A 60,948-nucleotide genomic window follows, 5' to 3' on the forward strand; every position below is an offset into this window, starting at 1 on the left:
CGGCATAAGTACAAATAAGCAACATTAGCTCTAAGGAGCTTTTGACCGAATATAAAAACATATAAATAATATAAAACCGTGCATTTTGACATATAAAACAATCTGTAATACAAAGTTTAAATCTCACATACATAGCATGCAATAAAATAAGCAACAAATTTTCGAATGAAGTAAAAACATGCTTGACCAGAGCAAACCAAAAGCAGCATAAATAATAAACAGTTCAAGAATTATCTGCAAGCAGAACAGTGACATTCCAAACCGTTCCAGGACTGAACAAGACTTTTAAAATGTGAAAAAACTGTTTTCAGTCCTGAAATGGTTTGGAAGACTGTTCCATAAAGTAGCAGCAGCAAATTTGAACGATTTTTTACCGTTACGGGTTGACTTTACCTGTGGAATTTCAAGGATATTTACATACATGAAAGAATATTTAGATTTTTTGACATTCACCAAATTTTGTAAGCACACAGGAGCTATGTTGTTTATAATTTTAAAAGTTTCTAGACCCATTGTTCTTATCCGTCTGATCTGCAAGGAATGCACCTTAGCTTTAAGTAAGAGGTCCTCGTAGGAGCTGGTAAAATCCTCATACACAAAACGGAGTGCTCTTTCCTGCACCTTTTCTAGTTTTTGGAGTTTTTCTCAGTGCAAAAATGCCATGCCAAAGGCCAAAAATTAAAATTACTAAGAATAAAAGTATGAAATATAATAAGTTTATTAAGTCTATCCAAAAATGAGCCTAAACGTTTTAAAACATTTAATTGCTGTGATGCCTTCCTACAGATTGAGCTGATATGAACATCAAAATTTAGCGCGTAGTCTATTTCAATGCCTAATAATTTTACTGTTTTTTCACATGTGAGGTTCGAATTTTGAATATCATATATATAGATGGGTTCTTTTCAAAGGTCTTTTTGCCAACAGCCAAACTTAAAATTTGTCAGGATTTGCTTGCATTTGATTTACCCTGAACCACTCAATACGTATTTTTGAATCAGATTCCAAAGTTGAAATTTATAAATCGAAATCTGGAGTACAGAAAGACAGGGTATTGTCATCTGCATAGTTATATACCATTTTTAACAAAAAGAAAAATATCATTTAAAGATATGTTAAACAACAATGGCCCTAGTATCGAACCCTGTGGTACGCCGCCCAACCACTCAGAACATTGTTGACTTTAATTTGCTGTTTTCGATTAAGTAAATAGGACTTTAAAAGAGCAACTGCATTGGGGGTTAAACCATATGCTGATAATTTATCTAGCATAACATTGTGAGGCAGACAGTCAAAAACCTTAGAAAGATCCATTAATACTGCTGCAATGTATTGTTTTTTATCAAGAGCTTCTCGCCAGTCTTCTAACACTCTGAGAAGTGTGGTCTGACATCCATGTCCACGTCTAAATGCACACAAAAATAGATTAAATATTTTATCAAAATAATCAGTTAATTGAATTGCATATATTTTTTCAAAGATTTTAGAAAATATGGGTAAGACACTAACTGGTCTATAATTTGTTTTTAATAATGGGTCACTTTTTTATGAAAGGGGTCACTTGGGCTTATTTAAGTTTATCGGGGAAACAATTATTATCAATTGACAAATTTATAAGAGTTGTCAGCTGTGGTGCAATATAAGATTTACAATTTTTCACTATTTTTGCTGGAATACCATCAGCTCCTGTCGCATTATTTATGTTTATTTTATTCAAAAAATTTCCAACATTATCATTTGATTTTTTTTAAATTCAAAATCAGAAATATGCTGTCTGTTATCCAAAATTTCTTTTATACTAGGATGATTTGAGGGGTCATATACAATATCTGCTCCAATTTTGTCTGCTACTGTGGAGAAAAAATTATTAAAAACATTTGAAACTTCGTTTGAACAATTTACAATTTTGTCATTTTCACATAATAACATTTTTTGCTCTCCACAGTTCCACTTTTTTGAGAAAAATGGTTTGACTGTTTTCCAAAAATCGCAAGATTTTGACCCACCGGAGCAACGTTCTTAAAAGTATACTTTTATTGATTTTCTCTAAATTTCTCCCAATTTTTGTCACTCCGGTTTTTTGTATATTGTGAATAAAGCATTTGTTTTCTATATATATGGCCCCTCTCAGTTCTTCATTCATACATGGAAGTGGTTTATTTCTTTGACCCCTAGAGTTTTACAGGTGCATGTTTATTTAATATGTTTTTAAAATCTTCTTCATAATCATGATATATACTGTTAAAATCTTTTTCAGTACAATTTTCATGTACACATGACAATTATTCCACATACCAAATATAGTAGACCTATTGTTAAGTATATGAGATACAAATGTAAAAAAAAATGTATTGAATAGATTACGCACATTCCGAATATAGTTATCATATTACTCGTAATAAGAGAGAAATTAAGAATACAAAAAATCTGAACCCTTTTTTAGAAACCACACGTACCATTGAAGTGAAGTCAAGAACAATGGACAATGGTTTACTTTTATAAATTGTGACTTCGATGGAGAGTTGTCTCATTGACCCTCATACCACATCTTATTATCTATATATGACAGACGGAAACTTCATAACACAAGGCAGAATTTTGTATAAAACAATGATTTCTTTGATTGCAAACAACGACTGCGTATTTACATGTTTTTTTTAATTCAGTTTTACAGAAAACGTCTTATTATAAACGATTTATTCATGTAGTTATGTGTTTTGCAGGAAACGTCTTAGTATTTATGTCTTGTGACTCCAGTAATGCAGGAAATATCTGTGTAGATAAAACTTCTCTACAAGTCCGTTGCACTTTCTTATAATGTAGACCGACATCTATTTATATTACGGGTCGTTCTAATTGATAATGCCATATGAAATATGAGTCATTCTTTTAATTTTTATCCTTATTTCTTGTGAATATTGTATATCCTTGGTTTTGTGTGTTGATAAAGCTAAAAATAATAATTTGTTGGATGTAAGAAGGATTTTGACTTGCAACTTGCATCAAAGACGAAAACATCGATTCCTTCTGGATAACTATAAAAGTTGGAATTTTTAAAAAGAAATCTTTTTACACAAGGAATCGGAATAATTATACCCAGAGTACATGGATGCCCCACTCGCACTGTTATTTTCTATGTGAACCGTGAAGTTGCTGTCAAAACTCTAATACGGCATTAACATAAAAAATATCACAAAAAGTCATCATGAGTAACAAGTGTACTAAGTTTCAAGTTGATTGGACTTCAACTCCATCAAACACTACAAGTTGATTAAAAACTTTAACCTGAAGCGGGACAGATGGACGGACACACAGACCAGAAAGCACAATACCGTAGGTGAGGCACAAAAAAATAATGTAGCGAATAAAACTAACTTCAAAACGAAATATTATAAGTTAACCTATAGCTGTACAATGGAACCTATGGAAGTGCAACCCGAGTATAAATCCCGATAACCGAAAATTATACCATAGCTATCCATGGTATAATTTTCACAATTATACCATGGTTTTGTTGTATAACGAATTCAAAAGAAAAAATTGTCGAGACCTGGCCGCGGCCTCCTGAATTTTTTGATAGAAACAACAAAGTTAGTGTGGGGCCACTAAGCTAAACTGCCCGCTTTGCACCAGCTGAAATAAATGATTGCTTAGGGTGGGAATCGAACCCACATACACCAACTCTGTTGTCCTATATTTTAAATGAACCAAGATTCGCTCCCAGAACAAACAAAAAAGGTTTAAAAATATGTTGATTTTCGGTCATTAAATGGCAAACTTTCTATAGGCTCCACAGTACAGCTACATTTACATGAATCACATCTAACCGTTTGTTTGGCAAGGCAGATTAGTTTTTGGGGGATGGAGGTGACAGGAAGCACGCCTCTTTTGAAGAACTTTAAATATTGTAAACAAATAACCTGTTAATTAGTTATTTCAAATGTTGGCTTGCTTTACCCCCACCCCACTTTAAAAGTGTTTGATCCACGTCCGGTTTATCAAACACTGCTGACATCTAGACTTTTAATGAGGCTACTCTATGTTGACCATTAAAATAAGATAGCGTTTGCTACTCTAAACGGGAATTTATATATGTTAGATATACTTCCCAGCTCTAAATGAGCGATTTCTTTTTTTTTTAATTATATCGTCACATGTCAATGAATTTAATCGGGAACATTTTGAAATCCAATTTAATTAATGTACGCCATGGGCAAGGGTGGATAGGACCTTTATCGGGACTCCGTGATCGGGTGTTTTTAAGCTCGGGATTGCGGGATCGACTCTTTCGGATTCCGGGAATTTTATTTTTTTTCTTCCGATTTTCCTGTTTTAAAGCCCGGCATTTCGGGATTCGTGTTTTAAGCCCGATATTGCGGGATCAGGACCCCTCCTTCCCTCCCTCATGGACTTCTGATTTAAAGTTAAAAGTGTAATAATTCATACAAACTCTCAGACAGATTCTTGTGAAATTAATTTCCTCAAAATCATTAGTTAATATAAAAAAAAATAAAACATTTCGAGCATTTTGAAAACAAATAATAAAATTTAGAAAACCTACCCTTTGCAGTTCAATTGTACGCAAGTTTGGGATTGCAGCAATCTTCCAAAATATCAGAAATCTGTACTAGAAGTTTCTTGTGTCCAAAACATCTTTAACAATTTTTTCATCACCAATGTAAAGATGCATCCATCGCTGTCGAAAAATCTTTTTAAACTGAATACCCGCTGTTTCTGAAGCCCGTGCTAGTTTTAAAAAGTAGGCGGATCCTTAAGTGTAAGGTCCGAAAAGGGTTATTTTACAGATTCTAATTTATAAAGTTATATCGATGTAAACAAACAAAAATATATGAAATACAAAATTTTTAACAGTGAAAGATGCAATAGGTTAAAACAGATATTTCATATTTTTGGAAAGTTTTGTGGTGTTTCGTAAATTATACCATAGTTTTTGTTGAAACCCCTCGGCAACCTCACTCGACTTCGTCTCGTGAGGTTAATGCCGGGGGTTTCAACAAAAGCTATGGTATAATTTACGAAACACCACAAAACTGTCCAAAAGATATGAAATATCTATAACTTATACAACTTTTAAAAAATCCTACATATCTACAAGTACATGTATTAAAAGTATCATAATACTTTGTATTTAAAATGTATTCTTTCTTTTTCCTTTGCCTCTTGGGATCTTTTTGAGATTAAAAAATCACTTTTTTCATTAATGAAAATTTTAATTAATTCACTGTGTTGAACATCCATCGTCTCATCACGGTTAATTTAGGTGCAAAGACTGATCCCATGTGGGAATTGTGTATATAAATTCATAAAATACACTGTTTAAGTGTATAAAAATTTAATAGGGCATGTGAAAACACTCATGATCGTTTTTGGTAAGATATATCTTATAACATTACTATTTTCTTAAACTATCGAGAATTCCAAATAATATATAACTATATTGGTGCCATAAATGCTATGCATTGTTCAAAAATGTTTATGATTGTCAGTTTAACAGTCTCAACTACCCATAATAAAATTTATTTCCCCTATTTAATAGTGAATATAAAATTGTTATATGTCAACTTTGACGAACTTTGGTTTTAATTCCCACTCTCACTGGTTTTCGGAAGGAAGCCATGTTTTCATCGTCTGAACGATTTGATATGGGTTCGAGTCGCGGTGAAGCTTATGCGACTGATTATGACAAAAATGACAAGTTTAGTCTTAAAATTTCAACAGCTTTTGTACTTACATTGTTAGCGGTAGCTATTGCAGTATGTGTTGGACTTATTGTTCATTTTGCTGGTGGGAATAAAAATGTAATTTGCCAATGTTCATGTCCAGGAGACGGTTCCAACTCAGGTGGTCAGAGTGGTTGTCCGGAACAAACAACTTTACCGAATACATGTAAGTTGTCACTCATAAAAATAAAGCCAAAGCGATCGGTTCTAAATCACTGGATGAAATTTAATTAATTCTATAAGCCCCCCTTTTTAATATTAATGAGAAATGATTGATAGGTCTGGAGTTTGTTTTGTTTTTTGTTTGCTTTTTTTTGGGGGGGGGGGGGGGGGAGGTATAATGTTGTGTGAAGTACATATTTTAATATTTTTAATGAAATATGCTTGAGAGGACTAGAGGGTTGTTTTTCTTTTTGATATTATGTTGTATGAAGTATATATTTTTATGTATACATAGGTTTTACGTGTTCTTGAATGTTCATGTTTATGCCCGCGTCACACTGTCCCGATTTTTACGCCGATGGCAACACGATTATGGAAATTTTCAAAATCGGGACTGATCGTATTCAGATCGGGCTATTCGTAGTGCCATCTCTAACTATCGTAGAACCATCGGCCACTTTTTCTAGCCTTCAGGGAAAACTTCGGGAATGGTTTTAAATTTTTTAACATGTTAAAAAATCCCCGAAGGTGCATCCGATGTTGAGGGTTCGTATTGAATTCGTATCACCCTCCTCACCATCGTAATGTCACCGGGAATGCATCTTTGAACATCGTATTGCATTCGTGATTCCATCGTTTCCATTGGGCAGTTTTGACATTACGATATCTACACGAATGAATCACGAAGCTACCCGAAAGTCTTACGATGGCAACACGACTTCGTGAAGACCTCGTTATCCCGTCGTGTTGCCATCGAATAAACGTACGAAGGTGACAAGATGGAACTACGACGGCAATAAATCCAGCTAAATGCAAGTTAAATTAATTTTCGCGCTAAAATACATTTAAAGTGCCATGCTTGATATGCACTGGTCAGTCTAATACGACATTTAAGAAAGACGTTCACAAAACATGGAGCTCATATCATATGATTCTATGAGAATAAGAAAGGCGACAGCGTTGTCTCTCTTAATTCAAATGGAACAAGAAGAGCAGCTATAACAGGCTCAGGATTTTCTTTTACAAGTAAAATATTATTTTTTGTCAATTTTTCATATCAAGTAACATGATGAAAATCATAAACGCGCCTCGTACACCAACACTGCAGGTACACGTGTATAGGGAAACCAACCTTTTCTTCATTATTCTGATTTTGTATGTATCGTCTGAGTTGTTGTCACACGAATTTTTACTACATAATCATTTTATTTTCTATATGTCATATTTTGCCGCATTTGTTGCTTTCCCCACATCCTTCCTTTTGTCTATATTATTATGATTTTCTCCTGGAAAGAGCTCTTTTTGAATAAAAGGGATCAACGAACCCTTACCTTTAAGACAGATCAGTAAACATCGGCATAATTATGGGTGATTATTCAGACTAGTGCACACATTTTACAGTTCAGACAAGGCAATGCCGAGTGTGGCATCCCCCCTATGTAACATATTGGACACTATATTTGTATATGACACATGCAGAAAATGGTAAATTGAATATGCATATTTGATACAAAAACTATTTCTTTAGAAATCAACCAAAACATTCAGTAACTGGAAATACCTTTAATATTGTCTTTAGAACCAGCAGGTAAAAAAATGAGCAATCAATTTCCTGTGTGTTACTAGTATGCTACTTCAAGGAGAAAAACAAGTCCATCTGCATGACCTTCACCTTTGGTCTTGGACGTAAAAAATGTCAGATCATTACAAGGAGGTACAATATACCAAATGTGGTTAAAATCTTTTGAAGCATATTGGTTTTAGAGTGTCCACAGGGGTGATATTGCCTTGTATTACAGCTGCCACTGTGACCTTGACCTTTGAACTTTAAAGTCAATAGCGCTTAAGATATTCTTAACGAGTAAACACCATACCAAGTTTGAGTATTTTGGTTCTAGAGTGTCCATAACAATTTTATCTACACGCAACTCACATGTAGTAGGCAAGGGGATAATAAACTAAGTTTTATAAGAATTAGACAAAAATATCGATTTCCCGCCATGCATGGCAGACTTGTACAGAAACGATATATTGCCGAAATTCTGTTCGTATCATAAAAATGTTCAAAACAGGAAGAACGCATTTTGACTTATGATTAAACCAGAAATGAAATGTACAATATAATATATATTCAATATTGATCAAACAATTTAAAACGCGTGATGCCTTCGGCATATAATTTAAATGCATCGTAAGCTGTACACGATGTTTTTTAGACATCGTATAGCCATAGCGCCATCATCGTAATCCATCGTGTAGCCTTCGTGCTCCATCGTGTAGGCTTCGGATGAGATATGAATCTTAAAAACTGTCTTCGGTTAACCTTCGTATGTCCAGCTTTTGCTATCGTATATAATTTCGGCACCATCGTATAGACTTCGTTATTCATCGTACTTGCTTCGGTCACTTTTTAGTATTTTAACGAGATCGGGACCAACTTCGTACGAACTTACAAGTTTCGCATTCGGGTGTCCATCGTATATGAAAATCGGGACAGTGTGACACGGGCATAAAAGGCATATGTCGACCACAATTTTCAATTTATATATAACTTAACTTTCCTGTGTGCAGGAGTCGTGAGTTGATCTGATTGATGTGACCTGTTGTACTATTCAGAAAGTTTTTTGACGATACTGCAGAAACAGTATTTATTTATCATTCCCTTTTCACTTTATATATCAAACATTTTACTTTATTTAGGTACACCATGTTCGAATGTAACACAAACTCCACCAGTGGACATTACAACGACAGAAGCGCCGACAACCGATCGCGATCCCACAATCACAGACGACGTGTTGTTACCTACATCATTAGAACCTGTCCACTACAATGTCGTGCTCCGTCCGAATTTGTATGGAGGCGACCCCAAACAGTTTACCTTAAATGGGTCGGTCCGAATATATTTCAACTGTATAGAAAGTACAAATAATATAACAATTCACATTCAAAACTTGAATGTAACAGGTGATTCAATAGACGTGCGCGATATGACGAATCAACAGATCCCTCTGCTGCATAATTATACTAGGGACGATTCTGCGCGACACTTCCTGATAATAACGTTGGATAAAAACCTTGTGGCTGGCATGAGTTATTCCGTAGAAATGTATTTTAATGGACCATTGCAAAATGAAGATTTATCTGGATTGTATTACAGTAGTTACATGGAGGGTAGTCAAACGAGGTATTAGATATAAAGCTTTCTGGCAAAAAAACAAATCATATAAAAAAGAAGATGTGGTATGATTGCCAATGAGACAACTATCCACAAAATACCAAACTGACACAAACATGTCTTTTATAGAAGGAGTGATTTTTGTCCTGTTTACTTTTGTCTGAATTCATTCATAACGATTTGAAAAGACACTCAATGAAAAATATGCTTTAATTTCTTTTTAGTTCAAACGCGCGATGAATCACAAACCTTTTCTGTAATATAACATGAATCTTATAATTACTTTCTGTAAAAATGGTAGAAATTCTCCAGTTTGTCCATGAATTGTTACTGTTAATTTAGATTAACATCCTTTTTACCTTAGAACAATAACCTGTACATGTTGTACGTGTATATATGTAAAAGCTGCAATTTGAAATGCAACTCCTAAACCTTTCCTTACATGTCTATTATTTCTTTTTGGTATACAAATAAGATACTTTTCAAGTTTTATTCAAATTTGTATTTGTATATGAAACTATCTAGAAGAGATTCATTTCTGCAAGATTAAAATTAATTTGTTTCAAATAACGTTGCAATGATAACATAAACGGTGTCAATTTTTCTGCACCAGTTGCGCATTTCGACATTGAATGTCTCATCGGTGATGCTAGAGGTCAAAATGTTTGAAAATCCAAAGCTAATTAAAAAGATGGAGCTGAATATCGAAAATGTTTACATCTCATTGTGTTTGTTACAGATATATGGCTATCACACAGTTTCAACCAACAGATGCTAGGAAGTCTTTCCCTTCTTTTGATGAACCAGGCTTGAAAGCCACGTTTAATATTACCCTAGAGAGACGAAATGATACTGTGTCAGACATGATAACATTATCAAATATGCCAAAGATCGACACAGTACAAAGGTTTGGAGCAATAATGTTTGATCAATTTGCTATTTTTCATGAAAGTTATTTTTAAATCATGACTGTTTATTTATGGTGAAACTGGAGTAACCACTAATACAGAATTTATGTTCTCTGACAAATAGCATTAATATAATTACGGATATACTGTTAATTTTTTTATTTTAATTTGAAACAGTTTTATCTTATATTTGCATTTTGTTTCAATTAACAGTCACATATATCCGATTTCTTTAAGCTTTAAAGTGTTAGTTTATGGGTTTTATCCTTGAGGAGTTTTAAATATCAAACATTAACAAGACTGTTAGATTAAGAGAGGATTAGAGATCTCTGACAGTGGTGGATCCATGGGGGTCAGTGGGTTGAAAACCCCCTTTTTATTTGACGATCAATGCCTTTGAATGGGGACATATATCTGGACCCCCTTTATCATGGATTGGAAACATAGACATTTTTAAAATGGCTTGATCTGACCCTGTCTGACAAGTTTGTTAAGCCTGACGCCTGAAATTTTATTCTCTCACTTTTGTACTGTTATTATTTTAACATGTCTTTTAAATTATTGTTGTCGTATGATTGCTGTTTCATTGACGTATCTACTTCTATTCATAGTACATGTATTAGATAGTTTCTGCAGAATTACTGTTTCGTAAATATTTCTTTTCAATAGCACTGGTGGATATTATGCTGATATATTCGAGGAAACCGTTGTTATGCCAACTTATCTTTTGGCATTTGCAGTTTGCGATTTTCCACATAAAGTAAACACAACCAAATATAACCACACGGTAAGCAAGCATAGCACCTAGTTGTTGTAGGAATCATCTAATATTTTCACTTAATGTTAAACAGATATTGTAATAATTCAATTTACAACTGTAATAAACTCTGCATTGTGTAACTGTCACACCACGTTTTTATTATCAGGCTTGGTAATAAAATTGAACGATGTAAAGGTGTCATAAACAACGAAAATCAATCAGTTTTATAGGAATTAGTTTATATACTGTAGCAATTCCTGTATTTGTATTCTGGTTATTTTTCTTAAATCTTGTTCACGCAGTATAATACACACCCCGTTCTCAGTATTTTTTAATTTACTTTTGGTACCTCTTTATACTTTATTTTTTTTGTCCCTTTTTACAAGATTTGTCCACATGACACGATTGATTTAGTTGTCGTCTTATTTACGAGACCCCATATTATATCAGAATAAACTGTTAAGTGTCATTATTATATTACATACACTATAAATCGAAAAACAAACAAGCCAAGACAATACTTTATTTTAGTCGCACCCATTGATTCAAGTTATAAACATACGTCTAATAGACTAGTGTGATTTAACATTGATATAAAACATACAAGTGCAATTCCAAATCGATATGTTAAAGTATCTTTAAAATCATATAGATATTTAGAAAAGCAATATAAAATACATTTACTTTTTTTTTAATGTAAATGCAGATCAGAAAGCTCTATTGCAGATCAGAATCTATAAGCATCACTAAAATAAGGATTTTCATCGTAATATGACCAAAAAAACAAAACGTAAAATGACTATCACATAACATGCGTGGTAAAACAGGTAACAATGCAAAACTGTAAGCTCTGGACAATTCAACTTCTGTAAGACATTTGTTGTTTTTTTATCCCCCATTAAAAAAATTGTCATAACTATGTTTTGTACAAGTGTTGTTAAATTTGAGCAAATTATATTTGCAACTAACGCACTTGTATCGTTTTCCGGGATAATTTTTTAACACGCATTTCTTTCGACATCATTTTCAGTAATTAAAAAAAGGACATAGCTTGTTACGCTTGTTTGAATCCATATACCATAGCGCTTTAAATTTATTGAAACAGATATTCTCGATAATTTTTATAACAGCAATCTTTGAAGGGCCCCATAAATAACTAGTGTAAAACCATTCAAACAGGAAAACTTTTTGAATTATATTATATTCAACAAATGAGTAAAACTAACTTGGTCTTCTCTTTTTCTTTTTTACATGGTACACATCATTTTAGAAATTGCATATATTGTATATTTATTAACATATATATTCAAATGACTGTTATAAGTATTATAATTGTTGACTTTCGAACGTTTATAGTTCCGGACATTTGCCAGAAAGGAGTATATAGAACATACCAACTACTCACTGTGGGTTGGTAGCAGACTTCTAGATGAATTCGAAGACTATTTTGAAATTGCGTATCCGTTACCAAAACTAGGTATGTCAAAAACATGATATGACAATAATGGAATATGCTCTATATACATGTATGTCTGAAAATTAAACAACAGCGTGGTAATTAGATTTTTCTGTTGACAAATAGTTGGCCCTGAAGTGTATACTCCTTTTAGTCATATGAAGGGAAAGTTTGCCGATGTTCATTAGATCCAGTCACTGGTTGTTTAAACATTCACACAACAATAGTATGGTACCTTTCCATGATACAGCAACCTTATGACACAAAAACTCGAAAAGAGACAAACCGGTCTATACAATATGTATAAAATAGAACACTGTAAAAATAGTTTCTTTAAACTGCCGTAGCATTGCTATCAAAACAAACTTCATTCAAGACAAGTTATTTCCGCTAACCAGCTTTGTTTTTGTACTTGGTATGTTCTTTTAAAGCAAAAGAATTTGACAAACTTAATAGACACTTGATACTCTTTCCCAAGGATTCGTGACAGCACTATAATTATATTTTCAGATATGATCGCTATACCTGACTTCTCTGCTGGAGCTATGGAAAATTGGGGTCTTGTTACGTACAGAGAAAGTATAATGTTTTATCATCCTGACATATCCACAGTCAGTCAGCATATCTTTACAGCAATTGTTGTCTCACATGAGTTAGCTCATATGGTAAGTCAAAAATTGAACATCATTTGTGATCATTGTCTTTTTATGCCCCACCTACGATAGTAGAGGGGCATTATGTTTTCTGGTCTGTGCGTCCGTTCGTCCGTCCGTCTGTCCGTATGTCCGTCTGTCCCGCCTCAGGTTAAAGTTTTTGGTCAAGATAGTTTTTGATGAATTTGAAGTCCAATCGACTTCAAACTTGGTACACATGTTCCCTGTGATATAATCTTTCTAATTGTAATGCCAAATTAGAGATTTACTCCAATTTCACGGTCCAATGAACATAGAAAATGATAGTGCGAGTGGGGCATTCGTGTACTGAGGACACATTCTTGTTTTGTCTGGTGACGATTCTATATATCTTAGTTGTAGAATTATTTCTTTATTTATTCATTGTGTTTGCGCGAGTTCAATTAATTTCTGCAACTTGGGAGCCTCGAACTTCAGACAAACTTCAATGAAATAACGTATAACAGTTTCATTAGTTTCGTCCTGAATATGTATGAAATAATTGCAGCTGGATGTTAAGTCATAAAAGACAATCAATACTAAGGACTTCTGATACCATACACTGCTGTCTTCGTCATTGTATGATGGACAGAAATAGGTTGATCTCATGTTTTAATGAAATACGTGAAACTTGGATGCCAAAACGTGAATTGAAAGTCAGATATAAATATACTTGCTTTTCTACATTAAGAATCTTTTAATTTAGACAATTTGAGAGGAGGGATGAGGCGCAAATAGGGTTAATCAGCCACTTTCTGTGTGCGCCTGTCCCAAATCAGGAATCTGTTATACAGAGGCTACCGTTGTTTGATGTCTGTCCTAGTTTTTTGTTGGATTTTTTTTTTACAATAAATCATAAAATAATAAAATTGAGACAAAAGAGCAGCATTAGGTTATGTTGATGTCATTTAAAGCCGACTATACTGTATGTGATGTACTCACTGTTGAAGGCAGTTTGGCGACCTATTGTTTCGTATACCCACCGGTTTTTTTTACTCTGACGGAAAGTCTCAATGACAACCATACCACATCTCCTTATTTTCATATTACTGACAGTGTGTTTATCTTTAAAGTATGTAACAAAAATTAAAGACATTCTTATTGAACAGGAGTAAGTCAGTAATTCTATTGCAAAAGTCATTTCGAATTAATGTTTTTCTTTCATTTGTTGCTTTTCTTTTTCGAAGGCGCGATTCCAATCTCTTATTAGATTCAATTCAAAAATAATTATGAAAATAAATGATTTCTTATATTTATCAAAAACATAAAACAATTTTGTAAAATATAGGGTGAAAAATAAAGGCTTCCAAAATACAAATTGTAAATAAATTAATTGGTCTGTCATGTACTTGTATATGAAACGTCTACAATGAAAACGTTGAAAACAAAACATGTATAATAATCATTTGAAATAAGATGTCAAGAAATAATATCTTAAAGCTGTACACTTATGAGAACTCTTCTTTGTAGCTGGTATTTAATGCTCGGCATTCTCACTAACCACCTATATGGCTTAATGCAGGAACAGTGGTTTACATTGCACTTGTTACTTTATTCATATACCGGCTAAAATCCCCCGCCCCCACCGCCCCCTCCATCTCCTCCTCCACCACCAGAAAATCCTCCTCCTCCGCCTCCTGAAAATCCACCACCACCGCCGTCTCCTCCCCCATGACGATGATGGTTTCCGTAGTGACCCGTATTAGCTGCGTAACAGCTACCACTTCCTCGCCGACAAATACACATCCCAACTATCACAATCGATACAAAAACCGCGCCAAAAGCAATTCCTACTATAACACCGACTATTCCGTCTGTTGTCTCTATGTGGTTACAGTTGCCATTTTCTAACGTAGTTCTGTAAATAAACATTGAAGCAAGTTAGTTAGCAATTAAATTTTATTGAGAGACGGACATGATATGTACAAGATTAAGATAGTAATTAAGAACTCTGTAGAGCTCTTAACCGACTCAAAGTTTGTACCATAAAGTTTGTCTATTAGAATGCCAGAACTGATAGCTTTTGACAATATTAATAAATGTTATTATTAAGTCATAAAGCAAGTTCAGGATTTGATGTTGAAATGTATTCTGGTAGGTACCAAACATTTTTATGAGGAATACTGTTTTTTAATTGTGAGGTTTCATTTTTGAGATCCTTCCAATAATGTGCGCATACCATTGTATTGTGAGCACTTATCTTTTATCCTCATTATCAGTAAAATAACACAAGACCCACACAGGAGTTAAGCATGTAACCATGCGGTAACTTTGTGGTCAATTATAAGATTTCATTTATTTATAGATTTAGTTTGAAAGTATCTTGACACTTAAGTTTTGACACTTAAATGTATAATGTTTAGCGCTATTAAACCAGGTTCAATCCTCAATTTTCTACATGCCGGTACCAAGTCAGGTATGCCAGTTGTTGTCCATTTGTTTTTGATGTTTTGTCATTTGATTTTGCCATGTGATTAGGGACTTTTCGATTGAATTTTCCTCGGAGTTCAGTATTTTTGTGGTTTTACTTTTGCACCGTTTTCTCAGACATGGTTATCTACAAAATGCGCAATGAATTTTTGCTCATCATTTTTTTTTTTGACAAAAAAAACAAATTCGAAATCGGATACTTAATTGATAACTTGCCGAAATGAGTGGCACAATTTTTCTTTGTATTTTTTTGACAGCATTGAAATCAGTAGATTATTAAAAAATACAGGAATTTTAAATATAAAGGAGTCTATTTTTCGTTCCAAAGTTTCATATTTCCCTACTATCAAATCGATTTCCAGTGTTACATATTGCTATGCAAGACAATGTTGCAAATTGTTCAACTTCTTTTTTATTAGTATCGAAAGATGTTATGACCATACTAAATAAATGTGCGTCTAAAACAATGTTCTTCACATTCCTTGGGTTGAATAATATCGAACATTATTTTAAATACTATCAAAAATAGCTGTTTTTAAGTATCTCTAAGCAATAATAGTTTGTTAATATTTTCGAAATATGATAATTGATGTGAAAACCTAAAAAGATCTTATTTGAAGCTATATAATACTATAGCACAGCGAATTTGATAAAGGATGAAGGGAATTTAGCCACTGCTTGAAATGAATTAAAAAGAGAAATTGATTGATCATTTTTTGGTTGCTTAACGTCCAGTGGCAAATATTCCATACATGTTCGGGACTAATTGAGTTGTTTCACGGGGTCGTGCAGAGGGAGTAGAACTCTCTTTTAACGAAACATAGGATTTAACGATTCTTACTGGATGTGGGTTAGTACCTGTATATTCCGCACAGCCAAATGAACATCCCACTTTGCAAGGGTTTTTCTGTGGTCAGGAAGAATATCAAAGTACCCATATTTCTATTCCCAATCACCCTTTTTATTGGGAGGAGGAAGCAAAGAAAGTTGCCTCTACCATACATTACCTGTAATGTTCTATCATTTCCCGCAAACCTTCATAATAATGGCCTTCAGTAAATCTAGGTCTAACATTTTCGTATACTTCCTCTATACAATCCAAAGTCAGTGATTGGTAAGCCAACGGACCGGCGTCTGTATAAACCTATATTTAAGTATAACATACCGAAATTAATACGTATAAGATATGAATTTCGTGAAACACGTTTGATATTTATTCGTGATATTTATAAAAAAAAATGTCTTGTCACAAAAGAATGCGTGAATAAACAAGGACAACAGATTTCCTGACACGAAAAACTTCCCTTTTTCTAATGTATAAAATGTATTAAGATAATTTATAGTCTGAACACTCCCTATTTAGTTGGAACAAATACCCGTGAAACATTTCTGCATCTATGTTAACCGCATTTAAATCATGATAAGTCATACATATGCATGTGTATAGATGTAGATTATATAAGTGTCATAATCGACCTAGTTACAGTATATATAAATGTTTATTGAATGTGTATGGTATTTATTTCAAGTTTTATAGACTTATTGTCTTGTGCATCAAGTAGTGTCTAAAAAAATTTTTTTAAATATGACACCATAAGAGAGTTTTATTTTCAAGCGAACTTGAACACAATAAGAAACGAAGTTTAGCATAATTAATACACATACCTGCCTGTCATCTCTGGATACTAATATGACAATGTTGTTTCCACAGATCTGAAAATTCCATGTCTTTTTTCTTAGATATTCTGCAAATTCCCTTGCTTTTGTCTCCTTATCACTAAATCTGCAATTGTTCAAAAATTAAGAACGGCAATTCAAGATTTATATAACTCAACGGTTGATTTTGATAAGAAAAATAAACCTTCGAACTTGATTTCTTGTCTTAAAACTGACATAACTATATTTATAGCTAGTTAAGGTGGTACGGGAGTCAAAAATAAAAATGATCGAATTTGTTCATACTTTGCCAAAATGTAGTATCTCTTGATATATGTTGAAAAATATAGAGAAAATGATAGGTCACCGCGCATTTTCTCAAGCTACAGGACGTGACAAAATGACACATTTTGTATGGATTATTACACTATGTCGTGATTTGAAACTAAAAAAAATGATAGAATTGTTAAATACTTAGGAAAAATATAGCTTTCATACAGTGCTTTGAGAATATCAAAAGAAAAGATAGGGTCACCGTACGTTTTTTTCCGGCTAAAATACAAAATAGGAAAATTCCATGTAGAATCCTTCAGAAAATGCACTGTTTTAGAGTTACCTCCCCTTAAAATGCCAATTTAATAATTTTTTTAAACACACAAAAAAAATCATATTTGCAAACATATTAATATTTATAAGTTATATTCTTATAAATTGGTTCTTTTAAATGAAATTCACATTAAATATCTGTATTCATGCATCAAATTGTGCTAGCTTGATAGAAAATCTGGACCTTTGGTTCTCTGTTTTGTTACAATCCAAGATGGAGGAAGACACTCATACCACCTAAATAGTAAAAGAACTATCTGAAAAGGGAGTTTTTGGGGTTGTTTTTTTTTAGCTTATTTTATTTCTTTACTAATCTTTCTTCTCTTCTGATATAAAATATCAACTTTAAATTCTATATTTCATTTTTGTTTAATTTCACCAGCATTAAGGTTAATTTTTTATATCATGTTCAAATTAAAATGTATTTAATGATTCAACCATGACAAAGATTATTTTTTTCTGAAGCAGACGGATTGTGAAGTACATTAACATTCGATTATAAAGACCATAGTTGCGTAAATCTAAAAATAAAATAACTTTGACATAGAATTTTCTTATTAATATGGTGCAAAAGATTAGGTAAATATCCACTTCAATTAATATCTAACTCTCAATACAAAGAGTACTAATAAGTGCTTAAAAGTTAAGTATGACTCCAATAGCAGCGAGCCTAAATGTTAAAGTTGAAGAATTGCCGTATTTTCTATAATGCTCAATAAATAAATAAAAAGATGTCAAGGTCTAAGAAATAAGTTTATAGTATTATTGTATTATAAACGATAGTGACTGATAGATGAAATATTCGTAACTTATTAAACTGTTTAATTTTCTGTAAATCCAAACATACCCTACACTGTTAATGGATGGAACCAAAGCCACAGATATATTAAAACCATCTTGACCGGAGCACTGTGAGCATTCGCATTTTCCAGAGTTTGCAATCTCATTTATAAAGGAGTCGAGTTCGTCCGCTGAAAAAAAGTTAATATCAATACACAAACATTGGCCAAAGCTGTAAATTGAAAAAAGAAGATGTGGTATGATTGCCAATGAGACAACTATCCACAAAAGACCAAAAATGACACAAACATTAACAGTTATAGGTCACCGTACGGCCTTCAACAATGAGCAAAGCACATACCGCATAGTCAGCTATAAAAGGCCCCGATAAGACAATGTAAAACAATTCAAACGAGAAAACTAACGGCCTTATGTATGTAAAAAAAAAATGAACGAAAAACAAATATGTAACACATAAACAAACGACAACCACTGACTTACAGGCTCCTTAATTCGGATATTGTACATGTAGTACTTTTATCATCATTAAAATTCTCATCATTCGTGTCTTTCTAACCTTTTCTCTCGTCGAACATAATTGCTTAATACTTTCTAGATAATTCAAGATATTTTCTTTTTTTCACATGGATAATTTACCGTTATTTTATCATCTGTACAGTAGATCAAATACTTGAATAGAACAAATATATGAGGTGACATCTATATCTAATTAAACAATATTTAAACCAACACCGTGTCCTCTTCACAATTTAATGTATTTTTCTATGGATTTCCTTAACAGAAATAAAAAAAATTGAATGTCTGTGAGTTATTTGTTAAATTATTCGTCATTATTCGCGGCCTTCTGTAGCTGACGGACCACGTGGTCAGGCTCATTGTTGAAAGCAGTACGGTGACCTATAGAATTTCCGTGTCATTTGTCCTTTTGTGGAGAGTTGTCTCATTGGCAATCTTACCACATTTTCTATTTGTAATTTAACATTTTATTAAAATAAACTGCAACACTTTCAAAAATAAATGAAGTTTGGTTTTTTCCTTCTCACTGCTTGGTTATACAACAATGTCCTCCTTTGTCACCAGTAGTGTCGTGTGATTATATTGATTGAATGTTGTTTGCTAAACGTCCAGTGGCAAATATTGCATGTATGTTTTGGACTCGAAATACTTTAAACAGTGAAATTACGATTTTACAATACACTAAATAAGACTAAGTACCTCTTTGACTTGACAGTATTTGCCCCGGATCACAAATCCAAGACGTTTTACAATCCCTTCCACACCTTGCAATGTCCATTTGAGGATTCGGGAATACTTCTTTACTCCAACTCGCTTGGTTTGGTGATTCTGGGATGCAATTCTGCGTTACCACACATTTCACTACATAAAACGAAACAAAACTTACATACACGAACTTCATAATACTCTTATTTTACTTCAGTAACATTTATATTTAGAAATGAATAATATATCCTGGTCACTGCTTGATCTATATAGTGTTAAATCTAATTTGATGATGTTTAAATTGACCTTAGGCTAACGTCGTGATTTCAAACTTTATATGGATGAATGGATATCAAATAGCTCACCACTTGACACAGTTTGTAGTTTAACACATGAACAATGTACATACTACATGTATATGAACCTTATATTATGTTACACACTATTATTCAATCATTTGACAATACACATATTAAAAAAATCATCAACAAAAATTATAGAATGTTACACACTTTTATTCAATCATTTGTCAATACACATATAAAAAAGATACAACAAAAGTTTAAAACGTCATCATCATTGACACAAGGTTTTTTAATTCAATTATTCATTATCACAGAGATAAAAAAAAAACAAAAAAAAACTTGCATATTTGCAAGTCACGCGTTGATTTGTCCGGCAAATTCATGATTTTGCTCATTCAGCAACTTTTATCTATATATATTATTTTAAATGAGTGCATTTGATAAGATATTTTTTTATGAGAATAATACCAACCAGTAAGATTGCAATAAACGTTAGTTATTTGATAAAGAAGAAAACAATAAAACTTTATAGCAATTTCGGACTTTTATATTAGGTGGTACCTAACAGTTGCACTTAAATTAATTTGGCTCGTTTAATTTTCATAAAATTTTGTAACAAAAATATAAAAATTTCAAAAGTTTTGAACGAACAGTTTTGTTAGAAAAATTACACTGGTTATATAGCAGTTTGACAAAAAACAATTTTGATCATTGAGAAGCTTAATATTCCTTTCACAACACTAACTATTAAAACGTTTAGCTGACTTTACAGAGTTATCTCCCTGTAGTGTTAGGTACCACCTTAAATGAACTTTTTATCTTGTACTGTTACATCAAAGTCGTAGATTTGGGGAGGGTTGGGATCCCGCTAACATGCTTAAATTCTGTATTAGGGCCTTTTGATGGGTTATATTCGTTTTTCGTGATCGGCGCATTTTCGCTATCGTGATCCGTTATTCTATTGATTGTGGAGAGTTGCCTTCTTTTTTTTATTCCGTACAGATGTAAAGTCTGTATGAAAGTTAAAAAGATGCATCATATTATACAAATAACGTTATTCAGACAGTTACTCTATTGTTTTATTGGGTATTTGGGTAATATGCTTTAAACCACATCGATGGACAGTCAGCAACCCAACTATGTAATGTGCATGTCTTAAAACGTTATGTCTGTTCTTTCAGTGGTTTGGAAATCTGATATCCCCAAAATGGTGGGACGATCTTTGGCTGAATGAAGGCTTTGCCACATTTTTTGAGTATGTTGGAGTAGATATGGTGGAAACTGATTGGGATATGGTAAGGATTTTTATCTTATAACATTTCAATTTCTAATTCAAATATAATGGAAAAAAATTATCTCTTTCCTGACTCTTGATAAGTGACATATTTAAGGATAAAACTACTCGAGGGTATATATATGCGAGTTTATCTAGATCTTGTTCACTAAATTTAACCCTATCACGAACCACATTACTAAACACATTCGTAATTCAATATAAACTTGCGGGGTCAGATATAAAAATAAATCTTTGCTTTTGGTGTCACCTGGTGCTTACAGGGACAAGCTGTCATGAACTCGTGTAACTTATTCATTTTCTTCTTTACAGTCTTACAAAATTCTTACTTTTGTCGTCTGAATTTTCATAATGATTTTCATCCAGTCATTGTGTAACTATGAGAAACAAATTAAAAACATTCAAAACAAAAGTGTTTCCCATTTTTTTTCTATGTTAAATGGTAAAAACTAGGTTTCTACTAAATTTCATGCTTTTAACACAAAGTGCACAATTATTCACCTATCTGCTGGACTATGTTGGTTAATCATTAAAATTTACTGATTTTTTTGTAACCTTAAAGTCAAAAACCATGAAATGTCAAATCATCTGGAAATGTCTGTAAGGATATGACTTTTGCTTGATAACATCTTTTGAATCTTGTTTGTTTTGAGATTGTGGCACATTGATGACTGCTTTACCCATATTTTGAATATTTTTTTCCTATTATGTTTGTTTTGTTCAAGCATCGTTAAAAATATATAATGGAATTTGATGCGACTGTCATATAAGTGAGAGGTTTAGCGCTATGAAACCAGTTTCAATCCACCATTATCTACATTTGAAAATGTCTGTACCAAGTCAGCAATATGACGGTTGTTTTCCATTCGTTTGATGTGTTTTATCATTTGATTTTTGTATTTGATTAGGGACTTTTTGTTTTGAATTTTCCCCTTAGTTAAGTATTTTTATGTTTTTACTTTTTGATATGACAGGGAAATATACACTATCACTTCATATATACTTGTTCCATTTTATAATGTTGCTTGTACCCTATACTGCATTCATATATATTAGTTGTAATCCTTAAATTATATTTTAAATTAGATGAACTACATGGCATTAGACTGTATACAATATTCCTTTGACACTGACAGCCTGGAAAGTTCTAGACCTATATACCAACAAGTTTGGACACCGAATGATATCAATAATATCTTTGACGTCATTACATACTATAAGGTAAGTTTTTCATGTTTCATTATTCTCATTTACATGCAGACAAAAATCCTACACTTTTATAATGGATCATTATAGCCTTTTTTAGTCCGAATTTCCTGAAAAATAATTGACTTGTGTACAGCAATGACTTGGGTTTAGGTTATTGATTTCTTTAAGTTAAACTGTTCAATCAGTTTAATATGATAGTGAACAAAGGAAGAAAAATAAAGAGAAATACTGTTGCACTTTTGTTAAAATGTTCACCAAACCTTACACAACTATAAATTCATGAATATTGTCAGTAGTTCTTAAAAAAAAAAAACACACACAATACAGTTTTTCACCATAAAAACCAGTATAAATTTTTATTTTCCTGTTATTTTATTTTCAAGGGAGCCTCTGTCATTCGGATGATGTGGTTTTTCCTGGGAAAAGAAAACTTCCGTCGAGGGCTTCGGGTAAGTAAAATTAATTTACTAAAACGCGTATTTCTTCTATATAAATGACTGAATATCTTTAAAAAGTCTCAATTTAAAACGAAATGAACAAAATTTATTACACATGGTATTTGAATTGACGAAAGGAAAGACATGTGATGAGATTGGGCAAAATCGCTTGTATTATTTTGATTTTAATTTTTGGGGGAGGGGGTTTTACAACTCTGTCAGCTAAATTTGATGACTTGATCTATTTTGTTTACATATATTTTTTTTAAATTTATTTCATATCATTTTAATATCAAAAAGAAGAGACATTATCCATACCCCCAGCTGTATGATCAGCTCCTTTTGGTTCGTGTATCAATATCTGAATCCAGAGACTCTGATCAGAATCGGTATCATAGTTTTTCGTGGTCCTACAATTATGTTCTGTGTGACACTTTTCTTCATGTCTTTTTTTTTACTTTTTGTAGGATTACATCAAAAGTAGAGAATATGGCAGTGCACAACATGACGATCTGTGGATGGCATTATCAGCTGTATGTAAATACTGAGTATACATGTATATGGTTCATATGTATATTAAACTTCTTTAAATATTAGCCTGCTTAATATTTCAAACCTTTAAAATCTGTGTATGGATTTTTAAGTACAAGAATCGAATTAGGAGAAAAGTGAGATCCAATAATAGTAAGATACACATGTTTCGATTCGAATTTAAATCATTGACAAGACAACGAAGGCCGTCAAAGATAATTACTTCACTCTGACACATGCGTGATTAGGAGAACAAACAAAACATTTACTTAAAATTAAACGACAAACAAGTAAGATGTCACTTTTAAAGATACCTGTTAATATAAAAAGAAGGTGTGGTATGATCGCCAATGAGACAACTCTCAACAAGATACCACAATGACACAGAAATTAACAGCTATAGATTACAGTAAAGCCTTCACCAATGAGCAAAGCACATACTGCATAGTCAATTATAAAGGGTCCCGGAATCACAAATGTAAAAACAATTCAAAAGAGAAAACTAACGGACTTATTAATGTACAAGATAATCAGGAATAAACAAATTTGTAACACAGAAACAAACGACAACCACTGGATTACAAGTTCCTGACTTGAGACAAGCACATACATACGAAATGATAAACATGTTAGTGGTATCCCAACCCTGATGCTGTAACAGTACAACATAAGAACGAACTATAAAAAACAGTCGAATAAGGCATAACTCATCAGATGGATCCAAATAGAAATACATTTAACCAAAAACACAGAGTTGACGTGACCGGGTACTTGTTCATCCCAACACCAAAATGACACTAAGTACTCGCAGTTACCGGAACAATCTTTTCTTACGATTAAACTTGTATTTCTCTTTGATTTGTTTTGTTTTTTGTTGGTTTGTTTTGTATAAAGAGCCTTTAAATTTCAATGGAAAATATAAGATATATAATGCATTTCATTTCTTTAAAAACAAAATCGTTTACCACTAGAGCAGGAAACACTCAATAAATGTAACATATCATCGCTTCAGGAATCAAAAGCTAATGGAACTAATATAGATGTCAGAAGAGTAATGGATACATGGGTAGAACAGAAAAACTACCCTCTTATCACTGTTACAAGTACAAGTACTGGTTTCAAGTTAACACAGCAACGTTTCCTACTTAGAAACAGCAGTCAAGACAATCAAACGTAAGTCATTTATTTCAGGAAGTTAGTCCAATTATATTTTATTTGGTCTAATTTTCATTCAATTGTTTCACTGTTACGTAATAAAAGTACATGTATTTCTGAATAAAATGTAAATAGTGACGCTGATATGTAATTTATCTACCTAACTATACCGGTATAACTACTTCGAGTAATGGAAAACTTATTTATCATAAAAATAACAATATTTTCTCGGAGCGTGTGAACTGTATCACAGAGGCGACTCATCCGGGGATCCATATCTATTAGTTAAGTCTATAATAGCAGTCGTAGATTCAGTACAATTTCTTTATCATGAAAAGTAAAATAGCACAAATTCCGAATTATGAGGACAATTCAAAACGGAAAGTCCGTTATAAAATGGCAAATTAAAAGCTCAAACAAATCTTACAAATCGAAATCAACTGTCATTAATCTTGACTTGGTATAGACGTTTCGTTAATATGTAGAAAAAAGTGGATTAAATCTTGTTTAATAGCTATCTAAACCTTTCACTTGTATGACATAGAATTATAACACATGATGGCAAAATTTCTTATGGAATCGAACCCGATTTTCGAGCGTACGTCTGATAAATAATTTAGAAAGCTGTATGGTAGTTTAATTTGTCGTAGAACAAACGTTTTGCTATAGCTTGTAATGCAAATTGTAACGTCATATTCTTTTTTAAGTAGTGGTGATAATTTTTACAGATATTTATGGGAAATTCCAGTTACTTACACGACAAATGTACATCCAGATTTTGAACAAGATTATCGGAATATTACCTGGATGAATACGACAGGTAACATAAATTGATATCATACTTGATTTGTGTTATTCTTATATGTTACACATTGATATATAATTATTATAATTAATAAGGTATATAATTAATATACATAATTAATAAACACTACGGTGATCTATAGTTGTTAATTTTTGTGTCATTTTTGTCTCTTGTTGACAGTTGTCTTATTGACAATCATACCACATCTTCTTTTTTTATTATTTGAATGAAATGTTGGCTGTTAGGTGTTTTTGTGCAAGTGTATATGAATGACACATAAAAGACGTTGGCAATCTTTAGTGCCTGTTTATACCCATGCTCTATTTTCATTATTTCAACGGTTTCGGGCAAATGACATTTGACATTTACTTCCTATTTAACATTTTAATAATGTCGTCACTTTCACAGAGGAAGATATACTTTTTCCTCTTATTATTTCAGTTTTTTTTTTATCTTTTAATTTAACAAAGCCTTGAGGGGCCTCTAAGGCCGAGTGGTCTAAGTAGTTACTACTGTAATCACTAGTCAGTTAATACTGAGGTTGTGAGTTCGAACCCCGCTCGTCCGGGGGCACTCGACTCCAATCTTAATTGACTAGGATTATCAGTTTTCATATCGAAGGTCGATGGTTTTGTCCGGGCACTCCGGCATGATCCACCAATAAAACTGGCTCCCACGAAATAGCCTAAATGCGGTGTTTAAAAGTGGCGTTAAAACAAAAAAAATCAAATCAGATCAGAAAACTTTGTGCTGACCAAAACGTGTTCTTTTGACTTTGGTACGTAGGTCAATCTCTGTAAGACAACGTGTCGATCATCATCATGGCCTTTATCGCACCACAGGTAAATAATCACGTTGTGATTGGTTTAACGCCGTCACGTGGTGACCCCCTGTAAGACTGTAGGGGGTTAGTAAATTTCATAGGGGATTAAAGTCGCGGTAATGGTGACGTCATCTATTAATGTTGTAGTGTTTCATTGTTTGTTTTTCAATAATTACATTAGATGTAAGTTTCATTATAATACGTTATTCTGATTGGCTAACATGTTATTCCGTAAACAATTGCATCAGACAATAACATTTATCATGCATGATGACACGAGGTCCCACAAAAAAGTGCACATGTCAATTAAATAAAACTGGATAAAAATCGTGTTTTCATGATTTTAGCTAATAAAATTTAATTATAAGTATTGAATACTTCTTTTTGAAACTTTATAGGGTTGTAAAAGCGTTGACCGTGCGTACATTTTTAGAATGAAGCGCTTCCGCGCTTCATACAAAATGTACTTCGGTCAACGCTTTTACCACCCTATAAATTTACAAAAAGAAGCATTCAATTCTTAAATAAAGCGCAGCAGAAAAAGTCCAGCGTGCGATAAATTCGTTATTCGGTTAACTACTGACCCCTACGACTCTATAGAGGGTGAATAAAATCCATACGGCCGAACTCCCTATGAATTTTATTAACCCTCTATGGATCCGTAGGGGGTCAGTAGCGAACCCTCTATGGATCCATAGGGGGTCAGTAACGAACCATATAACTTATATTATGGGTATTAAACAGCGATCTCAGGGTAAAAATAGTTGATTCTATGGGTCATTGGTGCACAACTTCAAGAGGACTATGGATGATGAACTCCAACCTCAATGGTAAATATCAATTTTAGGATTGTTTTCATGTCGACCACAACACTATGAGACTTTTCGTTTGCCATTACAAGAACGTTTTCAATGCATCGAGGCGAAGGGTTCTCATTCAATATACCTCCTATAAAAAATGTACATTTATCATGAATATTCTAATTTGCCATGACAGTAACTTTCCACTTTTAGAATGTGTGTGTGTTATGCATTTTATTTTACTTGAGTTACACAAGATGAAGTGGGGACATCAATTTTTTGGGCTAAGTTTCATTTAACAAGCTGATTTGAATGCTTCGTTCCAATTGGAAAAAAAAGCCTCTCCATCTAACTTTAACGTTTATATTTTGATATGTTGCTGTAATACTGCTGTCACATGTTAGGATTGACCTTTCGGTTAAAGAATTCTCGTTTGTCAGTTGAATGTCTCTATAATGGACTGCATAATGTGGATTCCTTCATTGGGTAAGTCCATCGGGTTATCTAGTAGTTGCATCCAAGTTCGTTATATATTGACTATTTAATAATTCTCGTCTTATTTCGATGATAAGAAAATATATGTATATGTATTTACTTTAAATGCATTTGTACTAATGTTGGAGTTTTCATGATATTCCAGATATAACCATCGTGGTTAATGAAACTGCACATAGCAACTACAGCTGGATTATTTTTAATATCCAAGAATATGGTTACTTCCGAGTAAACTATGATATAGCCATTTGGAAAAAAATAAACGAACAACTTAATCACAATCATAATGTAAGCAGCTTATGTTACTTTTTGTTTTAGTTCTTCTGCTTCATTCTATACCCTAGATTTTTTAATGTATTTTATAATTTAATCTGATTAATTAACACTATATATAAAGTTAGAGTTGCTATAATTAAATTCTCTATCTGATGTAATATTTTAAAAGCTCGTATTTAACTCGAGGTTAATTAACTCTCATTAACCAAGAAGTCAGTATTTTGAATGTATAATGATAACAAAAGCTTTTAGTACAAAATATCGATAAATGAATGAAAATCACAATGTGGACTATTCTTTATGTTAACGTTGTTGGGTTTTTAGATTCTTACTGTACTGTTCTTGAAATATTTTGCTTTATTCAAATTGATAATTGATCTTCTACAATTTTATGAATTTCCCGTTTATAAAACTTTGATTTTTTCGAAAATCTAAGGATTTTCTTATCCCAGGCATAGATTACCGTAGCCGTATTTGGCACAACCTTTTGAAATTTTGGATCCTCAATGCTCTTCAACTTTGTACTTGTTTGGCTTTATAAATATTTTTATATGAGCGTCACTGATGAGTCTTATATAGACGAAGCGCGCGTCTGGCGTACTAAATTATAATAATTCTGGTACCTTTGATAACTAACTATATATACATTAAGTTATACAATTTTATGTAACAGTAATCAATAGATTTGACAAACAAATAAATGAAATGGCAACACCATAAGCATATACCTTTTCAAATGCAGATTATTCACGTGGTAAACAGAGCTGCTCTCATAAGTGATGCGTGGGCTTTTAATAAGTAAGTATTATAAATAATTGCATGCAAGACGTCTGGTTTTACCACCGTCAGATGTTATGCCGAGATCAAGTCGACTTCAGAAACATATGTGTTTAACACATGACTTTGTTCTGCCTTTTCATAAGATGGTATTTTGCATAAACATTTTATGAACTGACAAACGTTCAACGTATAGTGCATTGTGAAGCTTTCCATCTAGCTATTGTTCACATTTACAAATCAACAATTAAAAGGCCACATAAGGACAATAACAAATTAATTATTTTTTTAAAGCAAATACAAATGAAAAATCATTTAAAAAAAAATCAAGAGTTTACATTCTAATATGACGTTCTTATTACGCTTTGTAAACAAAGCCGTGTTCTAATGAGCATAAAAAATATGTTTGACACATGCGCACGAACTTACTGTGTATATAATCGTTATTTCCATCGTTATCCTTTAAAATGTATACATTTAAGCAGCTAGCATAAACTTTTATTATATATTTTCATTAAACAACATAAATTTACCCTGCTAGTGTTTTTTAAACATATCAAATATGCATTGTAATGCACAGACTCCTCGGGGAGGAAACAGGAAAAGCCAAACGTTTTTACGGTATTTTCTTACGCTTCGACCTATAAAAATACTACATTTGTCCTATTAGAATCGAAATAATTCCTTTATGTCATGCTCTATGCTCATTTTAACAAGTGTAGGCATTATATTTGACAAAATTTTACACCTCGCTTACCCTCAGTGTAAAATATCGACAAATATAATGCCTACCCATGTTAAAATGAGCATAGAGCATGACATGAAGGAATTATTTCTTAAATAGAGTATTTAACAATGAGAAAAGGTTTCTGGACTCCCCGTATCACACTTAACCTTGGTAAATAAAAGCAATAGGATTATACGCTATTCAATAGCCATAATTTAAATCCGGGTCACAAACCAAAACCGACTGAAACAAATCAACTATAAATGGACAAAATGGAGCAACCGAAACGTTGAACAGGTATAAAAACCAACGCCAACACTCATAGAAACGGACTATGTGATCACAACTTCCATATTCCTGACTTGGTAAAGGACACTGTAAAGAAAATAGTGGGTTCAACCGGGTTTCTTTGCTATCCTTTCATCTCACTTGTATGGCAGTTACATAAAATTCGTTAACTTTTCAATGAAATCAATATGTCCTATGTTGATTCTAAATATTGAGAACATTCCATTATTATACATCTACTGACTTTATGTGAAGTTGTATTTTTAACCAGGTTCAGTTCCGATATTATAATAAATATTTGATCATTTTCTTGTCAAACGATTGTATCCACATGAAGAATATATAAAAGAAGTATCATGCCTTACCCACACACCAATCAAAATCACAACCAACTATATGTACACCAAGAGTAAATTCATACGTACGCATTTCCAGTTAAAGTTATCAAAAGAGGGACTAAAAATACAAAAGGGACAGTCAAACTCATAAATCTTAAACAAACTGACAACGCCATGGCTAAAAATGAAAAAGACAAACAGAAAAACAATAGTACACATGACACAACATAGAAAACTAAAGAATAAACAACACGAACCCCACCAAAAACTAGGGGTGATCTCAGGTGCTCCGGAAGGGTAAGCAGATCCTGCTCCACATGCGGCACCCGTCGTGTTGCTTATGTGATTACAAATCCGGTAAATAGTCTAATTCGGTAGGTCAAATTCATGAAAGGGAAGGGGATTGTAGTTACGACGTAAGGAACATATCGAACATATCCGATATCATTTGTGAAACGGTTATTCCATAACGGTCAACCAACTCGTGATGGCGTCCGTAAAATTTACGAAGGGATGATTTCAACTTCACCATTTGGAACTCTTGATTTAATAGCTTCCTTATAATGTATAAGGGAACAAAATGTTTTAACATATTGGCGGGAGATACCAAGGACATTATCAACTCATTAGAAACTAATGTTGCAATGACAAAATAACGACAGACAACGAACGAAAACTAGGTCAACAAAACATAAAAGCAGAGAACTTAAAAATAAAGACTAAAGTAACACGAAACCAACTAAAATCATTAGCCAACTAATGTACTCCGGATTGGAAGGCTGATATTGTAGAAACCGCCATATATGCATGGTTCTTATGATATGAACAAATTCGAAACAAAGTCTCATTTGATTATCTGTGCTCATTTTGATTGTGTCTTTAAATAACGCATGTTGCATGAGTGTAATCTGCAAAGCCCTAACTACCTTTATGAATACCAAAAGAGCGGTTCTCTAAAGAAATTTATTTTTACTTTTTTAGAGCAGGCATTTTGGATATAGAGACTGCTTTGCACACGTTGGATTATCTAAATAACGAAACAGAATATATTCCTTGGGGAGCAGCAGTAAAAGAATTAGCATACCTAGATAGAATGTTGGTTTCAACACAAGTTTATGGAAATTTTGAAGTATGTATTTGAAAAATGCAATAACATGAAAACTATATTGACAGAATTTGTTAATGATATATATCAATATTGATGTTATCTTAACAGACGAAATAATGAGTCATTTTAAAAGTTGTTAATGTCTTGTATATGCCTTTAAGTAGTTCTATTGAACTCCTTGTTTTATATTTAGATTCTTAGGGAGAGGGTAATTGTTAATGCATATGTTGTGTACATGAGTTAAGTGCATTACATGTTATTAGTGTTCAAGGTTGTCCAATAGTCTTTGAATGGTTAGTTTATTTAATTTTGACTGAACATGTTGTATGTCTCCTTTGTCGAACAATCCGCATTTTTCTTTATTGAAAAGGTATAGTTGATAAAATGATGTGTGGATTCAACGCCCATGCGTACAGAAAAGGCAACCATTGCATGTACCAAGTTGCATAATTGTTATCGAAACAGATATGCAAAGTGATACACAAAACCATATGCATATATCGTGCCTTCTATTCCAAGCGGTAGACAGCTTTAACAAATTTTATATTTTTTGCTTTTCAATTTTGTTTTTGATTTGAATTCAAACATTTTGAACCTAGAGATAATGATGACTAGAATGAAGACGACTAGAATGAACACGAAGAACCCTGCGTCTTGTGTGTTTCATTATAAACCTGGTGTCTTAAATCAGTGTTAACAACCACTGGATCAATGTCATTGCGGGTTGCCGTTTTGTCCATATAGGGTATCAAATGCCCAGTAGTCCCGTAGACAGTGCTCAAGTGCGGACATCAAATAACATTGGTAGTGTTACTCTCTGTTTTAAAACGGCAAGGGTTTTCAACCTAGAGCTAGAACCAACATACCCAGCCAGATAAGGATGAAGATTTGGAATTATTTTATTGCAATGTTCTGCTTCTCTTTTCATAATTACTGCTTCTCAATATAACGAATTCTGAATTTAGACATTTTCATTATGGTCATTACGTATAATGTACAATGAGAAGAAGATCTTTAAAAAAAATTCGTATTAATTGAAATTCCTGCATGGCCACTTGAAGACATATTGATTTTTTTATTAATCGTGACTCTATAAGCAAAGCTTTGTTTGGATATGGCACACATTTATGCTTGAATTGCTTTTATTACATGGCATCTTTTTTACTTGATAAATTAATACAAATACTTTAAACAAAATCACCAGCTTAATATATCTGCAGACCAGTCCAACACAAATTAAACTTTTTTGTTTTTTTAGATATTTATTAATACTTATGTTCTTCTATTTTTAAAGCGCTTCATGATTGACAAAGTTAACAAGACTTTTATGGAACACCAGCTCAATATATCTATAAAGCAGTCAGTTCAGAAAATGTAAGTAATCAGGTTTTTTTTATTCTGATATATCAATGCAAGATAAAATATTACAAATAGAGTAAATTTGTTCGTTTCTGTGACACAATATTATATTCTTAATGTTTATATGGCCCTTTGGCTAAAATGGATTTTCCCGTCAAAATTTAAAAAAAATGAATATAAGTGCACTGCAAAATCTGGTCAGGTTTTAAGTTTTCTAAAACATAAGATATATTTAATAATTTTTTACTTAGGGCATGCTCTGCCTTGAAACTTTTCCAAGTGCACAAGTTTGTCTGTACTCTGAGTAAATTTTTAGGTTCAAATGCAGCTCTTTTAGACGAAGGGTCCACATGAACCTTAAGACAACTATTTGGAAAATAAAAAATATATTGAATGGGTTTTCAAATTTTCTCATTTTCTCAATTTTAGTCGAGACTTATAAGAAATGTATTGTTGACTATTTTTTCTCGTTTGTTTACAGATTGCTTCAGAGTTCTGTAGCCAGTCGTGCATGTAAATATGGTATTAAAACATGCACAGATGAGGCTACGATGATATTCAATGCATGGAGAGACAAAATAGAAGAATACATGTAAGTTAATGATAAAGTTGGGTGTTTCAATGTTTTTATTCTTTTATTATAAAGTTATACGCACACATACTCACGATATATGAAATTGTTACAAAAAGATATGCCCTCAATAAACATGTTATTTTGCTGCATCTAAATCATTTTTTCATTCGAATGGAAATTTTGGTTTACCAAGGCACAACAAGGACTTTGTCATAGCTACATAACACTTCTTTTAGTTATGTACTTCTATTAAACCTCTTTCTCGGAATCTTAAGCATATAATGTCATCGTGCAATTTTACTTTGTTGTATTGTCCAATATATTTAAGATCGCACAAAGAAAATTATTGATTTTTTGTTCATACATTTTAGCATAGCCCCAGATATAAGACGAACTGTATTATGTACAGCTCTGAGACATGGCAGTTCAGAAGACTGGGATTTCCTCTTCAGTAGATATGCTAACAGTTCCTCCAATGATCAAAGAACTTACTTAGATGCATTGAGCTGTTCTACAGACAACTGGGTTTTACACAGGTAAATTATATCATGGGATTCATTTGAATTACTAAGTCACTGTAATCATTGATATATCTCAAATAAAAGTCCTTGTTAAAGATATTTTCTTTTTATGCAAATGAGACACAGAGCATATCAATTTTCTTATATAAATAAAAAAAATGAAAACAAAACACGTCATTCATTGTCATTTCCATCATAGCTGAATTATAATAAATTCGTTAACAATTTTAACCATTTGACTTTAACACTGTATTCGGAAAGGCATTTTTCTCGCTGTGTTGAAGACCCATTGGTGGCCTTCTACTGTTTTCTGCTCGTTGGTCGGTCTGTTGTCTATTTGACACATTCCTCGTTTCCATTCTAAATTATATTTTACATCTTACTTGTAAAGTTAATTTTTACAATCCGCTTTCCGTGCAATGAACGAATATTTTTTTTCATTTTAAAGGTATCTTGATTATAGCATAGGAAGAGGCGACTCAACAATTCGATCACAAGATGCTCGTTTTGCAATCTTGGCTGTAGCTTCAAACCCTCTAGGTCTGCAAATGACTTGGAGGTTTGTTCGTTCGAATTGGAAGTTTATTGTCGAAAAGTAAGTACAGTTAGTGCGACTATTTTTCTAATATCTCTTATTTACATTTACAAAATATTATGTTACTTTTTTCAAGTTACGAAGTTATATATACATCTATATAACATGCAATTCAAATTGCATTTAGTATCTGACTTATGTGCAATATAAGTAATGCTATAAGAATTATGTTTTTAGAAGTTGATAGATTGCAAACATTGCATTAATTGAAATTAATGTATTATAATGATGTTCCTTTCACAATACATTATAAGTATATTTTTAATGCAATATTGTTAATAGTTATAGTCAATAAGGAAAACTCACTTCTTCCATACTAGTGTATGTAAATGATATCTGTATTGCTTGTAGGTCTGGACTGGACAGTTATGCGCTAAATCAGATTGTTTTTGGAATGGCAAGGTTATTGTATACAAATTATGATATAGCAGAGGTATGTTGTGTTATAAAGCATTTAACAATAGAGAATCTAATCGTGTTTAATTTTGTGTTTAAGGGCTGTCAAGAGTTATATCCGGATTGTTTTCGTTTTAATGTGATTTATCATTTAATTTGAACTATCTCTAATGATATTTTCTGTTGTGGTACGGAAAGAGTCACGTAATAATCGTATTTAAGAAAATTAACTAATCTTTGTTAATAATTAATGTTAAATTATTATTTAGCAGTGTGTAGACCATCTTAAAGAAGGCAAATTTTGCCATTCTAGGTAAATATTTGCAAGTATTAGCGATATAGGTGTAAACGAACCTATTTGTACTTTTTCAATTCTCTTAAATTTAACATCTCTATAATTGATTTAACAATTCATGAAATACTAAAACTAATTAAAATTGTACGACACTTATTATTTGTATAACTTTTTTTAACAATGGTTACTCTTTTTGTAGGTTGAAAAGTGGGAAACAGAACACTTGGAGTTAGCTAATTCTTTAAAATTAAATGGATTTAAACAAGGAATTGAAACCATTAATAATAATAAAGCCTGGGTCGATCACAATTATGATGCTATGGCAGGTTGGCTAGAGACAAATTATCCTAATAAGAACTTGTGACAGTAATATTAGAAAATGGAATCAAATTGTGCATTTTGTTAAGAAAAGAAAGCAATTACTCTGGGATTTGTTCGTAATTTTTTTTAGAATTTGTGTTGTGTTCCCTGTTCTCGATGCTTCTTATTTGCTTTGTCAGTATTTTAGATCTGTCGAACATATATTAATATCACTACATGTTTAAATTACTTAATATCTTATGCTTAACATCGACAATAATTATAAGAAGGTATTAAATTGGCTATAATATAAAAAAAAATTGATAACATTCCTTTTCATGTATCCATTTTGTAATTCTTCCGATTTATGATTATAATTTTATGAATTGCCATTACTTTGCCTCTTCGTAGTTGTTTCTGTTCCATTTTTATGTTGTATTATTTAGATAAAAAAATCTTTTTACACTTCTTCAATTCGTTAAATGAGCTGTGATAAAAAAAAAGTCTTTTAAATTTGTATTGATGCAGCAGTGTTAACCATATAAATAGTGCTATGGCCAAATTACATCATATTCGAATAAAGGCAACAGTAGTATACCGTTGTTCAAACTCGTAAATCTATGGAAAAAAATCGGGATAACAAACTAAAACTGAGGGAAACGCATTAAATATAAGAGGAGAAAAACGACACAACATTAAAATGTAACACACACAGAAACGGACTGAGCATTCGAAACTTGTAAAGATTGTCTTCTGCGTAAGAACATGACATACCTGAATCAAACTTGGCAAAAACAAAAAAAATTAAAGCGTTTGATATTTATCAATCAAGAACATTTCGATAAAAGATTTTCTTCGATCGGTAAAAATTATTTTCATTTAAAGTACTTTCAAGTTTTAATCTTAGTCAAGGTAAAAGTGTAAAAGTCCCCTGACTGTCATTTGGTACCGCTGCTAATTATGATATTCGCTATTAATGTTCTGACGTTATGACGATAGATGTGTATTGAAATAAATAAACTCAAACTCATCATAGATACCAGGATCAAAATTTTATTTATTACGCCAGACGCGCGGTTCGTCTATAAAAATAGACTCATCTAAATTAAATATTATATAATGGGTATGTTTTAATTTACAAAGTCATCAAATATATCTTCTTTAAATCCTTCTAAATTCGCACAATACTTAATTTATCTTTCTATTTCGTATGTACATTCATTTGAATTTACTTTCAATTGGGGTACATTGTCCATGCAAATATCGGATGAAGAATCTGACAAAGACAATATACTTATCATTTTGTAATCAAGGTGTTTTATCCTTGGTAAACTTATGAGCGACACTTTGACTTAAACAGTATAATGACACACTCCAGATCTTCACTCCAGTCTGTGACCATATAAGTTTAAATTGATTAATTCAAGAAAATTTTTAAAAACGTCCAAGTACACTGAAATTTGGAGATGTTATGGATTAAAACATAAGAATAATTTCCTTTATTACAAGATGCATACCAGCATTCAAATCTCTATATTCTAAGTATAAATCGTCATGGTATTACTTTCTCCAACACATTTTAAAAACTCTTCCTGGTTCTGCAAATCTGAATGATGGGTAAAATATTTCATATAATACCATCAGGAAAATATTAAAAGAGACGTACATACAAATTTTGGAAGGATCAACTGACCAAGAAATCAGAAGGAGAGGCCCGCACTTGTGTGACAGTTAGGGATAATTATGGTTTCGAAAAGTATCTTTATAAATAGCATAACAAAATTTTAGCGTAGGAGATCTTTTACAAAATTGAGGGTGTCATCTTACCATTTGCAGATTAAAATAGAACGATACCAGGGTACTCCTCCAAACCTTAGACCGTATGTCAGCAATGTAATTCTGGTAATATTGAAAATGAAGTTCATTTTCTCTTTTATTGCACAAAATATAACGAAGACAGACACTATGTATCTCACATCTGAATCATGTTCCAATTTCGTTAACTTAAATTCCCAAGAGAAGTTGCTACGGCTGCTGTCTTGTGATACATAATATAACTCAACTGTATGAAAACAGTTGTGTATATTCCTGGTTAAACACTGCTAATAGCAGATTTATATTCCATGTTTCGCAAAATTAGTTATTGTTGTTATTAAAAAAAAAAAAAAAATTAAGTGACAGGATTCAGTTTCTCTATTTATTTGTGTTCAGCTGCTTCTGACACAAGGAGGATTGCTGTAATTGCCTATCGCAGTCAACAGTATATCCTACAGCATCGTCCCTTGAATTGGTGTCTCCTATACCTTTATACAGATGAACAAATTTATTGTCATTTGTCTATTATAATATCTGTCACGTTATATAATTTACAATGTTTTTTGCATATACTTTCATTATTGGTTATTGTATAAATGCCCGCTTTGGGACCCTGATTGGAAATACTGTTGACTGCGATAGGCAATTACAGCAATCCTCCTCGTGTCAGAAGCAGATAAACACAAATAAATAGAGAAACTGAATCCTGATTGGCTGACATTATTTTGTTCTGAGCCCATAGACATAATTTACTCATGTGACCGTGACGTCATCAACGTTTTTTCATGGTTTTCATGGTTTAAAATGGAATTTAGAATTAAATTATAAGAAATTACTGTAATATTTTTTCTGTCTATTCGAAATAACATAAAAAATGTGATGCACACTGTTAAATAACCCGCTACGCGCGTTATTCAGTGTGCACCAAATTGTTTATGTTATTTCTTCATAGACAGAAAAAATATTACAGTCATTCCTTAAATATTTAATTATTTACGAGAAATATGCAATTTACTATCATTGTCATAAACTCTAAATACGGCAAATAGTTGAAAAGAAATTGATAAATTAAACATATCTATAACCGCTAAACGAACCCCTATTGAGACAAACTCGACAAACAGTTATGAATACAAATATGAATATTACTTAGAATTGACGGTCATCCTTTAAAAGTTACGGTCATCCATAACAATTTACGGCCATCTTTTAACCAATTACGGTCAGCCTTGTTATGAATCGCTAATCCTGTTACGGTCATCTCGATTACGATTTACGGTCATCCTAGCGAATTTTTCAAATCCAAATTCCCGTTTTATACACGTTCCTCGGTAAAGATTTGTGACTTCCGTGTGAATCTTTTATAAATTACATCGTATCAAAGTATGCTTTGTAAAGAAAATGATGTAGAAACAGACAATAAAAATACTGACCTAATTTTTCATCCGACATCTTGGGATGACCGTGAATGCAGTTACGGTCATCAGCTTTACCCCAGTGACGTTTTAAAGTAATCGACCCCATTTCTGGTTAGTTACAGTCCGATATGCGATTTAAATAGAACAAAAGAATTCGACCTCTTGTGTTTAGAAGGTAGAAAAGTGAAATAAACTTTGTTTACGGTTGTCAAGATGTCACAAAAGTTACTTTCCGTAAAGTCATTATAAATATTTGCATTGTAAACAATGCAACTTACAAAAAAAATCGTTTTTAAAACGACCATAAGTCAAGTTGTTACGTTATTTAGGGGGTCTCCTTATAAACTGCTACTTTTTTTTGCCCGACATAGACAAAATCTGGGAAAAATTACAAAAATTGAAAAATGAATTGTCAATCGTTTAAGACCATTCCCAAAGTGGCACACCTAAATTTGACATTTGTACGCAATTTCAAAGTTAGATGTTATATGACGGGGTTTTGTTAATTAATTTACGCATCGAACACACCCCGTCCTACATATGTAACATCACATGACTTTTGAGTGATTTAAATTTCTTTTTTTTTAATAATACTTGCATGTTTGACACGTTTTCTTCTTAAACAATTATAATTACACTGACAGTTTTAATTTCTGTATTATTTAAAAAGGTTTTGTTACACATTTTGTTACATCTTAGTTATACAGTTACTAGGATTGGTTGACCATTGTGAAGTTGAGTTTTTGGGGTAGCATAGATTTATATCGTTGTATTCCTTTTGTTTGTGTTAACCAACTGTACTTTCGGAATTATTTTTTTTTTATACATCATGTATTGATCTTGTAATTTAGTTTGCGTCCTTTTTCTTTGGTGTCATAGTTTAGCTATGTTTGTGTTCGATCATACAGTATTAAATTATCTTTCTTAATAGTTTATCTACAGTGGAAAATTTGCAAGACATTATTTAACAGTTTTACATTGGACTCAATTTTATTATAGTTTATCACATAAAGACTCGATTGTATTATAGTTCTTTACTCGAATAACAGTCCCACTGATAGTTTTTCACAACTCAGAAACAGATTCAAGAATATCAAAGTTCCCTTATATTAATTTTCACCGTATACGGTGGCTCACTCTATTTTACTCATACATGCCCACTATTACAAGTCAAGTACTATAGTAGTACACGAGTGTCTTCATATTTCATGTACTACACATGTGGTGGATCCAAACAAATTATTAAGGGGGCCCACTAGCTGTCCAAGAGGGGGCTTGCTCCACTCATACTTCAGCGATTCCACATCAAATCAACCATTGTTCCCCCACAAACGGGTGGGCCTGGCCCCCTGAAAACCCATCTTTATCGGTCTCTGCTTGCATATGTTACTCGAGTGTGAAATATGCAACAATACTTTACTGACCAAAGCAAGCCAGGAAACAATCACTCAACAAGGAAGTAAGTTAATCATTTGACTTCAAAGGGGTATGATTTTCTTGTCAGAGCGATGTTTTTTTTAATGAATCTTACCCCCACTTTATTTCACCATTTGAAGTTCAATTTTCGTTCCCGTATATTAATAACCAGCGCAACGACTTCATTATCTTTTTATATATATACAAATAAAGACTTCCTTTGCACTGTACAAACCAATATTCAATGATGAATCCAGAACTTTACATTGGGCGGGGGGCTGACTATGTTAAGAAGTGCCCGCTCCAGTGTTCAGTGATTCCCTATATTTTTCCGACGAAAGCCCCCCCCCCCCCCCCCCTTATGCTCTTGAAAACGTTACTTTTATACATACTTACTTCCATGTTATTGTCTCAAGACTTCGGTCTCTGCACCAAACACTTACAATCAACCAACGGCTTGGGTTAAATTGTACTTACTAGACAGTCTTTGATAATCTGTTACAGTTTTGTACAAGAGTTGGTCCTTTGTTGTTTTAAAAATAAAATCGAAACTATTATGATGTTATGGAAAATATCGAGTTTGCTTAATATTGACAAATAAAAAACTCAAGTCACATGGTAATGTTTTGGATGCTTAAACCTTTGACATATTTTGTAAGTTGAAAAATGAATATATTAAAGACATTTTTGGGTGTTAACATTTACGGTTGACTGGCATATTTTATGTAGAATGTACAACCTGTTTTATTTTATTTTTTTTAAATATAGCTTTAAACAAAATTCCGAAAATTAAGCATATGTTCTTGAACAGGGCTCCCATTTAAAAAAAAAAAAAGAGTTCAAGTTCTTTGAACTAAGAGAAAAGTGAAACCAATGGCACTGCTATAGTATATCATCTCAGAAATTATATAAATTATTACCATCAGTATTATAACTAGATGAAGGATGCATTCACATCTCTTATGTTATGGATGCGTTTGACAAATTCTGTAAAAAAAAAAACGAGTTCCTATTGTGGCATGATTTTATTCATATAGATTATTTCTCCTACATATCTTTATATAATATTTGTTTCTTTAGTTCAAATCGGAATCTCTGATTATCATCTGGTACGTTAAAACCTCTCCTCTCTGTTCCATGCCTCTGGTCGACATTTGTACTTCAGAATAATTGCTTACTGTCAGATGTATAGCAGAACTTCCACTTAACTTCTTGATAAAAGTGCTGTCTATCACCCTTTTCGACACTGCAAACAAAAAATCGAACATGCGATGAAAGAGGGGTTGCAACCACATGTTCCCCGTACAAACGGATCGGAACTCAGAGCTCATTCCCGGATCTGCCACCGAGTTTACACATCAGATGCATCACAAAATATAAATATGTTTGAAATATACCAGAACATGAAATAAAGAAAAATATAAATCGAAAATGTTGAATTATCATTTATGTCTACGAAACCACCAGATCCTACTTAATTGACCATGTTTTCAAATCATATGAAATGTTTTCATTGGTGTTCACTTGTAAGAAAAATGCACTGAATTTATTGTTAGCTAAATTATCAATGTTAGGTTATGCAGTTATTGCATATTCTTCAGAGCTGGATCTTTAACTAATGAAATGAAAAAAAAGGGGATGGACATGCGTACTAAACATTTGTCTGATTTTACAACATATCTAACAAACATGTGAGAAAAAATAGTTGTTATGTTATTTTGGTCACGTATTTTAAAGCACCCCCTCCCCTCCCCCCCCATCCCTATTTTTTGGTAATATATTACATCACCTTTTTTTTTAGTAAGGAAAAAGAACGCGATAGTACTATAATGTACGACTTCAGAGTTTCATATCATTTACATTTAACATGTTTATCGGATTTTTTTTATTTACTATCAATGTTGAACCGTTAATTTTTAGCGGATTTTTTTTAACTACCAATGAACCGTTCAACATTGATAGTAAACAAAAATCCGATAAAAAAATGTTGAATGTAAATGATCTGAACCTCCGGTCTTATAATAAAGGACAATATATAAGACTTCTGAGTCTGAGGTTCATATCATTTACATTCAGCGGTTTTATCGGGGTTTTTTTTAAAACTATGAACCGTTCAACATGAAAAGTAAAAAAAATCCGATATAAAAACGTTGAATATGATTGATATATATGAACCTCTTATATTATAGCACTACGGTAAATAGAATAACTGAAATCCAGTTAATTAACTAGTGTGGAATTCTATTTTAAACCACTTTATGAGTGTGTATTATATAATGTTACAATGTAACAAACCTATCAAACACACCGTGAAAATAACATCATCTCCCTTAGAAATGCTTAACGACAAGACACAAAAAACTGCTACCTTTTTTTGCCCTATGCCACATAAATATGAAAACACATTACATAGATAGGGAATATTGTGCGTGTGTACATGTTTGAATGTGTAGGTGGCACACTCAGAACGATCGTCTCTAGATTTTTTTTTTAGATTTCTTCCATCGGTTCCCGTGTTCACGTAGCAACATGTTTCGTTCCCTTCCAGCTATTCCTGATTATGAATTAATCCTAAACATGCATTTCTCCTAAAGCAAAAACTATTAAACAACTCACCTATACCAATGGTGAACGTTTAATTCCTAGCTGATTCCCGTAATCGTACCTTTCTTGACGACACCCATCGTTATAGCGTCTACCATTGGATGTAGTGAAAATTCATGATTTGACAGGAGAGCGAAATAAACAAGGGGAGCAATTTTATCGAACCGCATTCCGGACTGAGTTAGTTTAAACATGTTTGGTTTTAAAATGTTTGACCGTTCTAGATGTCAGCTACATCTGTGCACGGATCAAAATAGAAAAATGCTCTCTTTTCGGCCGAGTACAAAAAATGCTGCTATTAAAAAACACAAAGTTTGTATCCCATTGATATACTTGTTTTTTTTAAACAATCGTTCCATGGTTTATTCTGGGCGTATCAATACTTACAAAGTGAAACAACAAAATTTAATGTTTTATGGTTGGTACGTACGAAAATAAAATCACTCAAGGTAAAAGCACAATTAATATTATTGAATGATATATCACAGACAAAGTTATATAAATCATTTAAAACATATGAAGCAAAGCACACGGATAAGTACATAATGTGTAATGTGTATTTTGCGATTTTATTTTTTTTGTATCCGCATCCTTGAACAACAAATGTAGCATACATAAATTATCAAATCAAGTTTTAGAAAAATTCTCCATAGTAAAGGTCTCATTGTACAACTTTATACTCAATTACATATTCTGGGTAACATTTAGCACCATCGTATACGACAAACTCTCTTTGTTGAAATTCTCCAACAACGGAATCAAAGAACTCATTGTGTTTTATACATGTTGTTTGGCAAAGCTGTTTACAAGGTGGTCTTTTTAAATTTTGCATTTTATTTTGTGTCGTAAAAACATCTCCTAGACAAACCCTCATCACAAACATTGTACACACTCCTTGGCCATCTGTAAAGAAATGCATGTATTGATTATTCATAATCCAGATGAAAGATTAAATAATGGACTCATTAAAAGCAAGGTGTTATTTTATAAATTATGAATTTTGCTATAACCTCATTTTCTAGTGACCATTTTTTTTTTTTTTTAAATAGTTTTGATTTTTCTACCCTATATAACAATTTAGCAATGTTACTTTTTGGCAAAATCTAGTAATTGCAATATAAATCGTCGACTAATTCATTTAAGACAATTAATGTTATATTTCACAATTATATCCAAAAAAAAGCCATTTTGCGATTAAACAACAAATATTGTATGATTTATTTGTTTGTTTTGTTTTGTTTTGAAATGAGTATCAAGTATCGAACCTGGTGGTGTATATTTATGGGAAAGACTGGCTTCCTCTGCAGCGTACACTCCAGCTCCCAACCACAAGTTAGGAAAGTTCATGGCTGCTAATCTAGGATCTAGTCCATTTTGAAGAAGGACATCTACTCTTTCTTTCTTTGTTCCGTGGAAAAGATAAACCTCATTCAAATCTTGATCTAATTGGTTTGCTATAGTTCTGTTTACATATTGTAAGGTGGAGACTGAACCGCGTGATCTAGGTGTGTTTGCTAATGATTTACATGGTCCATTACTTATGGCTCTACAAAAAAGTCTTTGACAGTCTTGGATGTATTTCTCAAACACTTTAAGATTTTCATTTCTCCTAATAGACACCACTCGGGCACCATTTACTCCGATCGTATTCAGAAATAGAGTTTTAATTGATTGGAAAGTTGTATTATCTGGTTTTACGAGTTTGAAAGGTTGCTGTGAGTGTTTTACAAGTAGTTCCTTGATTGTTTTACTACATTCAAAATGGCTCCAATTAGATGGAGGTTTTGGTTCTTCCTTGTATTTATAACGAAAATATGCTTTGGATCCTCTTTGTGGTATTGCTTGAATGTTATCACTTGGTATGCCTGTAAGAACAAAATCAAACTTGATCGTCTGAAGCGGCACCAACAAAGTAAATCAAATAATTAGAAATCACTTTAATTTGTTCAGTTTCTTTTGGGTTGTGTAATGACTGTTTTTTTATTATTAATTTAGATATAGTATTTGTAAATGGACTGTTTCATCAAATATGTCACATATTGTTTTATGGTTCTATTAAACTGACTTAACGCATTTCGGTCATTCTTAAAGAAAAAATGACTTGAAAACACTCTCTGTAAACTAAAGTTTCACTGTTCATGTCATAATGTTTTTATTTTTTCAATATACCCACTTGTTTTTATCATTATTTTGCTAAATAATATTGAAGCTAGACTTACAGTTTATTTTTTTATGACTTATTTTTTTTTAAATTTTTTAATTGCTCAAAAACAAGTGTTATTTGACAGTTGTTTTCTATTCGTTTGGTGTGTTTTTAGCTCTTGATTTTGATGATTTTTCATACGATATGTTTGTAAATTTATGTTATAGATGTATCATTTCTTGGTCATAACTTAATGGGTTTTTTTTGTCATTGCAAAATATTTGTTTTGAAAGAAATCTTCCAAAGGTTTTGTTAAATAAGTTCAAAATTATTGCAGATTGGATGTTGTTTAGAAATAAATAAACTGCTGCCATTGTTTATATTGATGAAAACCGTTTGTATGTTTCCTTTTAGACTATTTGTGCTTCTTAGTTCGTGATTTGTTGTCTTATAATATATATAGGTTCACTTTTTCTTTTAACAAAGCTTTAACTATGTATGCTGCAAGAAGCTGTTGTTATTACAATATTTCCAGTTTTATGACAGCGAAATGTTTGTTAAGATATCAGAATAGTCGTTTTATCACTGATTAAGCCGATTAGGTTCTATAACCAATTTTGACATTTTGACTGAGTGAGAACGACAAAGTCGGTTGATGCATGCAAAGAAGGATACAATTATCCTGTTGGTGCACTCTCTTGATTAAGGAGGGAATTGATCCCTCAGCCAAAATTTTTGATAAAATAAGGTTCGATTGAATTAGATTTTTTATCATTTTCCTTTGGAACGATTTATATGATTTGAGTATACAACCGTTGCCTTAATTCTATGACAAGAGATAATACACAGAAGAGTCTAAGCGGTACGCTTTCATCTTGAATATGATCCCTTTTAGTTTGTTGTTGTGTAAATCTCAATTAAGTGTCGTCTATGTAAATCCTGATAATTAATCTTAAGACCGGTACTATTGATAAATATTTTTTTCATAAACATTATACATACCTTGTGATCGGGAAAGCTCGTTTCGGTATGCCTGTAAATAAGATAGGTAGATATAAATAGATCCGGATGAAGTTAATTTTTTTATGAATAAAATTCATATCAAATCATCTATAAATAACATTTCAGTATGTATTATGCCTGATCATGATAGACAAGTCGATTGAGGTCATACTGCTAACATGCTAAAAGACCTTCGGCAACATGGTGGTAATAACATGGCGATCCATAAATCACTTACAGTTTTTGTTTCTTTTCGAAATTTTACCTTAAATATTTTAAACAAACATATGATTTCTCCCAAAGTTGTATATCTGGTTACCGAAAAGGACGCTAAAGTAGCAACAGATGTGCTCTTCACACTGAAACTGTTATTATACGAACAAACGTTTCGTGGTTGAGACAGAAATCTCAAAATGTAGCAAAGTGAGGGATAAAAACAGAGTCTAGCATGTGGACTTTACTTTGGACATCAGTTCATATATCACGCTTTGAATTTACCAACTCTAAACAGATTAGTTTTATAGTCTGACTTTCGATCTTTTATATCTGGGCGTCACTGTTGATTTTTGTGTGGACAAGGCGCGTTTTTTGGCGTATTGAATTTTAAACCTGATGCTTTTTGTTATCTATTAATCATGTTTTTCTTTGTCTAATATGTTCTCCTATTTATTTGTATTGTAGTCCTGTAATATTATGTTGTCATCTCAATGTTAAATTTAACTTTGCCATTAAAGTGTGAGGTTTGGCATGCCACAAAACCAGGTTCAACCCACCACTTTTATTCCCCTTTAAAAGTGTCCTGTACCAAGTCAGGAAGATGGCCATTGTTATATTATTGTTCGTTTATGTGTGTTGCATTTTAACGTTGAGTCGTTTGTGTTTTCTCTTATTTTTGAGATATTGAGATAAGACGTGGCACGGTACTTGTCTATCCCAAATTCATGTATTTGGTTTTCATGTTATATTTGTTATTCTCGTGGTGTTTTGTCTGATGCTTGGTCCGTTTCTGTGTGTGTTACGTTTCGGTGTTATGTCGTTGTTCTCCTCTTATATTTAATGCGTTTCCCTCGGTTTTAGTTTGATACCCCGATTTTGTTTTTTGTCCATGGATTTATGAGTTTTGAACAACGGTATACTAATGTTGCCTTTATTTAAATCTGCTTAATTAGAAGAAAAAAACTGGGAATTGAAATATATTGATATGGATTCCGACAAGTTTCGTAAAGCTTTGAAAATTTTCAAATTATGTACTCACTATAGTTTTTGCATTCATTGATCATCAAAGCACAAAAACAAACATGTACAAAAGATCAGCCAAGAAAAACGAATTCCTTCATTAAGTTGTTCATACAGCCACCATCTTAAGGGATACAATTTGATACATCATATCAGAATATATGTAATGTTGATACAGACACCATCTTTAAGGGATACAATTTGATACATCATATCAGAATATGTGTAATGTTGATAAAAAACGTGAATTGGGGATAATATCGAAGAGACATCAACCCGACCGAAGAGAAAAAAGCATGCTGTATGTATTTCTCTGTATCAACATTTTGTCTTTTTAATACTCTAAGAATAAGTCATTGGTTTTGCAGGTTTAAATTCTAAATTAGTCAATTTACTGATATAGTACACTTGAATGGTCTAATGACTTAATAAAATCAGTGAAAGATATGATATTTTGTAATTTGACGAATTTTGTTGAAATCAATCTCAAAAGTTGACATTTCATAGTTAGTCGTTGCATTATTGAAGTCAAACATGTGCGTTATTAGGCAAATACAACTTAATGAGTATAGCTTTATTGATATTAAAAATTGTTTAAAGACTATTTTACCTTTTCGATGCTTGACCAAGTGATGTTACCGCCATATATAACGATTTTGATATCCGAAATAGTTGTTTGTGGATGGTGATGAAGGAAATCACGTATTGCATCTATAAATATGGATGCTGAAATATCAGATGGAAATTTGAGTTCCCCTGTACCAATCGCCGGAAAAGCTATACTGCGAGTATCATATCTACTTGCTGTTGCTAGACAGTTTTTCACAAATTTTGAAAGAACCTAGAATGGAAAATCAAAAAACCTTTGAATTATTTTTTTATAATAGAACACAAAATGCAAAATTCAATCAACTCTTCTATTCATTGAAAAATATTACATTTGAAAACATGGGCGATAATCATCTGTCTATACCTCGTAAGATCAGATACTCAATGGCAAGTAATTTCGTATTTTGCATTTAGTTTTGTAAATTTCTGAATTTGCTTGATTTGAAAGTGATTCATATATATATCACAAAATTAAAAGTAATCACCAATTTAACATTGTTATTCACATTTACCTAGTCAAATTGATTTACCTCATACTTTTTTCAGTTACAATACTTAGCAGGAAAGAAATTGTTTTGATAACGTCGGAGCTTTTGGAAATATTAAAATTTATAGTTACCTCATCTGGTTTTGCATTCTCACCATTGGCAGCGAAGCATAACACTCGTCCGTGGTATACCTTTTTATATCTCAGGTCATAACCATTAGTAATAACGAATTCCCCATTTTTTAAAGTACCGTCGAAACTGTCATTTATTTCATTTTGTATTGCTTGTCCTGCAGCTTTTAAAACAGCGGTTGAAAGTCCTGCAGTTTGATTCAATTGTAGATTATGTGAGCACGTGTGTACCAAAACGTCTGCCTGTTATGTAGAAAGCACTCAACAACTCATATTTGAAAGAAAAGAAAAAGTGAATAACTTTAATACCGATCTCCGAGAAATATTATAAATGGCAAGTCCCTAGGCAAATGGCAAAATCAAAAGCTTAAACAAATCAAACGAATGAATGGCAACTGTCAAACAAGTGGGATATTCTACACGCGGTTTAATCCACCTAACAAGTGAGGAATATATCAGTTGTTTTCACTTTTTCTGTTCATTATTAGAGTTTGATTTTAACATTTATGATGAAATTCCAAATTTTGAATTTTAAAAATGTGTTTTTATTTTTAAAGTCGCCAATAAACAAAATCTACATCTCTGCTTAAAGACCAAACAGCCTATTCATTTCTACCAGTGATTTTCCCTTGCAATTTTGTGTGATTGTATTTCATGATTTGAGGAACAAAATATGATGAAAAAAATTGGGGGTCGCCGACTTAGTTTTGTCACTATAGCAACCTCAGTTTCGTGTTTTCCCGAATATTAACATAATATTTACATGTAATCTAAACTCTCAAAAAATCCGTTAACCAAACATACAAGCATAATTCTTGTTTCACGTTAAAACGTAGATTTGTATTAGTATCTATCAAATACAGGTTCAAGAGTTTTAAACTAATATTGTTTTGATTTTTAAAAACATGATTTATTTCATTCCCGCCAAAAATTAAACGTAAAAATGAAAAACGTATACAGTATTAAAACAAATCTACCAGTGATTTTTCATAAAAATTTAAAGAAGGAAAGTGCCATGTGTACTCTTCAAAATAAAGCAAATAACGTGTATGTCACCGATCTTTTAAAAAAGCTATGAGCAATTTTCATGTTTTTTTCTCGTTCGTTTTGGAGAAAAGAGTTGTCTTTCTTCAAAACATTGCATCTGACGTCATAGTACAAACTTTCCTTGCTGGCGCACTATTTGAAAAAAAAATCGCATATTGGACGTTTGAAACCCAAACAAATAACAACTTTATTCCCCTACTTTATTATCCGGTAATACAAAAGATTAAAGATTGTATCAGGATGTTGTTGCCGCACAATATATTATCCTTCAGAAACACCATCTGTCTGAATGGAAAATTGTTTGAAATAACCTTCACGTCGCTTTTGTTAGGAAAGTCTGTTTGTGTCCTCTGTCCCTCATTAGCAAAATTATTGAAAATAAAAAAAGAAATGAATGATGGCACTGTCTAACCTGCAGAGTATTTGACTATATCACACTAGATATTGGGTTTTTTTTTGGCGTCAATTTCAGAAGTATGCCGTAACAAACTCATTCGAGGCTGTTGACAGATGGACAAACACAAACATGGACTTCTTTATACCATTTTTTACCCGACTAAGACGAAGGTATAGAAGTTATTCCATCTTGTTTGTGAATTCATAATTTCTAACTATTTCAGATTTTACTTTAAGGAAATTAAAATTATAGGTATAATATATGATTTTTTTATTCTCAAACGTTATACATCTACCATAAAATACAATCCCTGTTATTACTACCTCACGTGTTTCGAATAGACAGTAAATATAAAATACAAAAAGTTCTTAATTCAAAAATTAATTTAGAAATACTTTTCTTGTTGAAAACTACACAAGGTTGTTGCCGGCATTAAATAAAGGCAACAGTAGTATACCGCTGTTCAAAACTCATAAATCCATGGACAAAAAACAAAATTGGGGTAACAAACTAAAACCGAGGGAAACGCATTAAATATAAGAGGAGAACAACGACACAACACCGAAACGCAACACACACAGAAACGGACCAAGCAACAGACAAAACACCACGAGAATAACAAATGTAACATCAAAACCAAATACGTGAATTTGGGATAGACAAGTACCGTGCCACGTCTTATCTCAATATCTCAAAAATAAGAGAAAACACAAACGACTCAACGTTAAAATGCAACACACACAGAAACGAACAATATTATAACAATGGCCATCTTCCTGACTTGGTACAGGACACTTTTAAGGGGGAATAAAAGTGGGTTGAACCTGGTTTTATGGCATGCCAAACCTCGCACTTTAATGGCAAAGTTAAATATAACATTGAAATGACAACATAATATTACAGGACTACAATACAAATAAATAGGAGAACACATTAGACAAAGAAAAACATGATGAATAGATAACAAAAGGCATCAGGTTTAAAATTCAATACGCCAAACAATTGTTTTCAATCTTTCATAGTTGTACAGCTAAATGAAAGGGAGATATTTTATCTCGCAGATTTTATGTTGGATATTATTCTTGGAGCAATTGTTTTTGTCATAAGTTAAATTTATAACAATTTAGTTTTAAAAACCGTAAATTTTGATTTTAATCCAAATTCACTGAGTATTAATTTTATTAACATGTTTTGCCTTTCAGCTAATTTTCCTACTGCATGTAGGGTTTAACTTTGGTTGGCTTCCTTGCTTTGTTTGAATACATTTTTATTCAAGCTTTGTAATGAAGATTGACATCTTCATATATAGGTCTGCAAGCATGTATATATGATATTTAAATTCAATTGGACGTTATCAAAATATAATTATACAAAATATACAAACAAAGCAAGCAAGCTGACAAAAAAGTTGATATGCATATACATGAGGAAATTAGCTGTTAGCTTCAGTGAGATCAGGCGAAATGTTTATCATTTCTCCTTAAGACAATTTGAAATGAATAATTGACAAACGCCAGTGACCATTTGTCCTTAGTTTTTTTTTACTATAAGATTTTGTAAAAAAAGCAGTATAAATAAATTTTAGCTTCATTGCAAGATCGGATTTTATTTTATTTATTACGAGAATCATCCAGCCATCAGTTACATAAAATTGAGAAAGGAAATGGTGAATATGTCAAAGCGACAACCACCCGACCATAGAGCAAACAACAGCCGAAGGCAACCAATCGGTCTTCAATGTAGCGAGAATTCCTGCACCCATAGGCGTCCTTCAGCTGGCCCCTAAAATATGCATAATAGTACAGTGATAATGGACGTCATACTAAACTCCGAATGCATACTTTGCCAGTATGTCAAAACTTCTAGGAATAATTGTTTATCGGCCTGACCTTCTGAATACTTAACTTCTGAAAACTTGACATTAAAATGAGAAGGGTCATATCACAAGGAACATGTGATAGGACTTCAACTTTATCAAAAACTACCTTGACTAAAAACTTTAACCAAAAACTTTAATCTGAAGCGGGACAGGCGGACGAACGAACGGACGCACATAAATTAGGCGTGAAAATAACTTTCGTCTATCTTATTAACCAATACACAATCGGCGCAAATGAAAGACAACATCAAAGCAAGTGAAAGAATATAAAAAAAAGAAATGCAGATAGGCGGAAATATAAGACAAAATATACGCATTTGAAAGAATGGAAAAAAATGCAGATCGGCGCAAATGCAAAGAGTCGAGATCAAAATTTTTATTTTATTATATTTATTAGAACGTAGGTTAAATATAGTGTAGTATCTTTTGTGTCCATTTGAGCTAAATTTCCGCAGGATATCAGCGCGACGCTTAATTCCCCTTTTCTTGAAGGACGTATTTTTAAACGTGCGCCATGTTGGAATCCGTGAAAACGCGAAATAGGACGCTCTAATTTGACGTTTTATTATTGCTAGAAACAACGTCATAGAGCTTTTTTTATCACTACCAAGTTGCGTTAGTTGATGCGCATAAACCATAGGCTGTTTGGTATTTTAAGTTTAGTTGTCACTTTCAATGTTAAAATCAGCAAGCAGATGAATCTTATTTGTTTATTTATCTAGAAAAAAATGGATTGTTAGCAGAGACCTGTGACAAATACCTATCAAGTTATGTGTATGTTGGTTTATATGGATATTTTCCATACCAGTTTAAGAATCTGGAGTGTTAACAGTAAGACATTATTATAATTTTTATAATCATTGTTCAAATATTCATCACACTTTAATCAATTTATGGTCTATAAGGATTGTCTACCACAGGAATAGATTACATAAGCTGTATTTGGCAGACCTTTCAGGAGTTGTTGGTTCTCAATGCTTGTCAACTTCGTACTTTATTTGGCCTTTTTAACTTTTTCTAATTAAAGCGTCGCTGATTTGTCATTTGTAGATGAAACGCGCGTCTTTTGTAAATACAAAATTCAAATCCTTGTACCTATGATGAGTTTATCTTTATAAAGGTATGCAGGTTTGTAACAAACTGCGATTATGCAGTATAAGAGGAAGCAGTCAGTCCCATTACAATACCAATCACTTGAAAGTTTAATTTATCTCCAAATAACATGTATTTATCAATAAAAACACATCAATTATATTTTGTCTAAACCTATGTTAAATCAAACAAATACCTGTTTCTGTGTCAGATCTCCTACCATGACTTTAATAGTTGTGTTCCCTAGTGTCGTACTTCCAGATGTCTTTTCCATCAACCCCCTGGCCTCATTCCCTGTAATATATTAGACATAATTCAAGGTTCCTAATACTTAGTTTTCTTCAAAATTCAAGGAACTATTTTATCCTTACTTTTGAATTGAATTTCCACATATGTATCTACAATACGTTTTTTTTTTAAATAATAATAACATTGATGGAAACAATGTATCTGCTTATTTCGACCAAAATATTTAAAATTTGAGGCTTTTAAAAAAAAAATTAAAAAAGACATAAAAAGAATAACTATAGTTGTTCAAGGAATCAGAGCTTTGCGTGAGGGGGATGTATTATTTAATTTGAATAATTTTGTAATAGCAACTCTTAACAAACTCTGTACCGTCGTACTAGTAGCGAACAACTGGAAACTGGGTTGGTGATACCCTCGGATATTAACAGTAAATCAGCAACGGTATCGAAAAAAATGAAATCACAAACATACTGAACTCCGAGGAAAATAAATGGTGGATTGAACCTGGTTTTATAGCGCTTAACCTCTTACTTAAGCAGTCGACCCAGAGGTAGAAATAACATCATCGGTACATATTATCCTTAATTACAGAAAATATTCATTCTTAACAGCTTGAAATAACAAACCTTTCAGTCTGGCTCTTCTTCTTGCCGCTGCAACAAATTTCTGAAATTAAAAATAAATCATCAATATAACTGTCTTTTTTCCCACTGTCAAAACATATCCGGTTTGAAAGGGGCAAATAATACTTTGCAAAATTACACTATGCTTCGAAAATTACATATTTCAAACTGACATCTTCCAGATTTTCGATTTATATTATGTTTTGTGGACTTATTTTTCAAACATGTCTTAACTTTGCGGTTGATAAACATAGAAATCATTTAGAAACTAACATGCCAAAGGAGTAAGTTCGGTAAGGGCCATATTTGGCCCCAATTATAAATTTCAAAGTTACAAGACAATAAATGTTTTAAGTTGCCTTAAAGACATGTTAGATAGTTAAACATAACTGTTTTTGCCAAAGTTTAATTCTAACACGTTGATTTTTACATCCAAAAAAGGTCAAGATAAGGAATTTTAGTGAAATTTGACAAAATCAGCTAGATTTCAACCAAACAAAGGACCAGGAAACATAGAGCGCAGGCGTCGACAAGCTTAATATTCAAATAAGACATGTGAAATGTCTTCACACACATTATTTAAAAAGATCTTTGTTGTCGACGTATGCGCTCTATGTTTCCTGCCCAATAATCTATGGAAATTTACCCATTTTCATTTAATTTTTCGTAAAAAATTAATATGGATACAACTTGTGACGTCATAATGAAACGCAGAAACGTAAATTTTTCAACAAAATGGTTTATATCCTAGCTAGTCAATGTATTAGCTATAATTTATCGTGGTATTGGCCAATAAATCTGAATTTGAAATTTACCATAAAAAAGGGGGCCATTTTAGTACCTTATCGAACATACTCCTTTCTTAGGTAAACGTAACCTTTTACGATTTTGCTATTCTGATTGGTTTTCTTTTGATTACATTCCTTATAAAGTGGATATCACTTCGAGGCTTTAAATTCATATTTATATATTCCTGTAGTTCAGGACTTTTGATTACTATAACGATTCTTCTAGATTGAAGGATACTACATGCAAGGAATATATTGAAGAAGTAAAATCACAAAAATACTGAACTCCGAGGAAAATTCCAAACGGAACGTTCCTAATCAAATGGCAAAATCAAAGGATAAAACACATCAAATGATTGGACAACAACGAGTGGTATATATCGTAAAAGAGAACCAGCTATACGAACGATTATTAGACGCCATCATTTGGTCGACCGCTATAGAAAATCTGTGTTAAATATAACTTTGGATATTTTCTGTTGGTCTTGGATTGATCAGCGCTAGTGGTGCTACTGGTTGAACAGGAAGCACATACATTCACGACTCAATTGTAGTTTGTTGCTCTAGATTCAGATAATTTCACATTACTATGTGTGTCTTTCTTTCTTTATTCTTTTCGTTCATGTAATAATTAGTTCGCCTCCTGTTTCCTTCGACTTCATAAAAATAAATTCTACGCTACCAACCCAAACATACCTGATACATTTGGTCTTGGTAAACAACACATATAACTAGTTCCAACTTTGGATTGTGATTTTCTTCGTTGTACCTCTGAACTGCTTCGAATAATGCATTAGCTACGACATTTGGATTGTAGTTCAACTTGCCAGTTCCAAGGGCAGGAAACGCAATTGACTGATGTCCCAAACTATCAGCTTTTTTGAGACACACATTCAGTGCTGTATAAATATGCTTTTAAATAAAAGATATATATGTAATTATAAGAAGACAAAACTATTTTAGCTTGTTAAAAATTTCAAGTTATACGTGTTCTATTGTTTTAACAATGTTATTGCACTACTGGATTTCAAATGTTTAGGTTTGAGCTTTCTTGTAAAATATTTATGCCAAAAGTCGCTACGGACACACGGAATTTATGAAATCTATAGGTTGCTGAAAAATGAATAAAATACAGAAAATACACTTGCCTGATACCGATGGATTTCACAAGAAAAAACATTTAAAATAAAACGGCCGTTTCGAGGTTTGCACAATTAAAAACATTGTGTATCATTATTAGTCTAGAAGCTAATATTTATGCATGTCGAATTCGGTTAAGCTGGTTCTTTGTAGTCAATTAAGATCTGATTCATATTTTTCAGAGCAGGGATTGGACAACAAAATAGTAACACACAAACTCCAATAAACATCTACACATCAACAAAGGTTTGCAAAACCATACATTTCATTATATTAAATACCAGCTATTTGAAAAAAAAGTGCTTAAGTTTCAAAAACGGCTATCACTATACTATTATAAACATCAAACTCATATAACAAAAATGTATTGAGACATATCAAACGACAATGCAGCTCTGTTTTAAGTTTTCTATCATATAAGTATACAGTTGTCTTTTTTGGTGTTTACCAATTATTTATGTTTTGGTCATGGCATCGCATTAACTTATTTTCGACTAACAAGTTTGAATTCATTGAATATTTTTCACCTTTTTTATGTCGAGGTCCGAATTTCTTACAACCATACAAGCATGTGGCGAGCATTCTTCTGGTTTTTTTTAACAATTGTACTGTCAAACAGGGAACAACGTTTTGCTAGTTTATCCTGCAAAATGACGAAGAAGCTTGATGGAATTTAATAGCGCACGGATACAAGCAATCCACTCTAACAAGTCAATGACGCTATAAAAGCGAGACAAATTGACGAACTTTATATATATATTTTCATGCATGTACTTGAAATCTGCATATTGGATATGTTCCTTATGTCATAACTACAATTCCCTTCCCTTTAATGAATTTGACCTACCGAATTAGACTATTTACCGGATTTGTAATCTCATAAGCAACACGACAGGTGTCACATGTGGAGCAGGATCTGTTTACCCTTCCGAAGCACCTGAAATCATCCCTAGTTTGTGTTGGGTTCGTGTTGTTTATTCTTCATTTTTCTATGTTGTGTCATGTGTACTATTTTTGTTTGGTTTTTTTCAACCATGGCGGTGTCAGTTTTTTCAATTGATTTATGAGTTTGACTGTCCCTCTGGTATCTTTTGTCCCTCTTTTACCGATGAAGGACATAACTCTAAAGTTTGCATTTTAGAACTGCATTACTTTAAAATGCGCATAAAATGTAAGAAGCTAGCAAATTACATGTAGTGCTATTGTTGATTTATGAAAATGTGGATAAATAACATTTGGTTTGTGCATATTAATATTATTCAAACCTTTTCATCTTCAGAATCGTTGTAATTTGGAAGATATATATGAAATATATTTAAAGCTTCTAAATAGCCAGGTCCAGTAATTGCAACATCACCAGGGTTAATGTTAAACGGATATTTGACGTTACATTCACTTTGAATACTGTTGCCAGCAGCTGACAGGATTGCCTGTGATGATGGTCCTGCTTTGTCGAGTTGTAACGCAGAATTTGTGGTATTGACTATCACATCAATCTATGCAAGTTTTGAAAGGAATATATATATACCATTGCATGTTCGAGATCAATAAAATATATAGTTGTTAAGTAAATAGAAACGGCCATGGTATTTTTTTCAAAATTTTAATCACTGTTCGTTTGTATTCAGGACCATTTGTCAACTAGGTACATACTTTCATATCTTTTTGAACAGTTGGTTCGTAATATTCTTATTTCATGCATGTACTTTGAACCTCTTTGAATTTAAAATTAGAAAGATTTTGATACATAGGAAAAATAAAGTGTTGTACACAATATAAAAAAGAAGATGTGGTATGATTGCCAATGAGACAACTATCCACAAAAGACCAAAATGATACAAACATTAACAATTATAGGTCACCGTACGGCCTTCAACAATGAGCAAAGCCCAGACCGCATATAGTCAGCTATAAAAGGCCCCGATAAGACAATGTAAATCAATTCAAGCGAGAAAACTAACGGTTATTTTTAAAATGTACTTATTAGTTCCGGTATTTAAATTAGACTGGATGCAATGTCTATTAATTCCGGCATTTAAATTAGACCTAACGCTATGTATTAGAAAAATAAGTGATTTTCACAAGCACCTAGGACGTAACAAAATATTGTATTAGTATAAGGTTTTGTAAAATGTCTCCCTCTTAATCCAACTGTTAAGATAAATAATGTCCGTTTAGTATGAGAACAGATAAGTACAGCAAATTCTGCTAAAGGTATGAAACAAATATTTTAAAGGCAAATAAAAACAAGTTTTACCTCTTGAGTAGCAATGTTCCCTTTCACAATACTAACAGCCGTTCGGCCAATCTGCAAGTATCCATTTCTTCTTCCTAAATGTTTGAACATTTAAAAATTTTTGTTGTTTATAAATTCACTCTTGATATGAACATCCATAATAAAGAAAACCATTTGTTTTGCTATATAAAACATTGGAATATTGGAATAACCGCATTAAGTAGTTTTCATATTCAATTTACGACAGAGTATTTAGTGATTATAAGCGTCGATGCACGTGTTTAGTTCTTTTAAACACCTTTGATTTCTGTATCTTTGAAAGCTTTCCATAAGTTTACGTATCGCGGTTTTAGTGAGCGACTATGCAAAGATAGACAAAAGATACCAAATGGATATTTTAACTCGAAACGAAGGCAAACTGACAATGGTATAGAAAAACAAAAAAAGATAAACAAAAGAAAAACAACATTAAACAGAAGGCTTAGCACGAATGACATTAATAACCAGAGGAGGTTCAAGAGCTCCTAAATGGTAAACAGATCTAGCGAGTTTGGTCCTATTTGTGTAGGTCATGTACGTATTAATCTGATGGTTGTACTTTAAAGGTCACATTCGAAAAAAGTGGAGTTGTGGTTGCAACAGCTGGAACATTTCTGTGAAATAGACATTTCATAACTGTACACAAACTCGTTATTGAAGACACATATATGTAGATATATGTTCTTCCCGGCGAGGAAAGAACCAAAAATTTGCGAAAGCAAATTTACAGATCTAACATTGTTGGGTTGATGTTTAGACGAGTTGTATATATATATATATATTGAACGTAGTTTTCAATTTAGACTCGTTTATATTTTTTTGTTTGGGCTTTGTATCATATTTTCCCTCCGGTTTATATGATCCGTTCATCCTATGTTGACTCTTTAAATTCAAAAGTTTATCTAAAAATGAGGGTACATTTTCTACAAATGAGGATACTCTTTATATGGCCTTCCAAATACTGTTTCGATCCCTAACATCACTGAAGAGACATTTTTTGTCGAAATCCGGATCTGGTGTACTAAAATATGTTGACACCGTATGTTTGTGTCATAACATAGCGGCCACAAGTTTAAAATGTTTTTCTGTTTAGTATTAAATTTATTTTAAGATCCATTTTGTTACATCTTGTGATCAATTTTATTTGGCAATCGCCAATGGCAGTCAGCAGGGTTAAAGAACATCAGTTGTTCGACCTGTTAGTCAAATGCGTTTTGTTTAAATATACTTTTTCACTTTTTTGGTCTTTTGGAAAATGTTGTTTGTGCTGTTTTTAGACCCTTCTACAACGAAATTTGTTTAACATGCACACGTATAAAAATTGCGGTTTTTAACCAACGCAATCATAGGTTTGAACGTAGTTTTCAATTTAGACTCGTATATATATATATATGTGTGTGGAAGAAACCATCAAAGGTACGTTTACAGATTAAAATAACTCCAAATACAGGAACGTAATTAGGAACTTGGTGATTGTTAAAATAAGTATTAGGACGCGTTCTGTTCATCCTTTGTTACCAAATGACATATTGTAAAAACACTTGTACATTATTGAATACGTATTTTGACTTCTTGACTATTTTGGTTTGTTTTTAATTCGTCATGTTTTTTGAAATATTATGATATAACGAGATGGACTATTGAAATTATATATTCATGAGAATGAAAATTATAACAATTTTGGTTTTAATTACAAAAAAAAGATTTATTTATTTATACATTATTCCTTTTTTTTAGGGGGGTAGTTTTATTGTATAATCATTAATCAAGTTATCCCCAATTGCATTACATTTTAAATAATTATTTACAGGTATGTTAAAGCCGAAACAGCATAAAAACGAACCAAATACAACATTTTTAGAAAAAGTTACAATCGAAGTGAAGGAATGTATTTCAAAAATTACAAAAGTAAAATAAAATCGGGATGGATAATGTTCAAACATGTCAAAACGGATAGAAATACTGGTAACAATGGCCGATAATACTGACAAAATACAGGAAGAGGTTCTCATAAATTATTTTTCATTTCGATGAGGACTACACAAGTTGATGACATTCTTTTAGTAGATACTAAAATGTAAATGATATATTCCTCAAATTTTCTAGTAATAATTATCAAAAAATTGGACTCAAACGTAAGGTTCAATCTCCTCCAGGTACATCTCTTTCAATGAAGACGCTGAATTTATTTCGTTGTTCAAAGCGGTGCTTTAAATATGGTATCAGCGTGGAGTATTTAGTTTCCAAAGCTTTAGTGTCTAGTCTACCTGTTTGATTGTAGTTATCGAAGGAACCAGGATTGTAATTTAATACGCAAGACGCGCGATTCGTCTACATTTGACTCATCAGTGACGCTTAGATCAAATTAAATATAAAGCCAAACAAGTACAAAATTGAAGAGCATTGAGAACCCAAAATTTCAAAAAGGTTGTGCGAAATACAGCTTAGGTTATCTATTCCTGGGATAAAAACATTTTGTAAACAGGAAAGTCATGAAAATGTCCATATAAATGATATTCATATCAACACCGAAGTGCTGACTACTGGGCTGGTGATACCCTTAGGGACGCGTGTTTCGTCTACACAAGACTCATTAGTGACCCTCAGATCAAAATATTAATAACACCGAACAAGTACAAAGTTCCAAAAAAGTTGTGCCAAATAAAGCTATGATAGTCTATTCCTAGAATAAGAAAATCCTTAGTTTTGCGAAAAATTCAGTTTGTTCTAGATGATTCAGATGTTTGTTAAGAAATGATATGCAAAACATAACTTATATTATAGAAGACAAAACTATACAGATTATAAGGGTTTTTTATATCAATATTCGGTTAAAGTAACTTACTTACTAAATGTTAATGCATGACAGTTTATTTTGTTTAACAAAACGAAAGTTGTTTCAGTAAAGTTCATAAATCGAAAGTTCGTTGGTTTCATTTTTTAAATCATAAGACATATTGATGTACCAAAATTCAAATAATACATTTATAATTTGGAACGTTATAAATGTAATATTCGTATAAAAAGAGATAATATGAGAGTGCATCACTACTATTACTGCGCACTAAGTTTTGACATCTTGCCAAATTAGAATTTAGTTAATTGTATTGTTTTCGTTAATTCAGTTTGTTTAATTCTACTATCATTCAAAAAAGTGTTAAAAAGAAAATATTAGAAATGTTATATATAAGAATATGAATGAACTATTGTCTTACCGCTCATTTCATTATTTTAAAATTTTTCATCAATCCTTTTATTGATTAGATTATTGTCAAAACTTTTTACTTGTTGGTAGGAACAAAACACAAGGATGTATTATAATTATTTTTGGAATTTGTATGGTCTAAAAATAGAATTAAATCGAAAACCAAATGATTTCCATGTATTTCACTTAGTCAGTACAATACGATAAGCTTTTAATGTCCGTTTAGTATGAGAACAGATTTTGATGTTGGTATTTGTACTAACATTTTTCCCCGAAAACATGTTTATATATAATTTTTCTCTCCTCATTTGTGGAATTAGCATCAGCCTATAGTATTTCGTCCAATATTTCAACACTGGTCGAAATGTTATGTCAATGAAACTATCTTTTTTT

General features: G+C 32.3%; 3 protein-coding genes across 3 annotated transcripts; 1 reads left to right on the forward strand and 2 right to left on the reverse strand.

Annotated features, from left to right (window-relative positions):
* Positions 1-5,572: 5,572 nt before the first annotated feature.
* On the forward strand, positions 5,573-35,440 carry LOC134696299 (aminopeptidase N-like). The gene is made up of 21 exons (XM_063558013.1): positions 5,573-5,907; positions 8,604-9,090; positions 9,821-9,988; positions 10,659-10,776; positions 12,106-12,226; positions 12,716-12,870; positions 21,077-21,190; positions 22,276-22,410; positions 22,782-22,847; positions 23,303-23,368; positions 24,379-24,539; positions 25,250-25,341; positions 27,590-27,732; positions 28,463-28,518; positions 30,832-30,979; positions 32,253-32,332; positions 32,799-32,909; positions 33,263-33,427; positions 33,861-34,007; positions 34,359-34,440; positions 34,898-35,440. Exons 1-21 carry the CDS (start codon positions 5,637-5,639, stop codon positions 35,060-35,062), a joined length of 3,051 nt encoding a protein of 1,016 aa, XP_063414083.1. The 5' UTR covers positions 5,573-5,636; the 3' UTR covers positions 35,063-35,440.
* On the reverse strand, positions 14,443-19,963 carry LOC134696823 (DNA topoisomerase 3-alpha-like). The gene is made up of 5 exons (XM_063558776.1): positions 19,585-19,963; positions 18,416-18,539; positions 16,972-17,089; positions 16,314-16,450; positions 14,443-14,734 (listed from the first exon to the last, which is right to left on the reverse strand). The coding sequence occupies exons 1-5, from the start codon at positions 19,784-19,786 to the stop codon at positions 14,443-14,445; spliced, it is 873 nt and encodes a 290-aa protein (XP_063414846.1). The 5' UTR covers positions 19,787-19,963.
* Positions 35,441-42,436: 6,996 nt separating the features above from the next.
* LOC134696454 (protein mono-ADP-ribosyltransferase PARP15-like) lies at positions 42,437-60,663 on the reverse strand. Its single transcript, XM_063558275.1, has 11 exons — positions 60,566-60,663; positions 57,333-57,406; positions 56,341-56,571; positions 54,632-54,847; positions 53,151-53,190; positions 52,472-52,569; positions 47,861-48,103; positions 47,243-47,473; positions 45,397-45,427; positions 43,517-44,116; positions 42,437-43,154 (listed from the first exon to the last, which is right to left on the reverse strand). The coding sequence occupies exons 1-11, from the start codon at positions 60,570-60,572 to the stop codon at positions 42,913-42,915; spliced, it is 2,013 nt and encodes a 670-aa protein (XP_063414345.1). The 5' UTR covers positions 60,573-60,663; the 3' UTR covers positions 42,437-42,912.
* Positions 60,664-60,948: the final 285 nt, after the last annotated feature.

This window comes from Mytilus trossulus, chromosome 14 (genome assembly GCF_036588685.1).
Source record: "Mytilus trossulus isolate FHL-02 chromosome 14, PNRI_Mtr1.1.1.hap1, whole genome shotgun sequence".
In the NCBI taxonomy this organism is placed as follows: domain Eukaryota; kingdom Metazoa; phylum Mollusca; class Bivalvia; order Mytilida; family Mytilidae; genus Mytilus; species Mytilus trossulus.

What these genes read in the sequence shown, in the direction of transcription:
- LOC134696299 (XM_063558013.1), top strand. Translation starts at nt 5,637, where the DNA reads ATGTTTTCATCGTCTGAACGATTTGATATGGGTTCGAGTCGCGGTGAA. An exon ending in GTATCCGTTACCAAAACTAG is followed by an intron (nt 12,227 to 12,715) that starts GTATGTCAAAAA and finishes TTATATTTTCAG; the next exon opens with ATATGATCGCTATACCTGAC. An exon ending in AAGTTTATGGAAATTTTGAA is followed by an intron (nt 30,980 to 32,252) that starts GTATGTATTTGA and finishes CTATTTTTAAAG; the next exon opens with CGCTTCATGATTGACAAAGT.
- LOC134696823 (XM_063558776.1), bottom strand. Translation starts at nt 19,786, where the DNA reads ATGAAGTTCGTGTATGTAAGTTTTGTTTCGTTTTATGTAGTGAAATGT. An exon ending in AATACTGTCAAGTCAAAGAG is followed by an intron (nt 18,540 to 19,584) that starts GTACTTAGTCTT and finishes ACTTTTTTTCAG; the next exon opens with CGGACGAACTCGACTCCTTT. An exon ending in TATCCAGAGATGACAGGCAG is followed by an intron (nt 16,451 to 16,971) that starts GTATGTGTATTA and finishes ACTTAAATATAG; the next exon opens with GTTTATACAGACGCCGGTCC.
- LOC134696454 (XM_063558275.1), bottom strand. An exon ending in ACGATTCTGAAGATGAAAAG is followed by an intron (nt 54,848 to 56,340) that starts GTTTGAATAATA and finishes TTTATTTAAAAG; the next exon opens with CATATTTATACAGCACTGAA. An exon ending in AGAATGCAAAACCAGATGAG is followed by an intron (nt 47,474 to 47,860) that starts GTAACTATAAAT and finishes TTTCCATTCTAG; the next exon opens with GTTCTTTCAAAATTTGTGAA.